The sequence below is a fragment of the Rhinoderma darwinii genome, chromosome 5 (genome assembly GCF_050947455.1).
Source record: "Rhinoderma darwinii isolate aRhiDar2 chromosome 5, aRhiDar2.hap1, whole genome shotgun sequence".
NCBI classification, from domain to species: Eukaryota; Metazoa; Chordata; class Amphibia; order Anura; family Rhinodermatidae; genus Rhinoderma; species Rhinoderma darwinii.
In genome coordinates this window covers 30,753,016-30,825,104 of record NC_134691.1, presented here as the reverse complement: position 1 = coordinate 30,825,104, position 72,089 = coordinate 30,753,016, and the positions used below count along the sequence as shown (strand labels likewise).

At 44.4% G+C, this 72,089-nt stretch overlaps 2 protein-coding genes across 2 annotated transcripts in view; one reads left to right on the top strand and one right to left on the bottom strand.

The window, feature by feature from the left end:
• The window catches only part of EIF3H (eukaryotic translation initiation factor 3 subunit H), a 172,457-nt gene extending 150,945 nt beyond the window's left edge, over positions 1-21,512 (bottom strand). Inside the window, exon 1 of the mRNA XM_075827987.1 lies at positions 21,387-21,512. Coding sequence (XP_075684102.1) covers positions 21,387-21,467 — 81 coding nt within the window. The 5' untranslated portion in view covers positions 21,468-21,512. The remainder of the gene's footprint in view (positions 1-21,386) is intronic.
• A 9,748-nt stretch (positions 21,513-31,260) lies between these two features.
• UTP23 (UTP23 small subunit processome component) lies at positions 31,261-43,946 on the top strand. Its single transcript, XM_075825804.1, has 3 exons — positions 31,261-31,616; positions 35,711-35,885; positions 41,431-43,946. The coding sequence occupies exons 1-3, from the start codon at positions 31,429-31,431 to the stop codon at positions 41,791-41,793; spliced, it is 726 nt and encodes a 241-aa protein (XP_075681919.1). The 5' UTR covers positions 31,261-31,428; the 3' UTR covers positions 41,794-43,946.
• Positions 43,947-72,089: the final 28,143 nt, after the last annotated feature.

Genomic DNA, 72,089 nt, shown 5'->3' with positions numbered 1-72,089 from the left:
CTGGGAGGACGTTTCATCCCATGCAACCGCTGCAGCGCCATCTTAGGGGTCCGGACTATGTGCAGGAGGGGGTAAGTATGAACGTTTTGGTTTTCTTCCCCAGCAGAAATTCAGGCCAGAAGACCGCACCACAATGTGGGTTCCAGGTCGGATACGCTGCGTGATTTTTTCACAGCTTATCCGAACCATGGGAGCCCGACCTTACACAGACTTTTAGAAACGCATCTCGTTTTAACTATTGAGTAACAGCTGCGGTCCATTAGATTGCATGCAGCTCGATGTATCCCTGTGGACTGCAGCCGTAACTTGATAGTTAAAACCAGTAAGGACTTGTCCGGTCCACACAACAGAATTGCTGCAGAAAAACCGCACCAATTCCTGCGCTTTTTTTTGCGGCGTTTTTCACAATGCTGGGAGATGGTGACATCTCCTGAAAAACGAGCAATTCAGTCCACTTTGCGCAGCAGGAATTAACGTGTTAGGGTACGAAAAATACGCACCGCAAGTCAATTTGTCTGAATTTTTACGCAGCGTGTGGATGAGATTTTTTAAGTCTCATCCTCTATGCGGCTACTGTATTCTGCTGCGTAATTTCCATCCGCAATTAGATGGAAAATACACAGCAACTCCGTTACGTGCGCACAAGCCCTTACACTACACAAAGTTACGTGTAGCCCTGGCCTGAAAGTCTCTTAATAAAGTGGCCTACTCGCAACACAGATATTAGACTTTGCCAAAGGCATAGAAATAACAACGAGCAATAGACAACCGAAGTTTATGTATTAGGCCTCATGACCGCAGCCATGTGCACAGCCGTGATTTTCGGGTCGGACGGCCGCGGAGCGCCACCTGCGGGCCGTGTGCATTATTTGCCACGAGCCTGGACCGCAGAACACGGCTGTAATAAGACATGTCCGTTCTTTCTGCGGTCCAGGCTCCTGGGCCATGCACGGATTGTGGAAACCACGGTTGTGTGCATGGAAATGAATAGGGCCGCAATTCACCCGTGGATTTTCGGGGGAATTGCGGCCACAAAAGCACGTTCGTGTGCATGGGGCCTTAGACCATCTTTTAGTTGCTGCACTGTTTCAACGGAGCGCGTGCAAGGATAGGACATGTCCTATTTTCCGGCGTGTCACGCATCTCTCCATAGACACTAGTATATGGGGGATCCGTGACAACGCACCCCGCACGGGTGCACCTAGGACGTGAAAAACTGCAGTTTTTCACGTCCGAGGTTACCTACGCTCGGACACGCTGCGTGAAATCCACTGACAGTCTGAACGGCCCCATTCAGTAACGTGATTTCCACGCGCGTAGCACGGACGTATTAGACGTTCGTGTGAATAAGGCCTTATTAGGAGAATGTGTAGAGCCACAAAAAAAAAAAAAAAAAAAAAAGTGAGAATTCGTTTAACAAGAAAGTCCCTTCACATTCGGTGTATTCGTAGATCCAGAGCTGTGCCTCCATCCTTCTTCCCCATGAACTGTTTTGTGAAATTGACGTTTGCGCAGAGTTCACCCGAGGCCTTTGTAATCTGTCCCATCTTTTCAGAGTCACTTACATCAGTGCTGTGTGTGACAAACAGAGCAGTACAGCTATACCCCGCAGCACCACCGCGGCGGCTCTCGCTGCATACACCGGACTCAATCCTAATACTTGTGACTGTCACAGCAAATAACTCTTATGAATATGGCACAGGCAGAGAGACCGCAGCAAACAAGGAATTATTTAACTCGGCACAGGATAGGTCTCCAGCTGTGTAGGTCCATTACAAGCCGTGAACATGGGGATTTTAAGGTGCAAATGAAACTCTGGCAGAAGTGGCTAATGTGACTCGCAGAAAACCAAAGTGGGAAATTATCCTCCTGGGCTATATTTCTGAAATTTAACAGACAGACTAACACATTTAATATATATGCCTTGCTCCAAAAGAGAACATACAAGAGCAACGTAAAAAGTACATTCCCAAGTTTAGTTTATTATATTCTAATCCTCCACTTCAACCTGCTCTACAGCCGAAACCTCAGAGAGAAGCAATCTGCTGTTGGAAGAGAGATCTACTTCCCCAATCTGCTAAATCACCCATAAACTACCAACAGTACCCATGGATGTAGCCCAACCACCTATTATGTTTCACTCTATAAATACAGAAACAAATAGTCTAAGCCAATGTATTTCAACTCCAGTCCTCACGCACCCTTACAAAGTCATGATATTAAAATATCCCATATAGAGAGAACACCTGCAGCAAGTCCTGATGCACCGGCAGTTACATGGACTGAAATCCGGTCTTGGCTAGGGCATTTTCCGTGGTGCTTTAATAAATGTAAAAGCTTAAAGGGGTTGTTCAACCCAATTGTAAATTGGATGAGTTGATCGACACAGGTCAGGCTTCAGAAACCTCTGGCAATCAGCCAATATTGCTGGTGGTAGCCATACAACGAATGGCCCACCATGTAATATGTGGCCGGTCCCATGGCTTTTCTATTTACTACATAACAGCTTCCATCTAGCAGGGGACGTGAAAGATTCTGGCACAGGAGGCACTCCATAAACGGAAGGAGAATTAACAAGGGACATGACGTAAGACCCTCGTAGGAAATTCTAGAACCAAGAAGAAATGGTACATCGAAGCGTAATTACTGCTTGGCTTCAGCAGAGCGGATTTTACTAGAATTCAGTCAATAGGAAAGGTCAGAAGGAGGGAAACGGTAAAGTGCAAATCAAGACATTGTACACATCACCGCATGGACGACGTCAAGACCCTCTAATTCCCAACCACCCGACTGAAACATCATCTTACTCTCATTCTAGACCAAGGCCAAAAATCTGGAAAACTTTAGAGAAGACCATGACCAAGTTATTTTAAGTGTTTGATCGGGAGGGGTTTGCGCAGCTTGGTAGTAAGAACAACCCTCGAATTCATTACAAAACAATCCAAGTCGACTATTTCACGTCTTGAGAGTTTGTAACTTGTCAGCGTTTGTTGGGTAGAGGACGCTTCAACGTAGGACTATCAAAAATACTTATGATCGTTTTGTTTGACGCAGGAAACTTCAATACCACAGGCTTATACAGTGCCTTGCGAAAGTATTCACCCCCTCGGTGTTTTCCGGTTTTGTTGCATTACAACCTTAAGATCAAATGGAGATTTTGTGGGGTTTGTACCATTTGATTTACACAACAGGTCTCCTATTTTGAAGAAGCAACATTTTATTTTACTGTGACACAAACAATTAAGACAAAAACAGAAGTTGAATGTGCATAAATATTCACCCCGAGGCCCCAGAGTGTAATTCGCTCATAGTATAGTATATAAAGTAGAGGAGCACGTAGGGCCTGGCAATTACGACCTAATTCAAAATCACGATTAATTGAACATGTAACCTCGATAACGATTATTGAATGAATATTTAGGCCACTCCCTTTATTTGCATGCTACGACATTGAATATTTATCCCGAGTCTTCTGTATATAATATATTCCCTGACACATTATATTGCTCCCATGGTGATCACCACACAATATAACGCCCCCATAACTGCCCTTCACGCAATATAATGCCCCCCATAACTGTCCTCCCCATTGAATACTGCCCCCCATAGCTGCTTCAACATAGTAGAATGCCCCATAGCTGCCCCCCACGGTGTATAGTACCCCTACAGCTGCCCCCCACGGTGTATAGTACCCCTACAGCTGCCCCCCACGGTGTATAGTACCCCTACAGCTGCCCCCCACGGTGTATAGTACCCCTACAGCTGCCCCCCACGGTGTATAGTACCCCTACAGCGCCCCCCCACGGTGTATAGTACCCCTACAGCGCCCCCCCACGGTGTATAGTACCCCTACAGCAGCCCCCCACGGTGTATAGTACCCCTACAGCGGCCCCCCACGGTGTATAGTACCCCTATAGCTGCCCCCAATAGTGCCTTATAAAAATAATAATATACATACTCACCTAACACTGTTCCAATGATGAGTAGAGGAGACCCCCATGCTCCTCTGGTCTGTGCAGCACGGAGCAGACAGGCACGATGATGTCACTGCCTCACGTCTATTGATACATAGTAAATGGTAGAGCAGGGACCTAACGGTCCCCTGCTTTACCATTGGATTCAACTGTATCGGCATCCTGAAGATGGTGGAGAAAATTGATAAAACCAAAATTTGCAAGAGGACGTTAATTAATTGCGGTGAATTTAGATTAATTGCCCAGCCCTAGGAGCACGATCCATAAATGCGAAAAATAGGATGTCCTAATTTTTGCGTCTCATTTCTACGTCAGGACACACCCGTCGATTTACAGGAAGGTGTCCGTGGCGGAGAGATTTTATCCGCAATTACGGATTGGTAATTGCGGATAAAAACTACAGTCGTGTGCATGAGGCCTTGAAGTCAATACTTAGTAATTGCAGCAAAAAGGAAAAAACCACAGACGACAGCTTCTTAGGTCTGGATTATCTGAGCACATCTAGACACTGGGATTTCTGTCCATTCTTCTAGGCAGAACTGCTCAGATTCCTTCAAATTAGATGGTATAGAAAGTCTTCACGTCATGCCACCGATTCTTAATTGGATTGCGGTCTGGCCATTCCAAGACCTTTAAAGGTTTCCTCTTAAACCCCTCCAGTATAGATTTAGCAGTATGTTTAGGTTCATTGTGACAGAGGTTCACCTTCCAGCAGAACAGTCTCAAATCTATGGCAGACAAACAGCGTTTCCTCAAGGTTTGTCCAGTATAGGAGACTGTCACATGTTTTGCAAACTCAAAGGCCCTGTTTATTGGCGCGGATTTTGACACGGAAAACGCTTCAGGATCAGCGCAAAAAAAACCTTCCGACATCGCACCCCCATTGATTTCAATGGGAGGTAGAGGCTTTTTTTTTACTTGGGTGGCTTTTGGCCACTCACAGGGGGAAAAAAAGCGGCATTTCCTTTCTTGCCGCGGTTTCCCCCTTACCTCCCATTGAAATCAATGGGAGGCAGAAAAAATAGGCAGCACTCGTTTGAGCATTTTTTGCCCGCAGTCCTTCCATTAGCTACAATGGCCGCAGGCAGAAAACACTGTGGGGAAAAAAGCACAGGCAGTTCAAAATCGACCTCAAAATTCCTGAAGGAAAAAAAAAAAGTGTAAAACAGGGTCTAAATGTGTTTTTAGTTTTTTTTTCTGGCCAGATACTGCCATCTCCTCTGTGTAGCGTTTGGCTTATAGCGGTCCCATGGCCAGATACTGCCATCTCCTCTGTGTAGCGTTTGGCTTATAGCGGTCCCATGGCCAGATACTGCCATCTCCTCTGTGTAGTGTTTGGCTTATAGTGGTCCCATGGCCAGATACTGCCATCTCCTCTGTGTAGTGTTTGGCTTATAGCGGTCCCATGGCCAGATACTGCCATCTCCTCTGTGTAGTGTTTGGCTTATAGTGGTCCTATGGCCAGATACTGCCATCTCCTCTGTGGATCTTTAAAGCTCTTTCAGTATTAGGGCTTATTCACAAGAACGTAGAATCTGTCCATGTGAGACAGACTGATGTATTTCAACAGGGACGTTCACACGGCTGTTGCTTCAACGGATCGTGTGAAGGGTCAGTTGAAATATAGAACATGTCCTATTTACTTCCGTTTTCACGGATCCCCCCCCATAGGCTCGGCGGTTTCTGGCATTCTCAGACATTAAATTAAGCTGTTGGCGAATGCTCGATCATTGCTTCATTTCTGCAACCGGTGGGAGTCCCAGTGGTGGAGCACCCAGCAATCAAAAAATATGGGACCAGAAAAAACATTGCATCGGAGCATCATTGTCTTGAACGCACCTCGTTACTTTAAAGAGGCTCTGTCACCGCATTATAAGTGCCCTGTCTCCTACATAAGGAGATGGGCGCTGTAATGTAGGTGACAGTAATGCTTTTTATTTAGAAAAACAATCTATTTGAAACCACTTTGAGCGATTTTTAGCTTTATGCTAATGAGTTTCTTAATGCCCAAGTGGGCGTGTTTTACTTTAGACCAGGTGGGCGTTGTACAGGGGAGTGTATGACACTGACCAATCAGCGTCATACACTTCTCTCCATTCATTTACACTGCACTAGCGATATCGTTATATCGCTATCTGCAGTCACATACACACACTAACATTACTGCAGTGTCCCGATAATGAATATACATCCCTACCAGCCTGGACGTGATGTTTATTCAGAATCCTGACACTTCTGAATCTTTTCTGTGAGATTCCAGCAAGGAAAGCGTAATCCCGCGAGATTACGATGTAACCTGTCATTTCAAACGAGATTACGCTTGCCTTGCTGGAACCTCACAGAAAAGGTTCAGAAGTGTCAGGATTCTGATTAAACATCACGTCCAGGCTGGTAGTGATGTATATTCATTATCAGGACACTGCAGGGGGGTGGGGGGTGTGTGTGTGTGTGTGTGTGTGTGTGTGTGTGTGTGTGTGTGTGTGTGTGTGTGTGTGTGTGTGTGTGTGTGTGTGTGTCTCATGAAGAACCACCTGCTATGCACATTATGCCGACCCTATGTTATTCCTAGACACTGTTCGCTAAGTGCATACGGTGAAATATCTATAGGTACGAGGAGAAGAACTCAAGTCATCGCGGCTTAAGTGAACTCAAGAAACATTCTGACACCAGAAAGCTTTTTCCACTAATAAAAACTATCGGGTAGGACGTGCTTATAATGGTACAATTTTTTTATTCGGCAGGTACAAAATCCCCCGAGTAGGAGGTAGAGTCATTTTTATTACTGAAGGTGTTGGTTGAGCTATGACTTGCTCGCCCTCCTAGACAGGGTTTGGCTTTCAGCAAGTGTTCCTCTCCAGATATCGCTAGCTCGCCGGGGAAGCGTCCCATTTATCTGCCGGACACTTTGTCCTCGTCCTGCTCCCCAGAGTTGTCAGAGGATAAAAGACTCAATTCATTTTCACTTGCGGAGACAAGGCCCCTGTAACTGCCTCCCATCACTCAGACATTTTGGCAAGCCGGGGAGGGAGAATCTGTCTTGAACTTAAAAAGCCATGTTCTTCATCTTGCTAAGACAGTCTCCCATGTTCCCAAAGCAGTAAGTAACACCAAGAGATCAGAATCCCACTAAATCCATCAACCTATTTAGCAGGCAGGCATGCATAACCAGCCTGCAGGAGAACAAGAAGATACAGTATCTGTCTCATTACAGAGGCGCTTATTAATCGCCGGGCCTCACACAAAGACAATTATATATTCTGGCAATTCATTCTTCGGATACACTATGAGCATATTCTTCATGGTGAATCTGTATTGACAAGGTTACTGTGGGTTTAGTGGGGAGGAAAGGACAGGTCTGATTATCATACAGATCGCCGGACCGTTCCTGCCGCTCCAAGGTTAATAAAAATTCATTACTGCTCAACTTTCTGAAAATTGACAACAAACTTTGATCTTTCGAATATAATTTGGGGGAAAAGCCAAAATTAAGACCGTAGCCTGTATGTATAGAACAAATCTGATCAATACAATATGGTAATATTTTTAATAATACATTAATAGGCCTGGTACACAAAGGTCGGCTTTGCTGCTCCAACCAAATTGTATGGATTTTGGTGCGGATTCATGGCAGATAAAAAATAACAAATTTAGTAGGCAGTTTATAAATGGCTCCTGTGGGGTTGTTTCCGCAGTCCCTTTTTGGACTCCGTTCACCCGGCTCCAACATGTCATCATTGGAGGCCGGTAAACAGAGGCCAGCAGTGGACCAGGGAAGCGTCACCACGGGAGCCCAAGAGACTTGCTGATTTTGCTGTGCATCTGCAGATAAATCCGCAACACTAGGATTTGATTGCAGAATTTTAACTTCCCCACTGGAGTCAATGGGGACAATTCGCAACAAATCGGTGCTCATCCCCCAACGTTATTTGAAATGTTGGGGAAATCCGCACCACACATGTATATCTGCATGGAAAATGTTTGCAGCGTGGATGAAATTTGTTAAGATCTCAGTTACTTCTCTGCTACTCTAGTCCACTGGGAATTTTCCATCTGCTAATCCAGACGGAAAATCTGCCGCATTTCCATCCAGTGCGGACTTCGGGCCCTTTTACGCAGGCCAACGACTGGGCAAACAATTATTCATTTGAACGTTCTTCCTCGGTGTAAACAGGGCAATGATCAAACTGTGAACGATCAAAGTCTCACTCATCGGCTGATCTGCTCATTTATGCAGCAATATTATCGTTGGCTGCAGCAAATCTCCCTGTGCTGTCGACATGATTAAAGCGTATTGGGACGGACGATCGTATAAACGATCACTCATCCCTATACATTACTGATCATCGCTCCTTCAACAAGCTGTCTTGTTGATTGGCGCGCCTTTTTACAGCCCATGTAGTAGGACCTTTAGCCTACATCGCTAGGGTTATGGGCTAAGTTAAAGGGAATGTGTTGCCAGCAAAACATGTTTTGTTTTTTTTAGTTAAACAATTAGTGTGTAGGTGATTAAAGGAACAGTGTCATCACAATTTTTTTTTAATATGTTAACGATGTTAGTGCTTTATTAAAAATGTTTATATTTGTGTGTTTGTGTTTTACTTTTTCTTATTTTTACACTTTTTCTTCCCTATGGGGGCTGCCATTTTTTTTTCCATTTCTGTAGGTGTCGATTAACGACACATACAGACATGGAATACGGCAGCTACAGTCCCATAGGGACTGCGAACGGCTCCCGTCCCATCCACTTCAATGTACGCCGTCTGTGTGGGAACTGCGCATGCGCCGCTCCCACACAGTCCAATTTGAAATGCGCGCCGTCCGGCGCCATTTTCGTGTGGACCGGAAGTCGCGCCCGGACAGTAAGATTACTACTTCCGGTCGCGGCTTCCGGACTTGTGCACTTGGACCAGCGGCAGCAGACGGAGCGGACGGGCCGGAGGGAGCCGCGGCGGCAGGAGCAGGTAAGAGATTTATATGTATGTTCGTGTACGTTTACTACTGTATGTAAACCTACTACACTGTGTGTTAGCTCAAAAAATGGCGATACACAGTGTAGGAGGTTAGACCGTTCAAACCCCTCGTTTATCCCGGCACTAGCCAGGATAAAGGAGGGGGGGATGCTGAGAGCTCACTAGAGCGAGGGCTTTTTACCCAATTTTGCAGCATAAAGCAATGTGGTTGCTTTACCACATGCAATGCTGCAATTTTGGGAATAGCTCCATCTAGTGACCAGCAATGGGAAATATTATAAATTAGAATTAATTTATATTTCCTGACTCGTGAAAAAAAAAAAAAAAATTTGAACAATGTTTAATCACCTACACACTAAATGTTAAATTAAAAAAAAAAAAAAACATGTTTCTCTGGCAACACATTGCCTTTAAACATTGTTCTAATTTTTTTAATTTTTTTTTCACGAGTCAGGAAATATTATAAATTGGATTCAATTTATAATATTTCCCAGCACTGGTCACTAGATGGAGCCATTCCCAAAATTGCAGCATTGCATGTGGTAAAACAACCACATTGCTTTATGCTGCAAAATTGGGTAAAAATCCCTAGCTCTAGTGAGCTCTCAGAATCCCCCCCTCCTTTATCCTGGCTAGTGCCGGGAGAAACGAGGGGATTGAACGGTCTAACCTCCTACACTGTGTGTCGCCATTTTTTGAGCTAACACACAGTGTAGTAGGTTTACATACAGTAGTAAACACACACTGAACACAAACATACATAGAAATCCCTTACCTGCTCCAGTCGCCGCCGCTCCCTCCGGTCCATTTGCTCCGTCTGCTGCCGCTGCTCCATGTGAACAAGTCCGGAAGCCGCGACCGGAAATAGTAATCTTACTGTCCGGCCGCGACTTCCGGTCCACAGGAAAATGGCGCCGGACGGCGCGCATTTCAAATTAGACTGTGTGGGAGCGGCGCATGCGCCATTCCCACACACACGGCGTACACCATAGTGGATATAACGGGCCTCGTTCGCATTCACTATGGGACTGGAGCTGCCGTATTCCATGTCTGTATGTGCCGTTAATCGACACATACAGAAATGGGAAAAAAAAATGGCAGCCCCCATAGGGAAGAAAAAGTGTAAAAATAAAAAAAGTCACACACAAACACACAAATTAATCCAAACGTTTTTAATAAACCACTAACATCTTTAACATATTAAAAAAAAAAAATTGGTGACACTGTTCGTTTAAAGGGAACCTGTCACCTGCATTTCACCTATTAAACCAGCAATCCCTGGTGGTAGTGGGTGAAAAATCATTTCTATATAACTTATAATTGTCTTCTTAGTCGGCTCTGTAGCTTTAGTATTCAGCTTTTTTGTGTTCCCACACCGTATGCTAATGAGCATAAAAGAGTCAAATCTTCGTTTGAAAAGTGTCATATCTTCATTCCGCAAGTCTTTCCGGGTTCACCCCGCCTCCTTACTTTTGATTGACCGCTCCTCGCCTTCCCCCAGCACACAAAATCCCGCGCTTGTGCATTGATGTCCTCTCCTGGTGTGTGCGTACAAAGGGACGCCGGATTATTACGATAAAAAGCGTCAAATGTTTGCAGACCGTTATTTACAGTCGGAGGAGGGGTTTAGGAGAGGGGATAACGCCAATGAACTTTTCATAGCAGCGGCCAGTGAGGGATAAGTAAGTTCAATAGGTGAAATGCTGGTGACAGGTTCCCTTTAAGCTACGCCCGTGTCTCCAATGAGAGGCATAAGCAGCCAAAAACCTTCTCAGGCGAATGCTTCTGCCCCTTTGATGTAACAATCAGCACGGGTATAGGGACCCAAACCCAAATCGATGTAAACACATCAAAAGTTCTTTGAAGGGATTGTGGCTTTAAAAAGGCATGGTCTGGTTTAGCCAACACATATCCAAATGACCCATTGCATCCATATGCCATAATATAGGGAAAAGCAGTTACAATCCCTTTAAACGGGCTCTCTGATTAGGGAACCATGTTTTGTATATATTGTATCACAATTACTACCTATGGACTCCCCCAAAGGCTCTGTAGAGATGATGAACTTGTTCATGTGCCCCCCCCCCCTACCTAGTTTGTTTTCATCCTGAAGTTGCATGATTTCTTGGGCAGTCTTCTCTTGCTACCTGTTGCCTGAGTTAGGGTATGTAAATGCCCCGAAAAACAGCTAGAAATATGGGGACTGAACGCCTCCAAACATCTGCCCATTAATTTCAATGGAAAAAATGGCATTCCGGTCCCACAGGGCGTGTTTTTACGAAGCATTTTTGTAGAAAAAAAAAATTGCGCGTAAAAAAGGAGTGCATGTCACTTTGAGCCGTTTTTGGTTGTCTCAATAGAAAGACAGCTCCAAAAACGGACGTAAAAAAATACACATCAAAAAACGCTTGATGCTTACAAAAAGACGGCTGAAAATCAGAGGCCGTTTTCCGTTTTAAACAGCTCCGTATTTTACAGCCATTTTTTATTTTGCGTGTGAACATAGCCTTAGAGGGGTCTAAAAACTTCCTGTACAGCATGATGGGCCAGGCTCATGTATAGCAGATAGTACTTCCTGTGACCCATTTCTGTTCATATAGGCTCCTTGCACTCAAATGGTGGTCACCCAGCGAAAAAAGAAAGACGTTGCCAAGGCAACATGAAGTGATACATTCTGTACAGTATATAGACTGGGCTGCAAGAAGAAAAAAAACAAATATTTTGCAAAAAAATTCATACTAACTAAACTATGTGAACCCTGTACCCATTTAAAGGAGTATTCCCATTAATAGGATATGGCATAAATAACGCCGATTCCTGCAGTGTCCCAACACCCCCTTTTCAATAAAGTGTAATGCAATCTGAATTGAACATTTGCACCTTATGCCCACTGGATCAGTGACCGCACTCGATTTTCAGAAAAGTATCTGTGCTAAAGCCCGAAATTCAGAAAGAAAACTGGGACTGGCATGACTGCATCCTCCATAAAAGTTCTCATATAACAATAAAGTGTCAATATAAAAACCATCACACACGAAGTGCTCCAGGTTTTATGACACAATAAAAAGGTAAGCTAATATTTAGTGCTGGCGAAGGGTTATTGCCAAAGAGAGTGCGGCCATCCACGGGAAACACGATGGAGAGATTTCCCGGAGACCAGTATGTGAATGTTAAGCACCGCGCAGTGTGGGGAGCGGAGGGAAGGAGACGCGGCGAGACCGTTACCGGCTGTAAGCAGAGAGATGCTTTGTGATTATACAGATTCCTAAATAAAGAATAAACTGCTGACCGCAGCCAAAGAAAAGCAATAAAGTGCCAGGTTACCGCCATCTGTGATGCCCTCTAAACAGCAATAATGCAGGTACCCACCCGATAGGTGACAAGGTCACCGCTGCCTTCCTGTAAAGCCCTTAATCAACACTGCTCCGTACGTTTATGACTAATATATAATCATCGGGCAGGAGCCACCGGTCTGCTCTCATCACAGACTTATATTTCTACCTATATACTCAGTCTTATTGAGGGGGAAGGGAAAAGGTCTCCTAGCCAGAGGTATTCTTTAGGCTGGTACTTAACATTGCAAAAACGCTGCAAAATTTACGCAACGGAATCCTGTGCGAAAATTCCACAACATTTGCACAAATGTCATTGCACGCGCTGCAGAAAAAAATATGCAGCGAAAACGTTAATAAATTGACCTGCGGTGCAGATTTTAAATTCGCAGCGTGTCCATTTATGCTGTAGATTCGTTGCTCTGCTGATGCGGTTTTCCTCCATTGAATTCAACAGGGATGTAAAACCGAAACAAAATAGCAAGTCATGTGACGGAAACGCTGAATTCCTCTGCAAAAATGCAAATGAGAAAAAAAAAAAAACAACACTTATTCCCGGCTGCATTCATCTGTTCTCATCTAGGGCGGCCTCCTGGGATGACGTTTCAGCCAATCACAGGCTGCAGTGGTCACATGGGCTGCAGTCATCCCAGGAGGCCGGACTGCACCGAAAATAGAGGGATACATCGCCATGACAACAGCCGAGGGTAAGTATAGACTTATGTTTTTCCCAAGAACTGATTTCCGTCCATATAGACTTTGCTCCGGTCATACACCGCAGCTTCCCTCCCGCTTACATAGCCTATATAATTGACGTCAAAATGGCCTGAAGGCCACTAAAGCGGGTGGAGATTTGACACCATGGACAGCGGCTCAGTAATTAGCAAAGCCGGCAAGTTTAAAATAAATGAATACTCTCTAAACCTGGAAAACCCCTGTAAACTGATCCTGACATCATAAGATACTCATAGTAACTTCACGTGCACACGGTGAAAAAGCATTTGAGCCCAGTGGTCGCAACATGTCACTATTCACATCTTTGTCATAGCCTCCGTCAAACAATCTGTTAGGGTATGTGCACACAACCTCTTTTCAGACGTAATGGAGGCGTTTTACGCCTTGAATTACGCCTGAAAAGACGGCTCCAATACCTTGGCAAACATCTGCCCGTTGCTTGCAATGGGTCTTACGATGTTCTGTGCAGACGAGCAGTCGTTTTGCGCGTCGCTGTCAAAATACGGCGTGTAAAATGGCGGCTCGTCAAAAGAAGTGCAGGACACTTCTTCTGACATTTTTGGAGCCGTTTTCTCACAGACTATTGAAAACAGCTCCAAAAACGGCCGTAAAAAACGCAGCGAAAAACATGAGTTGCTCAAAAAGCATCTGAAAATCAGGAGCTGTTTTCCCTTGAAAACAGCTCCGTATTTTCAGACGTTTTTTTGTTAAGCGTGTGAACATACCCTTATATTTGACAGAGGGGGAAAAAAAAAAAGAAAAGTGCAGCATTATTTTTCCCGTCACCTCGCCGTTACCTCACAGTCCTCTGTGAATCCAGACAAAAACCTGTCTCACGTGATGTCATACACACGACCTATGACATATTCAGATAAGTTGTCGATTATACCGCTACAGAATAGGAGGAGAATCACCAAGAAGGGCAGGGAAAACCGATAACGGGCCACAGTGCTAAAGCAGCATTGCTGCCCCTTCATGCTAAAGATCGATGGGGGTCCCCGCAGTCAGACCCCCATCAATCACAGTGATGGCAATCCTAGCGATTTGCAATGACCAAGACCCCATGGACACAACCGTAAAAAAACCAGAAAAAACATAATTGTGGGCCGCAATACGGACCCGTCTGGTTCTATTAGCAGCGGACACCTTTCCGTATTGCTATAGCACGTAGAACCGTGCCGGGAGATATGGAGCATGTCCTACTTTTCGTTTTTTGCAGGCCGTGCTCCCATACTTTGTATGGGAGCACTGCACGAAAACGCGGCCCGCGGGTATCGGCCGTGACCGCAATTGCGGGCCACGTGCATGAGGCCTTAGAGTAATAGGATTGAGACTATGTTCACACGTTCATTATTTGCCTATGGTGAAATAATGACATGTATTTTACAAAGAATCTGCAGCAGAAATCGGAGGCTGACACTTGGATTTCTGCCGTGGACGTGCCAGCGGTGCCACACATGTATTATGGTAATTTAATCTAGCTAATCCGCAGATTCTCCATGCAGAATCCGCTGAATTAACGGGGATATCAATTTTTTCCACAACAATTTAATAGGAGTATAAAAGACAACAATCAGTTGCATGGGATGTGGAATAGGAGCAGATTTGATGGATTTAGGCACAGAATCCACACCTAAATCCTCATCAAATCCTGAACATGTGAACTCTGCCTTACCCCCTAAACAGCAGCTAGTACAGCCTGAATGTACTGAGCAGTCCCCCTATTCTCCCCAAATTACAGGACAAATCCCGGGATACAGGCAGTTAATGATCCTAGACACGTCCTGCTGTTAAGAACTGTAAACTATTGTGATGTTTAAGCAATAATTATGTTATTTAAATGCAACGTTTAAGATAATTTTTCTTCACATATTGGCTTACCCCTCATTTAGGCTAGATTCACACAAGTGTATGAAACCTCGGACGTGAAAAACTACAGTTTCTTCACGTCAGAGGTGCATTCATTATCACGCATCCCCCATAGACTAGAGATGCCCTATTGTTGAACGGACCCTTCACACGGTCCGTTGAAACAACGGCCACGTGAATCGACCCATTGAAATACATAGGTGCGTGTGACGCCCGTTATTTTAAAAGCTGTCACACGACCATAATCAACGTTTGTGTGAAGGCCTTAAAGAGGCTCTGTCACCACATTAGAAGTGCCCTGTCTCCTATATAAGGAGATCGGCGCTGTAATGTAGGTGACAGTAATGCTTTTTATTTAAAAAAAACGATCTTTTTTCACAAAGTTAGGAGCGATTTTGGTTTATGCTAATGAGCTTTCTTAATGCCCAAGTGGGCGTATTTTTACTTTCGACCAAGTGGGCGTTGTACAGAGGAGTGCATGACGCTGACCAATCAGCATCATGCACTCCTCTCCATTCATTTACACTGCACTAGCGATATAGTTATATCACTATGTGCAGCCTCATACACAAGCCCTAATATTACTACAGTGTCCTGATAATGAATACACATGAAATCCAGCCTGGACGTCATGTGTACTCACAATCCTGACACTTCTGACTCTTTTCTGTGAGATTCCAGCAACAGATACGAAATCTCGCGAGATCTCGGAGCTAAACGAGATTTTGTTTCACTTGCCGGAATCTCACAGAAAAGAGTCAGAAGTGTCAGGATTCTGAGTACACATGACGTCCAGGCTGGATTTCATGTGTATTCATTATCAGGACACTAGTAATGTTAGGGCTTGTGTATGAGGCTGCACATAGTGATATATCTATATCGCTAGTGCAGTGTAAATGAATGGAGAGGAGTGCATGATGCTGATTGGTCAGCGTCATGCACTCCTCTGTACAACGCCCACTTGGTCGAAAGTAAAAATACGCCCACTTGGTCGAAAGTAAAAGTACGCCCACTTGGGCATTAAGAAATCTCATTAGCATAAACCAAAATCGCTCCTAACGTTGTGAAAAAAGATCGTTTTTTAAATAAGAAGCATTACTGTCACCTACATTACAGCGCCCATCTCCTTATATAGGAGACAGGGCACTTATAATGTGGTGACAGAGCCTCTTTAATTACATTTTTGTGCCTCCTTGCACCATACGTGTTTGACTGCCCGGGGGGTAGAGCAGCCCCACCTACTCTTTAGGCTTCGTTCACATCTGCGCTAGGGCTCTGCTCCAACGTTTCATCGGAACGGAGCCCTGACAGACACAAACGGAAACCATAGGTTTCTGTTTCCATCACCATTGATTTCAATGGTGAAGGAGCCGATGCAAATGGTTTTCCGTCGTTTTGACTGAATCAATACCCTAGTCGTTTGTCTCTGTCAGGGATCCGTTCCAACAGTAAGCTCCGACGGAACGGAGCCCTAGCGCAGATGAGAAAGAAGCCGAAGAAAAACATGGTTTTTTTTTCCCAGCACCACACCTGTCCATGGATTGTGTCTGGTATTGCAGCTCAGCTCAATTGAAGTGAAAAGGGATGAGCTGCAATACCACACACAACCTGTGAACAGGAGTGGCGCTATTTTTGGAAGAAAGTAGCCATGTTTTCCTAATTCTGAGCAAACCCCTTAAAGGGAACCTGTCACCAGCATTTCACCTATTAAACCAGAAATACCAGGTGGTAGTGGGTGAAAAATCATTTCTATATAACCTATAATCGTCTTCTTAGTCGGCTCTGTAGCTTTAGTACTCAGATTTTTAGTGTTCCCGCACCGTATGCTAATGAGCATAAAAGAGTCAGATCTTCATTCCTCAATCCTTTCTGGGTTTTCCTCGCCTCCTTACTTTTGAATGACCGCTCCTCGCCTTCCCCCAGCACACAAAATCCCGCACTTGGGCATTGATGTCCTCTCCTGGTGTGTGCGCACAAAGGGACACCGGATTATTACGATAAAAGGCGCAAAATGTTTGCAGACCGTTATTTACAGTCGGAGGAGTTTAGGAGAGGGGATAACGCCAATGAACTTTTGACAGCAGCGGCCAGTGAGGGATAAGTAAAGTTCAATAGGTGAAATTCTGGTGAGCGGTTCCCTTTAAAGCGACTGTCACCACATTATAAGTGCCGTATCTCCTACATAATGTGATCGGCGCTGTAATGTAGGTAACAGCAGTGCTTTTTATTTAGAAAAACTATCTATTTTCACCACGTTATTAGCAATTTTAGATTTATGCTAATTACTTTCTTAAAGAGGCTCTGTCACCACATTATAAGTGCCGTATCTCCTACATAATGTGATCGGCGCTGTAATGTAGGTAACAGCAGTGCTTTTTATTTAGAAAAACGATCTATTTTCACCACGTTATTAGCAATTTTAGATTTATGCTAATTACTTTCTTAAAGAGGCTCTGTCACCAGATTTTGCAGCCCCTATCTGCTATTGCAGCAGATAGGCGCTGCAATGTAGATTACAGTAACGTTTTTATTTTTAAAAAACGAGCATTTTTGGCCAAGTTATGACCATTTTCGTATTTATGCAAATGAGGCTTGCAAAAGTACAACTGGGCGTGTTGAAAAGTAAAAGTACAACTGGGCGTGTATTATGTGCGTACATCGGGGCGTGTTTACTACTATTACTAGCTGGGCGTTGTGTATAGAAGTATCATCCACTTCTCTTCACAACGCCCAGCTTCTGAGTGCAGCACTGTGACGTCACTCACAGGTCCTGCATCGTGTCGGCACCAGAGGCTACAGCTGATTCTGCAGCAGCATCGGCGTTTGCAGGTAAGTCGATGTAGCTACTTACCTGCAAACGCTGATGCTGCTGCAGAATCATCTGTAGCCTCTGGTGCCGACACAATGCAGGACCTGTGAGTGACGTCACAGTGCTGCACTGCCAGAAGCTGGGCGTTGTGAAGAGAAGTGGTTGACACTTCTATACACAACGCCCAGCTAGTAATAGTAGTAAACACGCCCCGATGTACGCACATAATACACGCCCACTTGTACTTTTACTTTTCAACACGCCCAGTTGTACTTTTGCAAGCCTCATTTGCATAAATACGAAAATGGTCATAACTTGGCCAAAAATGCTCGTTTTTAAAAAATAAAAACGTTACTGTAATCTACATTGCAGCGCCGATCTGCTGCAATAGCAGATAGGGGTTGCAAAATCTGGTGACAGAGCCTCTTTAATGCCCAACTGGGCGTGTTTTTACTTTAGACCAAGTGGGCGTTGTGGAGAGAAGTGTATGACGCTGACCAATCAGTGACCAATAATCGTCATGCACTTCTCTCCATTCAGTGCATAGGAATCCTGCTAGATCCTTATGTGTTGTCTTATACTGACACATTAACAATACTGAAGTGTTTAGCCAGTGAATAGACATTCCACGGGATGTCTATTCACAATCCCGACACTTCTGTAACGTTTCTGTGGTACTTATTACGCTTGCTCTGCTGTCTCGCTGTAACCTGTCATTTACAGCGAGATCTCGCGAGATTACACTTGCTCTGCTATAAGTCCCACACAAACGTTACAGAAGTGTCGGGATTGTGACTAGACATCCCGTCCTGTCTGGAAGGAATGTCTATTCACTGGCTAAACACTTCAGTAACATTAATGTGCGAGTATGTGACAGCACATAGCAAACAACGCAGTGTTACTACGCGCTGAGGAAATGAATGGAGAGAAGTGTATGAAGCTGATTGGTCAGCGTCATACACTTCTCTCCACAACGCCCACTTGGTCAATAGTAAAACACGTCCAGTTGGGCATTAAGTAATTAGCATAAAGCTAAAATTGGTAATAACGTGGTAAAAATAGATCGTTTTTCTAAATAAAAAGCATTACTGTCACCTACATTATAGCGCCGATCACATCATGTACAACATAGGCCACTTATAATGTGGTGACAGAGCCTCTTTAAGATGAACGCATGCACTAACAGTACGTAAAGCAGATAGGTAAAGCAAGAACAATGAAGAAGAATAGCGTTAAAGAGACTGTCACCACATTATAAGTGGCCTTTCTTGTACATGATGTGATCGCCGCTGTAATGTAGATAACAGTGTTTTTTATTTAGAAAAATTATAATTTTTGAGCAAGTTATGACCTATTTGAGATTTATGCTAATGAGTCTCTTAATGCCCAACTGGGCGTGTTTTTACTTTTGACCAAGTGGGCGTTGTAAAGAGAAGTGTATGACGCTGACCAATCAGTGACCAATCAGCCTCATACACTTCTCCCCATTCATTTACACTGCAGATAGAGATCTTATTACATCACTATGTGCAGCCACATATACACACATTAACGTTACTGAAGTGTCTTGGAAGTTAAGAGACATCAGTTCCAGCCAGGACGGGATGTCTATTCACAATCCCGACACTTCGCTAACGTTTGTGTGGGACTTACAGCACAGCAAGCGTGATCTCGCTGTAAATGACAGCTTACAGCGTGATCTCGCGAGATTACGCTTGCTGTGCTGTAACTCCCACACAAACGTTAGCGAAGTGTCAGGATTCTGAATAGACATCAGGTTCTGGCTGGAGGTGATGCCTATGCAGTGTCAGGACACTGGAGTAACCTTAATGTGTGTGTATGTGGCTGCACATAGTGATCTAGCAAGATGACTATGTGCAGAGTAAATTAATGGGGAGAAGTGTATGACGCTGATTGGTCACTGATTGGTCAGCGTCATACACTCCTCTGTACAACGCCCACTTGGTCAAAAGTAAAAACACGCCCAGTTGTCCATTAAGAAACTCATTAGCATAAATCTAATATAGGTCATAACTTGGTGAAAATAGATAGTTTTTCTAAACAAAAAACACTGCTGTCATCTACATTACAGCGCCGATCACATCATGTATAATATAAGCCACTTATGTGGTGACAGAGCCTCTTTAATTAGTCATGTGTAACATGACACTGTCCATTGTGGGTGGAGTTATCCGCTAACACGTCCTGCTGCATGACGGCCTTTTTAGACGCCTCCAAAAGTCAGTCAGTATTTCACATAGGGGGAGCTGGACCAGTAACTATTACATACAAATATTAGGCAAGTGACATTTTTGGGGTTCAACTGATGAGCAATAGGTAAAGGACGCAGTAACGAGCTGCGCTGCAATACCAGACCGGTACAAGAGTGGCGCCATTTCTGGAAAAAATGCAAACCCTTTATTCTAATCCTGGAAGCCCCAGCAATCCACTAATTTGTGGGAAAACCTGACAGCAAATGTTCAATTCCTCTACAGCGCCACCACAGGGGGGAAAAAGCATTACACAGTGCTCATTCATATCAAATGGGCTGTGTATGTAATGCACACACAGGTCAGTCCTCCAGAGAGAGACCCTCTTTGTAGCTGCCCTCTACTCCTTAAAGGGACTGTCACCAGTTTATCAATTCCCTGATGCTAGAACTAGTGTGATTTGTTTTAAAACAACGTTTATTATTTGCAAAGTTATAAAAGTTTTTCTAAATATGCTAATGTGGCTCTAATAGCCAAATAGGAGGCAACGCTTTCTTTTCCCTCTGGTGGTGTCATGTTTTCTGTATGACGCTTTAACAGCACTGCAGCTCGGCCGCTATTCCGTGACCGGAGCCAACTGCTGCCAGCTGACCGGTGTGGGATCTGGGCGTAGGACCCCCCACAATCATAAGTTTATATGGACCCCTTTATTGGATTTCTCAAATAGAGCCCCCTCCATTTACTCACTAAGACAGTATCTGAATTTAGTTTTTATAATTTAGATAACTTTGTTAATATAATTCTGATACGTAGATCTTTTCTTCCCCTAAGAATCAGACGGTATCAGCAGCAGCCTGCGTACTCTGAACGGAGCCGATAGAGAAACTTTTGAAGACTATGGACAAACGTTACAGGACCCCTCTGGTTATTCCACTCTGAGAATAAGAAACATCCAATAGTCCAGAATTTCTGATAATCCAACACCTTGGCGGTGATGGGAGGTACAAGGAGAAATGTTCTCCACCCTTACAGGGGTTTATACGCATTTCAGTGGCTTTGATCATCCAGAATCTCTCAATCTCTCATAATCCGGCACCGCTCAAATCACTTTTATGAAATTAGAGGAATTTTCCTACACAACGATGATAAATACACAATTATAGGTTTACGCACGGTCTTCACCCAATCCTCTAGCAAAACAATTCCCACCGATCAGCACAACGGGCAGAGGATGCAAAACAGGCAGAGATGAGGCGGCTATGGCTGTGAAACTACAACTCCCAGCATTGCCTAACAACCGCATAACATCAGAACGTTCTGGGAGTTGTAGTTCAACAAGCTGCAGATCACTGTTATAATCTGCGTTTCCCCTCCACTCGTGAAACTACAAATGCCAGCAGCGCACTTTGCGGCATGAGCAGTATATCAGTCGCTGCATGTCCTATATATCCACAGACACCCCCATAGCGCAGGCGCAGTGCACTCACCAGTCCGTCTATCTGTACTTGTTTCACCGGGATCTCCACAGCGGCGGGGGCCGCGGTACCGGGTTCTCTGCGAGTTGCCATGTTCTCAGCTGCCGGAGAGAAAGAGAGAGGGAGCACGCACGACGGAAACAGGAAATGGTCGCACTGGTGACGTCATTCGCTACGACGGCAGGACGTGCGGCCGCCATCTTAGTTATGGGCACGTCCAGGTTTTAGCTGGGTAAAAAAAAAACTGCGAGTGACATTACTCATAAGATGCAATGAGCCAGAGTATACCAAGAGTGTGCGTTTGGCATGGGTTTGGCCGATATGCCTCGGTTTCCTTTTGATCACGATGTATTGTAAAGCAACTAGTCAACCCCATCCTGCGTAGAAAAAATGGCTGTGCTGGATAGGCCATTCATCTCTGATCAGTGGGGCGCCGATCCGCTGCGTGGGCGCTCGTACGAGTGCTGCTTGCCCTTCATTCCAAACCGCTCATACTGTGAATCGCCGACATACTTGTAGCGCTGCTTCACAGTATTGCAGCCTTCTCCCATTCAAGTGAATATACTGTAAGGCTGTGTTCACACGGTAAACAAAATACGGAGCTGTTTTCAAGAAAAAACAGCCTCTGATTTTCAGCAGTTTTTTAAGCGATAATCGTTTTTTGCTGCCGTTTTTGGAACTGTTTTTCTATTGAACCAATGATAAACGGTTCAAGAAGTGACAACTTCTTTTTACGGGGAGTTTTTTTACGTGCCGTTTTTTTCAAACGGCCACGTAAAAAAGAAATGCCCCATCTGAACAAAATGCAGTTTAGCTCATTGAAATCAATGGGCAGATGTTTGGAGTCGTTCAGCTTCCGTATTTTCAGACATTTTTCTGGGGTTTACGGCCCAAAAAATGGCTGAAAATAAGCTGTGTGAACATACCCTAATACTGTGAACCGCCGCTACAAGTGTGTCGGTGATTCACAGTACGAGAAGTGACAGTAATGAAAGGGAAGCAGCGCTCGTATGAGCGCCGCGGCCCCTTTAAAACAGCTGATTGGCGGGCGTGTCGGGAGTTGGACCCCAGAAGATCAGATATTGATGGCCTATCCGGAAGATAGGCCTTCAATGTCTTATTACTAGAAACCCCCTTTAACCCCTTCCCGACATGCGCTGTATATATACGAGGCTGTTGGGAAGGGGATCCCACAAATTGCAGTATAGTTATGGCGCGGTAATAGTGCAGACTCCCTATATTACATATTATTATATTACAGCTGACACCCTGCTGTAATGGCCAGGACCGGAGCTGGTCTCCGATCCGACCAATTAACCCCTCAGATGCTGCGCTCAATAGCCAATGGTTGGTACGGCAATCGGAGGCCTAACAATGGCCTCCGTGTCTGCCTTGCACGGAAGCCTGTGAGGACCTTCCTCCGGCGGGTCCTAATAGGCTTGCTGTTAGTGTATGACTGACAGCTCTAACTCCCATAGAACTGAATACTAGTTACGGAAATAGCTGCCATTCACTACTATGGGAGTCACGGAAACAGCGTAGCTCAGCGAGTTACGCTGTTTCTGTAACTCATCCATGTATTGTAATGTATTGTACCCTAGATGAACTAATAAAATGTGTCAAAAAAAAAAGTTAGAGTGTAAAAATTTTAAAATGTAAAGAAAAAACTTTTCCCTTTTTTTCCCAAGCACAGTGTAAAAATAAAAAAATTGGTATCGCTGCGTCCGTAAAAGTCCGAAACTATTACAATATGGCATTATTTGACTCACACAGTGAACAGCGTAAAAAAATAAATAAATGTAAAACCCCAGAATCGTTGTCTTTTGGTCACCATAGCGCTTAAAGAATGAAATAAAAAGTGATAAAAAAAATTGTATGTACCAAAAAATGGAGCTAATAAAAACTACAGCTCGTCCCGCAAAAAATAACCCTCACACCGCTGAAATGATGAAAAAATCTGTTATGGCTCTCAGAATGTGGTGAAACCGAACAAATAATTTTTTTAACCAATAGTTTTTTCTTTGTAAAAGAAGCAAAATATGACATTTTTTCCTATTTTCTGTTGTCTAAAACCTGTGTGCGTCTTATAGTCCGAAAAATACGGTAAATGTTTCTGCCAATGGATTATTTCTTATAAAAATGAATACATCCCGAACACAACAAAACAGAATAAATCTAAAACCTGCGGCAAATGTAACCCATCCTGATAAAATATATCACGGCTACCATTGTAAAGCGTGGAAACGTCTTGTTCTCCGTGAGAGATATAGCGCTATAGATTATAGTGTTCCATATAATACCTGTGGGATTTACAAGAAATGAAATGACAGCAGATATACTGCCACCATGTCCATAAGCTTCAGGCCTCGCATGGATTTAGATAGATATGTGCAGTAGGGATCAGTGTGATCCATAAAGCTTATGTCTTGCATTAACCATATGCTATTAACCCATTCACTACCGAGCCCAGTCCCATTACAAGGCGGCGTATTGATCCGGCCTGTCAATTATAGGGTCAGGCTACATTTCCCCTGAATGGACTATTTTAGTAGCACATGTATCTGTGTATGAGCCAGCAGCAGTCATTAGCATTATTACTTGTGTGCACATTAAAGTAATCCTGAAAATAATCTTTACAGCCCTCAATACTCTTTCTCCTTAATATTGACAGCGCAGCGCCGTGCCAGGTTCCATATTTTATTATTTGAAGCTAGACAAATTATATTTCTCGCTGCGCCAGCTCGACTGTATAACCAATCCATAATGATAAACTACACAGCACCATACCAATCATAGCTACAAAGAGACAGACTCCCAGAATGTCATGGCCCATTGACACCCAGGAAAATAAATTACATTCTCCTCTCCCGGTCTCTAATGCAAAATAGACACAGCCACCCTTCTATTTTCCAGCTTCCTCCACTCTCACTTGCCTTCTGTGAAATGTATAGGACTCACATAGAGGGTTTATGTATCTACTCACAGTATGTATGTATATATATATATATATATATATATATATATATATATATATATATATATATATATATATATATATATAATACAAACACATATAACTAGACAACGATAGCTGCGGGTACATTTAATACTACTGAAATATAGCCTGGTTATACTCAACGTGTTTCTAGAATAGACTACTTTTCATTTCCCTTTCAATAGTTTGAAAACTACTTGAATGAATAGATAGATATATAGACAGACAGATACATAGATATGAGATAGACAGATATGAGGACTCCTGTCTTGGGAATCCCGCTGACATCACTGTCCATATATGGACAGTGACGTCAGTGGCTCCTGAAGGAGCAGCATCATTGGCAAGGGATTCCGCTCCTAGAGGGAGTATCTGACGTCAATGTCTATATATGGATAGTGTGATCTGTGACGTCAGAGGCTCCTCCAGGAGTGGATTGCCTGGGCCAGAGCGCTTCCGACACTCTGTCCAGGGATTCCGCTATTAGAGGGAGCCGCTGATATCCCTGTCCATATATGGACAGTAACGTCAGGGGCTCCTCCTGGAGCGAAATTCCTGGCCAGAGCGTTGACTCTCCATACAACTCAATGGGCATTAGGGAAACAGCCGAGTGACAACTCTCCCATAGAAAAATCTTCTCTATACAAACTCCCCCTCACCGCAGTCATGCTGGTGAGGATGAACGAGGGACTAGGGACCTCCGTACTTGTGAATGGTGGGGGCCCCAGCGATCTAACTTTTATTACCTATCCTGTGAATAGGTGATAAATGTTTGTTGTGGGAAAATCCCTTTAATATTAAATTTTGTTTTATGAGTTGCGACGAATATGTAATAAAAGGGAACATGCGGTAGGGCAGAAATACTTTATAACACTATCTCTTACACAGTGGAGTCACATTATTATGACCACCAGCTAATGTCCAGAGTAACCGCCGTGTGCAGCTCGGACAGCAGCTAGACGGGGTGGGAGTGACTCAATAAGGTGCTGCTAGGTTGTCCCCGGTATCTGGCGGCGTGCTGACTGCATAGCATCCCATATTTTCTGGAGGGTGCGTGGGGGAGTATCCATAGAGCCAACAAGACGATGGAGGTGGTCCCACAGATGCGCAATTGGGTTCTCAAGTGTGGCGAATTAGGGGGCCAGGGAACTACTTGGAAGTCTTGGTCGTACTCTTCTAACCACTGTCAGACATGTCGCATTGTCTTGCTGGAAGAGTCCATCTGCCCCAGGGAAGACACAGAGCATGTATGGGTGGACGTGATCGGCAACGATGGATTCATACCCAAATCGGTTCAGAGCCTTCCACATGGATGAGTGGCCCAGAGAATGCCATGAAAAAATTCCCCAGACGCTGCCGCCACCAGCATGTGTTCTTCCAGCAATGGTTGCAGGGTGTTTGTTCTCTGATGTTTCTCGCCTGACACACCAACGTCCATCAGTTCGATGAAGCAGAAAACGTGACCCATCGGAGAAGGCAACCCTTTGTCAATCATCGGTGGTCTAATTCCAATACTGCCGTGCAAATTTAAGCCTTTTTTTCCGATGCACCTTTGTTACATAGGAGCAGTGACCATCCGTCTGCTTCGGAGCCCCATACGCAGTAGGGTTCGCTGAACTGTTGTTTTAGACACACGTCTGGTAAGCCCCTGGTGGATTTTCACGGTAAGTTGCTCCACTGTAACGTATCGCTCGGCCCCTGCGCACCTTCGTAGCCGATGTTCACCTCTGAAATTAATGGCACGTGGTGCGCGGCAGTTTCTACATTGGTTATTCCCAATGGCGTCATTTGTCCACTCACGATACACTTTCTCCACAGCAGCACGCGAATAGTTCACAAACTTAGCTGTTTGAGAAATGCTGGCAACAACGAGTGATATGTGTTCAGACAGCCTATCCACGCCTTATATACCCACCAAGGCAGCCCAACACACATCACTTCCTTCATGGGCTACGCGCTGCCAACATCGAAAGTAGGAGGTGGTCATAATAGTGTGCCTCGAATGTGTGTATTACAATGTGTCACATGGTATTGGTCAGTATTCTGTATGTACAGTTCATGTAACATCACTAATTACTAACATCTCAATATAATTTGATCTAAATCTCAGATCCTCTAAACTCAGAAGGTGGTGGAAAAGGACACATTGTAAGGCCTCATTTACACGAGCGTATTATACGCGCGTGCGACGCGCGTGCTTTTCACGCGTGCCGTACGCACCTATAATAGTCTATGGGGCTGTTTAGACGATGCGTGAATTTTGCGCAGTGCGCGTGCGTTGCGTAAAACTCACGACATGTTCTAAAATCGTGCGTTTTTCGCGCATCACGCACCCATTGAAGTCAATGGGTGCGTGAAAACCACGCATGCCGCACGGAAGCACTTCCGTGCGAACTGCGTGATTCGCGCAAGAGCTGTCAAACTCCTGAATGTAAACAGAAAAGCACCACGTGCTTTTCTGTTTACAAACATCCAAACGGAGTGTCAAATTCGAGATGAGCGCACCGAACTTCACCGGGTTCGGCAAAACTCGTTTTGACCGAAACCGGTAAAAAATGTTCGGGTACGCGACGTCAGGAGACAGTCTCTGTCCACGGTGCTGAAAGCGTTAAACTGGTTCAGCACCATGGACAGTGACTTCCGCTCCGAAAATCCATGAACCTGTAAAAAAAAAAAGACGTTCTGACTTACCGATAACTCCGGTCCGACCTCCCGGGATGACAGTTAAGTCCAAGTGACAGCTGCAGCCAATCACAGGCCAAGCACAGGCTGCAGCCAATCACAGGCCAAGCACAGGCTGCAGCCAATCACAGGCTGCAGCGGTCTCATGGACTGCGGCGTCATCCTGGGAGGTGGGGCCGGATGACGAGAGAGGGACGCGTCACCAAGGCAACGGCCGGGAGACCGGACTGGAGGAAGCAGGCAGTTCATGGTAAGTTTGAACATCTTTTTTTATTCACAGGTTGGTGTATATTGTGATCGGCATTCACTGTCGAGGGTGCTGAAAGAGTTACTGCCGATCAGTTAGCTCTTTCAGCACCTTGGACAGTGACGGGCGTCGACTAGCCTCATCTCTATGATGGCGGCTGCGCGAAAATCACGCAGCCGCGCATCATACACGGATGACACACGGAGCTGCCAAGTGCCTTTTGCGCGCGCAAAACGCAGCGTTTTTTGCGCGCGCAAAACGCACACGCTCGTGTAAATGAGGCCTAACAAAGGAACATTATTTGGTATAAATGGGTTTACCAGACATATCCCTATATAAACAGCAGCAGCAATTATATACACAGCAGTATACAACATCAGTTACAGATATTACTGGCGGAGGGAACCCTCTATTTCTTGTAATAAGCTATCGCAGTATCTGTAAAGTCACGGACAGGTCAAGCCGATTGACCTATTTTGCTGTTATACAGAAATATTGAGCAATGATTATTTCTACAACATGCAAGCTCTGCTGCAATAACACGACAGCCATTACCGGGAATACTGCTGGATATTGACTTGTTAGAGCCGTTTCCTCAGGCTGAAGCTATTAGAGATCTACAACGTGAGCCATCAAAGCTAGAAAATTATAATGCAATGGTCTGCAACTCGTACCTATATATCTAATGACAACTCCCAGCATGACTAGGATACGACATACTGAGAATTGTAGTTTTAGAGCCACATGTTGCAAGCTACTACGCATGGTTTTTTTTGGTACCTGTTACCCCCGCTCCCAACTAGAGATGGGAAAGTGCAGGAATTAAAGTGGTATTGCAAACCTAAACATTTATGGCATATCGACGGGATATTTCATAAATGTCTGACAGATGCGGGACCCCACACCGATGTTCAAAACTGATGTTTCCATAACTCCCATTGAGCAGAATGTAGAAAACCCTGCTAATGCGTGGCCACCTGTGAATTCATTCTACGCCTGGATGTAAGGGGCACCTCACCAATCAGGGAGGGAGGCGAGTGACCCCCATTCTGGAGAAAGGAGTGGGTCCCATACCTGGGACCCACATCTATCAGACATTTATGACATATGCCATGGATATACCATTTAGGCTGGGTTCACACGACCTATGTTCAGACGTAAACGAGGCGTATTATGCCTCGTTTTACGTCTGAAAATAGGGCTACAATACGTCGGCAAACATCTGCCCATTCATTTGAATGGGTTTGCCGACGTTCTGTGCAGACGACCTGTTATTTACGCGTCATCGTTTGACAGCTGTCAAACGACGACGCATAAAAATACAGCCTCGTCAAAAGAAGTGCAGAACACTTATATACATTATGTGCCTGTCACTTCTTGGGACATAATTGGAGCCATTTTTCATTGAATCCAATGAAGAACAGCTCCAAATTACGTCCGTAATGGACGCCTCGCAAAATGCGAGTACGAGCAATTACGTCTGAAATTCAGAAGCTGTTTTCTCCTGAAAACAGCTCCGTAATTTCAGCCGTAATTGACGTTATCGTGTGCACATACCCTAAGGGTATGTTTACGCGGCAGTTTCCGTAACGGCTGAAATTACGAGGCTGTTTTCAGGAGAAAACAGCTCCGTAATTTCAGCCGTCATGGCATGTTGAGGCGCTTTTCGCTGCGTCAATTACGGACGTAAATGGAGCTGTTTTTCCATGGAGTCAATGGAAAACGGCTCCATTGACGTCTGAAGAAGTGACAGGCACTTCTTTGACGCGGGCGTCTACTACACGCCGTCTTGTGACAGCGACGTGTAAATTTACGCCTGGTGGGAACAGACCAACGTAAAACCCATTGCTTTCAATGGGCAGATGTTTGCCGACGCTATCGAGCTGCATTTTCGGACGTAAATCGAGGCGTAAAACGCCCGAATTACGTCCGTAAATAAGCCGTGTGAACATACCCTAAGTGTGCCGCATGAGGAAAAGTTCTCACCTCACATTATGGACGGGGCGCACTCCTAAACACATAACCCAATTTGAAATTGGTAAATTGAATAGCGAGCATCTTCCTCCTGACATTGATCAATACAGAACAGTAATGTGTGGCGTATGAGATGTGGAAAACGTGTCTAATTTTGACCCCACTGTATCTGTATGTCGTATCTTTAACACTAGCTATAATGCATATATAATAGTCATCCATAGTGCCAGTCATAGTGCATAAATAATAGTGCGATAGTTGCCATAATCAAATATTCCAAACATCTTGATTTATTCAGTATTGAGTATGAGCGCCACACACAGAAATACGCGCACTTACACGCCTTGGCAGCTATCAATGAGGTTATTACTGGTTGTCTGAGGAATGTTATTCCACGCTGAATTCTCTTGGGCACGCAAATCATCAAGAATGGCTGCTGGCAGCTTCCTTTACAATGCCGACCAATGTGACGTCCCAGATGTGAGACAAGTCCGGAGAGGCTGTAGGCCATGGTACCACGTTTCGGCCACGCAGACTGCTCACAGTAGCACGAGTAACATGCGGCCTTGGGGTGTCCTATTGAAAAACGGCTTCTGGGACACTTTGGAGAAATTGCCGTACCACTGTTTCCACGACCAAATCAATGTAACGCCGAGCTGTTAGTGTACCTGGAAAGAAGACTAGATGGGTCCGGCTACCGTACAGTATGCCACCGCACACCATAATCCCGGGAGTAGGACCCGTGTGACGTTCCCTTGTGAAGGCCTCTTCATGGCGCTGCCAACGTGGACTCCAGACCCAACTCCGGCTATCATTGCATCCGAGACAAAAGCGGGACTCATTGCTGAAGAGGACAGACCTCCATTCCAGCCTCCATTGCTGCCTTGCTGTGCACCACGACAGCCTCTGAGAGCGGTGACGTGCGGTCAATGAACAGTGCTGACATCTCGGCCTAGGCGCATAGCGACCTGCCGGAGTGATAAACCAACGTCGATCAGTTCAAGGATTTAAACGTTTATTTTTTGGGATTCCCTTTTGAGAGATTTTTCACGTTTTTATAGTTAAATATAGGGTTGAAGCGGTTTTCCCATGAAGGAAATTTATGATATATCCACAGGTTATGTCATAAATGTCACATAGATGAGGGTCTCACCTCTGGGACCCCCACCTATCTCTAGAACGGGCCCCCGTAAACCCCGTTCTTGCTTTTTGTACTCGCGCTGCCTTCCAGATTACATGGTCGGGAGTTACGGAAACAGCGTAGCTCAGCGAGTTACCCCTGACCATGTAATCAGGAAGTGTCCGGGAGGCAGCGCGAGTACAAAAAGCTAGAACAGGGTTTAGGGGGCCCCGTTCTACAGATAGGTGCCGGTCCCAGAGGTGAGAGCCGCATCTATCTGACATTTATGACTGTGGATATATCAGAAATGTCCTTCATGGGAAAACCCCTTTAATTATTCGATTGTAACACATATTTTAGGTTACGACCTTCTTTCCACTGAATATATATAACGCTGCAACACTTAAACATACGGTCCGACGATTATTTGTTAGCATGAAGGAGTGTGACCAGTCAAGATGGTCGATTTTGACGTTTTTTTTCCACTGTTGGACAATAACGGGTCACGTCTCTTCATGAAAACAATAATAAAACCGTTGGTCTGCAGTGCAGGATCTTTTCAGATCGTCCTCGTCGCTTATGACGCAATCACGTCAATCTGACGTTCTTATAGTTTGTAGACGGTTGTGAATGTAGTCGCACGTCTTTTCTAACAGCAATTTTCTCAGTTTTATACAGAATTGTCTGCACTATATTCAGTGAATTTGCATGGCCAGCCTAGAACTACTACGCTCGTGCCAGAACTGCTGAGCCTTGTAGTTCCGCACAAACTAGAGGGACACGTTTCGTTTTATTATCAGCAGTGCAGGTCACGTGACTGTCATGGCCGCTCTGTTCCTCGCTTACCTACGTAACGTTCGTTGAACGCTCACGTACTTGGTCACATGACCAGTCAGGTCCCGCCCTCAGCGGGGCGTGTGTTGTAGAAGCGTGATCGTGATGTACTTCCGGGACACAGCACGCACGTGTTGATAGCGCAGCTTCTCGGGTGTGCGTGACGTCACGGTACGGAGATAGGTGACCCGATTCGCCCGCTATGAAGATCAAAAGGCAAAAACATGCGAAGAAGAACCTGAACTTCTACAAGCACAACTTCCGCTTTCGGGAGCCCTATCAAGTGCTGCTGGACGGGACCTTCTGCCAGTCCGCTCTGAAGAACCAAATCCAGATCAAGGAGCAGCTGCCCAAATACCTGATGGGGGAAGTGCAGCTCTGCACTACCCAGTAAGTGCCAACATAGCGCAATGTAGCAGTGGGCATGCATCTCTGTGACTTGGTGTGCGTCACTTGGGCGTGTGGTAATTGGCATGCAGACCTGTGGTTAGAGGGCGTGTGTCCCTGTGGTACTCTGTGGCAGCGGGCGTGTGTCTCTGGTGCTCTCTGTGGCAGCGGGCGTTTGTCTCTGTGGCAGCGGGCGTGTGTCTCTGTGGTGCTCTCTGGCAGCGGCCGTGTGTCTCTGTGGCGCTCTCTGGCAGCGGGTGTTTGTCTCTGTGGCAGCGGGTGTTTGTCTCTGTGGCAGCGGCCGTGTGTCTCTGTGGCAGCGGCCGTGTGTCTCTGTGGCAGCGGCCGTGTGTCTCTGTGGCAGCGGCCGTGGTGCTCTGTGGCAGCGGCCGTGGTGCTCTGTGGCAGCGGCCGTGGTGCTCTGTGGCAGCGGCCGTGGTGCTCTGTGGCAGCGGCCGTGGTGCTCTGTGGCAGCGGCCGTGGTGCTCTGTGGCAGCAGGCGTGTGTCTCTGGTTCTGTGTGGCTCTGTGGCCGTGTGTCTGGTGCTCTGTGGCCCTGTGTGTCTCTGTGGTGCTCTGTGGCCGTGTGTCTCTGTGGCCGTGTGTCTCTGTCTCTGTGGTGCTCTGTGACGTTGTAATGTTGATATATTTAGGGTATGTTCACACGACCTCTTTTCAGACGCAATGGAGGCGTTTTACGCCTCAAATTACGCCTGAAAAACGCCCCTAATACGCCTGCAAACATCTGCCCATTACTTTCAATGGGAATTCTGATATTCTGTTCCAACGAGCCTTTATTTTACGCTTCGCTGTCAAAAAAAACGTAGCGTAAAAAGAAGTAGCATGTCACTTCTTGAGGTGTTTTTTGGAGCGGATTTTCCATTGAACACTATGAAAAACGCCTCAAAAAACCTCTGAAAAGAAGCTCCAAATTTCATTCTCGGCTTCAAAAACGCCTCAAAATCAGAGGCTGTTTTCTCTGAAATCAGCTCCGTATTTTTCAGACGTTTTTTGTTAAGCGTGTGAACATACCCTTACTTTTTTAGAGTGTAAGCTCCTTTGCTATTTCCTGGTTCATGTAATGTGACTTTCTATGATCCAGTGTTGTATGATCTGACAATATTCTTATCCCATGTGATCACGAGACATCTAACGCTGTCAGTCACTGTGTGGCCACGTCCTTAGACTTCATCCTTTACCACTCCTGAATCGGGGTGTGATGCCTGTCCGAGCCGCCAGCTGCTGCACCCACCACCATGTGTCTGATGTCAGGAGATAGGCGCAGTGTGAACGTTCCCTACTTCCTATCCTGTAATTACACATGTGCTCGTACACTACAGAGCGTCTCTGGTGTCAGATACAGGAGGTTTCCTTCTTCCTCTGCTGCCTCTAGTCCCATGTTAAAGATTTAATAATCTGGAAGGAAACCTGAAATCTCTTATTTCCCTCTCTCTGGGAAGTCTCAGGTGAGGTTTGCAGTAATGTAGGGATCTGCTTGGCCCATCTTTCCCTATACAGGGCGGGAGAACTTGAGATGTAGGAATAAACATTGTTCTGTGTTGAGTATGAAGTGGTCTGAGGGGCGGTGCATGGCACAAGGAATTTTTGTCATGCTCCGCCCCCTCAGATCCTGCACTAGCTATAACCGTTTTTCTCGTAGGGTTAGTTTTAAAGGGGTTTTCCATGATATAATATTTACGGCCCATCCTTAGAATAGACCAACGTGAGATTTGTGGGGTCTGGGCTGTTGTGGTCCCTCTGATTAGCAGGACACCCTTCCCTGTAGTATCGGCTCACTCTTGTCTTTGTGGCAGCACTAGACATTTACTTGAATGGGACTGAGCTGCAGTACCAGACCCAACCACAAGGACATTAGTGTTAAAGAGGCTCTGTCACCAGATTTTGCAATCCCTATCTGCTATTGCAGCAGATCGGCGCTGCAATGTAGATTACAGTAACGTTTTTATTTTTAAAAAACGAGCATTTTTGGCCAAGTTATGACCATTTTTGTATTTATGCAAATGAGGCTTGCAAAAGTACAAGTGGGCGTGATTAAAGTAAAAGTCCAACTGGGCGTGTATTATGTGCGTACATCGGGGCGTTTTTACTTCTTTTACTAGCTGGGCGTTCTGACGAGAAGTATCATCCACTTCTCTTCACAACGCCCAGCTTCTAGCAGTGCAGACACAGCCGTGTTCTCGAGAGATCACGCTGTGACGTCACTCACTTCCTGCCCCAGGTCCTGCATCGTGTCGGCCACATCGGCACCAGAGGCTACAGTTGATTCCTCAGCAGCATCGGCGTTTGCAGGTAAGTCGATGTAGCTACTTACCTGCAAACGCTGATGCTGCTGCAGAATCAACTGTAGCCTCTGGTGCCGATGTGGCCGACACGATGCAGGACCTGGGGCAGGAAGTGAGTGACGTCACAGCGTGATCTCTCGAGAACACGCTGTGTGTCTGCACTGCCAGAAGCTGGACGTTCTGAGGAGAAGTGGATGATACTTCTCGTCAGAACGCCCAGCTAGTAAAAGTAGTAAACACGCCCAGTTGTAACACACACAATACATGCCCAGTTGGACTTTTACTGTAAACACGCCCACTTGGACTTTTGCAAGCCTCATTTGCATAAATACAAAAATGGTCATAACTTGGCCAAAAATGCTCGTTTTTTAAAAATAAAAACATTACTGTAATCAACATCTTTAAAGAGGCTCTGTCACCAGATTTTGCAACCCCTATCTCCTATTGCAGCAGATCGGCGCTGCAATGTAGATAAGAGTAACGTTTTTTGTTTTTTTTTTAAACGAGCATTTTTGGCCAAGTTATGACCATTTTTATATTTATGCAAATGAGGCTTTCTAAAGTCCAACTGTGCGTGTTTAAAGTAAAAGTCCAACTGGGCGTGTATTATGTGCGTACATCGGGGCGTTTTTACTTGTTTTACTAGCTGGGCGTTCTGACGAGAAGTGTATGATGCTGACGATTATTAGGCTTTTCAGTATATAGAGCATGTTTACCTTTCCAACCACACAGACTACCGACCGTTTATTTGTAGTCTTTAACTATGGCGACACATAGGTTTGCATAGGAGCCATTTACACAAAACGGACGGCGATTATATTCCCAAAGATGACATTTTTTTTTTTTAAGTCTTAGACGCATTGGAGCAGTCCAAAAAATTGGTTGTTAAAGTTAAACCCCTTATCCCGTTTGCACAAGTTCTTTAGGAGTAATAGTACGTATGCCCAGTGGATGGCGCAAGAGCTGGAGTAATGTACAGCCGACATCCCGAAACAACAGCCAGGATCGGAGATAACTCCGATCCTGGTTGTTTAACACCTTAGATGCCGCCACATTCAATGATCAGAGCATCTAAGTGGCTACAATCCCTCCCTCAAAAAACCCCAAAATGAATAAAAAATAAATTAAAAAAAAGCCCACATACAGTTGCATTGACGGAGTAGCATTTGAGTAGGGATAAGTCACTATATGTTCACACTTTTGACATGTTTCCATGTTACATTGTTGGAAATTGGACTTTTAAATAGCGTATTCACATTATGCTTCTAAGGGGTTGTCTCGTGAAGATTATTACATTACTTATTTTGTGCTTTGATTTACAGCCTGTATTGTATTCCAGAGCTGCATTCACAATTCTGCTAGTTGTTACTGGAAACAGTCTACAAACCTATTGTTGGAAACGCCCCTAACTGTTAAATTACCATAATGCTGGGGGACAGTTATTTTATTTTTTTCCTGTATCATACAGTTCCTGGTGTAACGACCTACATGTCTTAGAATGCAAATCATCAGAGCAAGCTCTGCAGACATTGATAAAGCAGGGAGTGCTAGGAGATTTCAGCTCTGAAGCCTGCAGAATAGTGAGTGCAGCTCTGGAGTATAATACAGGCTGTAACTCCTGATCAGTACGGGATAAGTAATGCATTTGTCATACATAAACTGGAATATATTGATCTTCTGCATTTATTTCCTCGGAGGGTAAAGTGACCCGGCACGTCCTGTATGTACTTCTAATGATGTACGTTTATTATATGACCTGCACCTGATAAGATTATGCTTTGTTTATTTTTCCTAGCTGTGTTATTAAGGAGCTGGAGTCCTTGGGGAAGGAACTATATGGAGCTAAATTAATCGCCCAAAGATTTCAAGCGCGGAGCTGCGCTCATTTCCAGAGTCCGGTCAGTGGCTCGGCGTGCCTGTTATCCATGGTTGCAGACGACAACTCTCACCATTATTTCATCGCCACCCAGGTATCTGTGAGAAAACAATTTATTGCTAGGGCGGCTCGGCTGCCTGGTGACGTGATTTGAATTCCGTTTCTATGGAGAAATGGGAGACATGTTGTAGAACGGGCTGGAGTGTTTGGTGAATGTTCTAATATAATGGTCTGCGGGGGTTGGGAGACTTCTAAATCTTGAAAACAGAAATAAATACAAAATGTATAGATTTCTATTCGTTTTATCTGTTTCTGGGAAAGCTGTGTGTTCATCAGAATGGCACCCAGCTTTCCTAAACTTCTGAACGACAAATCTACAGCAATTTGGCAACAGAGAATGTATAATTGGTCATTTAATTTAGGAAAACTGGGAAACCTCTCATTGGAAAGCTGTAATGGTGGATATATTGGTTGTCACAATACAGTCTGCATTTCTGATAGGTGGGGGTCCCAACTTTGGGCACCCCCCCCCACCTTTTAGAAGAACTAGTATTCCCGGACTGTACTTATGACCTATTCTAGCACTACCGATTTATTTTGCCTTAACTTATCTCTAAACCTGACATGTAACGTTTACTTCACATCTGAGTTTCGGTTTTACGTAGTTCTTCTCCGTCATGGGAGCAGAACAAAGAGAAACCGGAGCCGCCAAATTCATCGAATGATGGAAAACAGCGGCGCCCGAGGGAACCCATTGACTTTAACGGGTGCGATTGGGTTTCCGCCATGGTGTCTGTCGTTTGGCTAGACAAAATAACGCAGCCAAGAAAGATTGCGTCTGGGGCTCCATTGGAGCCTAAGACGGGCACAGAGCAGATGCAAGTTGGCATAACAATTCAGAGTCTATGGGAAGCTGGTGTAAGTTCCCTACGGACACTGTGTAATGGCTGTGATTGGTTGGTCATCCATTAGTAGTAGATTAACGTAACTCAGAATAGAATATGGTAAGACCTTCCACAAGACGACCGCTCCAGGACTGATCCTTCTCCGCTCCACAGCCGGACACTGCACCTTCTTCATCCACATTATTTGGCGGGTTCACATGTCAATTCGGCGCTTTGTTGTTGGCTGATTTACACGCGCTGAATTTACTAGATTATGATAATCTCTCTAAGCGATTTGACGTTCCTCACAAATGGATTACTAATTATATAACGACCAAGAAGATTGGACTCTTTTACTAAGTGTTCTTGGCTCGTAGCAGCAAGTCGTCTTAAAGGATACCTCTGTCTAGTAATATATTTATCAGGTTCTGACATAATGGGGCTCATCCACAACACGGCACATGTGGTCCAGCAGGAGACCACGCCATCTGACCCGGAGGGTATGTTCACACGGCTTATTTTCGGGTCGAAAAATCGGAAGCTGAACGCCTCCAAACGTCTGCCCATTGATTTCAATGGGAAAAACGGTGTTCTGTTCCGACTGGGTTTTTTTTATTTTTTTTACGTGGCTGTTTTTGGAGCTGTTTTCATGGACTATATAAAAACAGGTCCAAAAAAATTAACGCAAAAAAAACGCACCGAAAAACGCTAGTTAAAGAGGCTCTGTCACCACATTATAAGTGCCCTGTCTCCTATATAAGGAGATGGGCGCTGTAATGTAGGTGACCGTAATGCTTTTTATTTAATAAAACAATCTTTTTTCACAACGTTAGGAGCGATTTTACTTTATGCTAATGAGCTTTCTTAATGCCCAAGTGGGCGTACTTTTACTTTCGACCAAGTGGGCGTTGTACATGACGCATGAGTGCATGACGCTGACCAATCGGCATCATGCACTCCTCTCCATTCATTTACACTGCACTAGCGATATAGATATATCACTATGTGCAGCCTCGTACACAAACCCTAACATTACTACAGTGTCCTGATAATGAATACACATGAAATCCAGCCTGGACGTCATGTGTACTCAGAATCCTGACACTTCTGAATCTTTTCTGTGAGATTCCAGCAACGGATACGAAATCTCGCGAGATCTCGGAGCTAAACGAGATTTGGTGTCACTTGCCGGAATCTCAGAGAAAAGAGTCAGAAGTGTCAGGATTGTGAGTACACATGACGTCCAGGCTGGATTTCATGTGTATTCATTATCAGGACACTGTAGTAATGTTAGGGCTTGTGTATGAGGCTGCACATAGTGATATAACTATATCGCTAGTGCAGTGTAAATGAATGGAGAGGAGTGCATGATGCCGATTGGTCAGCGTCATGCACTCCTCTGTACAACGCCCACTTGGTCGAAAGCAAAAGTACGCCCACTTGGGCATTAAGAAAGCTCATTAGCATAAACTTAAATCGCTTCTAACTTTGTGAAAAAAGATCGTTTTTTTTAAATAGCATTACTGTCACCTACATTACAGCGCCGATCTCCTTATGTAGGAGACAGGGCACTTCTAATGTGGTGACAGAGTCTCTTTAATTAAAAAAAAAAAAAAGTCTGAAAATCAGGAGCTGTTTTCGGGTGAAAACCGCTCAGTTTTTTGCTAAGCGTGTGAACATACCCTGACCGCGGACAAGATCACTTGATCCTCGGATTCGTTCCTTCTTTAGGGGTTGTTGCACAAATCAAACTATTCTTCTTCAGTGGTGAAATAACCTGTGGGGGTTGGGATAACAGTGGACTTTATATCATACAAGTGGACTACCCCGGGCCTGTATCACAGAATGAAGGGGTTGCAATGCCAACTGGATCACACATCAGTGGCCTAGCCTAAGAATAGGCCAACAATAAATATTGATGGTCTTTGATGGGTATTCCCATCGGCACTAGGATACGCCATTACTTTTGTGATTGTTGAGAGTTCGACTGAGAATGAAGGGGCCGCAACGCTTCTTTATTCTTCTATAATTATATTATGCTGGAAAATCTCTGTGCCATTAATATGGACGGCTTCATACCAGCTGAGGTCCAAAGACAGGAACATGCCCATACACCACTATTGTAGTAGTTTACTATTTATTGTGTATTTGTTCTTGCGATTGAGTGTTATGTGATGACTATACTGCATTTAATCTCCTGTGTAATGCTCGAATACTGATTCTGCAGGGCACGGCGTAGCCACGTAATCTCCACGTTGTATCGCGCTTTCCATATATTTTATCTTTGGAGAATTCATTAAGCTACCCACAGGATTAGGAAAGCCCAGAGCAGCGCTGCTGATATTCTTCATGATGATTTGTTTTAAGGAAATTCTCTTTAAACGAAGACCTTGCTTTGTTCTCTTTTTGTCAGAAGCCGATCCTTGTAGAGATGTCGGACAGTAGCAATGTAGGTTCGGCATTCAGGATTCGGCACAAAGCTGGGTGACGAAAAAGCAAAATCTACATAATGCACTGTTTCAAGTCCTCACTGTTTTCAAGATCTATTTGCTGTCAGTGAATTGAAATTCTTGTTTACATCCACACAGTCTGAGATCTCGTACTTTCTGAGGGCTTATCTACAATTGTATTCAGTACGATCATCATTTGTGCTGCTGATGTATCTAGCTCAAATCGAAGTGGTCTACACTGCATACAATTGTAACAAACGCTCAGCTATTAGAAGTACAGTAGAACACTTTTACCAGTTTTTATCCTTTTAGACGTAATCAAAAATAGTCCCGTTCACTGACCGCAAACAGATCTTTAAAGTGGTGAGGAATTGGGACGCAGAATACTAGAAAGTTGCTGAACGTTTTATTAGACCATGATTAATTGTTGTGTCCCACAGAGGTTGTCATCCAGATTTGCAAAGAATCCAGAATGGCAAATCTGCCTCACGATTCTGAAAACCCATGTTAACAACCTCTGGGGGGGTTAGGCCTGGTTCACATTGTGTTATTTTCCTTTCGTTGGAGGTGGTGACGTATCCCGCTATATTAGGCATATAGTAAGATACGTCTCCCGTTCTCCCCGGGCAGAGTGCTACTTAAAACGCTGTTCCTGGGAAAGCCTCTGACATCACTGTTCATATGCTGTCAGGGGCTTTCAACTGCAGGGGCCCCGGTGACAGCATCGCAAGTTCTCTGGCCTGGGACTACTGGTTTAGGAAAGCCCTGGATGTCACTGTCCATATATGGTCAGTGATGTTCGGAACTTTGAGATGCTGAGATCCGCTCCTGGATAACCCACGGTGTCACTGTCCATGTACACTGGAGGGGCTCCTCCAGTCCGAGTAACCAGCCAGAGTGCTTCCGATGCTCTGGGTGGTGACTCCGTAGTTAAAATTCCCGACCGCATTGTCCATATATGGACAGTGACGTCAGGGGCTATCCCAGGGCCAGATTCCCATGGCAGAGCGCTACCTGAAGTTCTTCTTGGTGACTCCGACCCTGGGGAAGCTCCCCGAGATATACGTTTAACGTATACCTGATGGATGCCGTACAGTGGCATCCCTTAGACCCTGTTCACAGTTTTGTTTTTATGCGGAAACCACGTCGGAAGACGCGCCGAAAATGCCTCCCATTGATTTTAATGGGAGGCTGAGGCGTTTTTTTCTTGCGAGTGGATAAACAGTGTCGCGGGAAAAAGAAGCGACATGCCCAATCTTCGGGCGTTTACGGCTCTCCTGCCATTGCCATCAATGGGAGGCAGAGAAAACGTTTTTGCCCGCGACGCTCAATGCCTGCCGGCAAAAAACGCAGCAAACGGCGTGCAGGCAGATCAGAATCTGCCTCAAAATTCCAGATGGAATTTTTAGGCCGAATTTTCCTGCCTGCAAAAAACTCTGTGAACAGGGCCTTAGACTCCCCTTCTGAAAAAAGTATATCGCATGGTATACACTTTTTGCGGGATACCTCTGGATAGAATAACGTAGTCTACTAGATTATTCCATCCTGTAAAAAAAAAAGTATACCAACCTGACTAAGACTAAAAGGACAATCTTTTGGCCTTCATCGGGCTAATGGAGCATTATGGGCATGTTTAGCCTGTACGTCAGGACATATATGCTGAACATAGGGCGAAAAGTCATGTAAATAAGAAAAAGCTAAAAAATGAACCATAAAGAGATATTCTGGTTTCAGCAAATACATTTTATTTTGCTTGCAGTCATTCAATATGGGTTTGTTCACATCAGCGTCAGGGTTCCATCAGACCTTTCCGTCAGGGGAACCCATAAATGGAAACCTTAGTTTCCGTTGCAAATGGTTTCCGTTTGTCTCGGTTCCGTAAGGTTTTGTTTTGTTTTTTTTTTGTTGTTTTTTGCGGAATCAATAGCATAGCTGACTACACTATTGATTCCACCAAAAAAACAACTTACAAAACGGAAACCATTTGCAACGGCAGCATTACCATTGAAATCCAGGATAATGCAAACGGAAAGCTATGGGTTCCCCCTGACGGAAAGGTCTGACAGAACCCTGACGCAGATGTGAACAGGACCTTTATTGCTGAATCCCAAAGGGTATATTTGGTCAAGTGATGGGCGCACAGGTTCACCGCTTTTTACAGGATTATAAGGGCACAATTATTAGAATATTAAATGTGCGTCTTGGGGGTCTGCCTTTTACTGACCATTTCTGAATTTTTGTATTTTTTTTAAATATATTTTTTGGTTTCTACTTTGTGTAACATCTATTGAATTTTGTTTCCCAGGACCAAGAACTTGCAAATAAAGTGAAAAAAAGAGCAGGAGTCCCCCTGATGTTCATCATTCAGAACACAATTGTTCTGGACAAGCCGTCCCCTAAGTCTGTGGCCCACGTCCAGGCTCTGCAGGCCAATCAGCTGCTTCCCGAGCATCAGAAACACAACATTGAGCATTTGAAAGATGAGCAGGGGGTCTCGCAGGTCACAGAGCGCGGGGGGAGAAAAAGGAAACGCGTTGGGGGTCCTAACCCTTTAAGCTGCATGAAGAAAAAGCAGAAAAACGAACCAAAACCCACAACACCAGCTCCCGAGCGAAAGAAAAAAAAGAGGAAAAGAAAGAATAAGCCCTCTGTAAATCCCACTGCATAACTGCGGAGACCCCTACTCAACAACTGCAGATTTTATATTTTTTTTTATCACCGTGCTGAAGGGGTTGCATAACATTAGAAACACTTGGCTGCTTTCTTCTAGACACAGCGCCACTCTTTTCTAGTGGCTATGTGTGGTATTGCAGCTCTGCCTTATTCAAGTGAGTGGGGCTGAGCTGCAAAACCAGACACAGCCCATGGATAATAGTGGTGTGGTTTCTGAAAACAAGCAGCTGTGTTTTTCTAATCTCATATAGCCCCTTTAATTTTGTTAACTTTTAAAGGGGTATTTCCAGATTTGTCTATTTTATCACCTTTCCACAGGGTGGGTGATAATTGTCTGATTGCGTGGACCCCCACCGATGACTAGAAGGGGTTCATGAGCTCCTTGTACCTCCTTGACCACGATGAGGACGTTGATTGGAGGATTGGTCGAGCGTGTGCGCTGCCGCTTCATAAGTCTATGGGAATGATGGAAACATCCGAGTACAGTAAGCTCTGCTGTTTCCATCAGCCCTGTAGACATTGAATGCAGCAGCTGGTGCATGCTCAAGCATCGCTCCATTCCAGCTCCTCCTCACTGCAGGGGTGCAGTGTGCAGGAACAGGGGGTTCAGGACCCTGGTTCTTGTAATCTGTGGGAGGTGCCCTCAGCAGTTAGACAATTTATAACCTATCCTGGGGAGAACGGTCGATTCTGAGACACCTTTTTAAGAATTTGTATTTATTTCGGCAAGCAATGGCCTTGTTCACACTAGCCTTTAAATAAGGTACACATATTTTTGCACATTAGGATTATGTTACTGGTGCATTTTCCCATAATCTAGGTCAGTGGTCTCCAACCTGTGGCTCTCCAGTTGTTGAGAAAGTTCGATTCCAGCTGTCCGAGCAGGTTGGGAGTTGTAGTTTTACAACAGATGGATGGCCACAGGTTGGAGACTACTGGCCTAAGCAAACGGCTTGGACCCTAGGGTGCTCTCTCAGTACGCTGGCACTTTGTAACAAACTATCAGGACAGGAGAGAGACTTGCTATCGATATATTTAGCTCACACAGGATGGTCCAGACTGGATATAACAATCTCGCTGTGAGCAGTTTCTCAGCCACTGTATGCGAACAAGAATATTTAGATTTACGGACGGCAAAAAGAACTTGACAGCAGTGAGGGATTAAAAAACAAAATCTGGGAAAGTTGCAGAACTTTGGGTTATGCAATAGCAGACTGGATGAATAGTGCAGTGACGGCTGCTAGGGTGAACGAAGCCTAATGTGTTCTACCTGAGCAATAATCGTGTGTTTACCAATAAAATAAGATGGCTGTTTTCTGGTGCCCTGTCGCTCATGCTCGTTCTCTTTTGACTGCAGCAAGAATGTTATTAGGCCTCATACACACGACAGTAAGGCCGGATTCACACAAGCCTGTTCAGTCCGTGATATACGGTCTGTATGTCGGCTGCATTTCCCGGGCTCTTAGCATCATAGTTATTTTATGACGCTGGGTGTCGCTGTGGGTCAACTGTCCCGTACTGTAATCATGTTTTCAGTACAGGACAGTAGTTCCACGGAGAGGCAGGGACTCCTAGCATCGTACATAACTATGATGCTAGGAGCCCGGCTCCCTGCACTGTGTTCGTTCTGGGAAATGCAGACATACGGACCGTATATCACGGACCGAATGCGCTCGTGTGTGGGGACTCCTAATAGTTTTTACTGTCCCTGGATACGTTGGCTACGGATACACGTCCATAGTCGTCCGCAATTGCGTAAGCCCCCATAGATTTCTTAGAGTCCGTGACTCAATTGCGGACAAGAATAGGACAGCTTCTATATTTTGCGTATTCTTTCTATGGCCCGGTACACATATCCGAAAAGGTGTCTGTGGCCAATTGAAATGAATGGGTCCTGCATTTTCATCTGTAATTATGAATGCCGTAATTAGGGATGAAAATTATGGTTGTGTGCATGGGGCCTTAGTTCAATGATCATCAAAAAGAGGAGGGTGGAGAGTCAGAATCGGATCGGGGTCATTTGAGGTGCAGTGTGAAGATAAGCTGGCTTTTTTCTCTTCTAGAAACTGCCACTCTTGCCCATAGTCTTTGTTGTTATTGCAGATGATCCTTATTTATGTTAAAGGCTAATAAAATTTGATGTCTTTTTGTTTGTTTTTTCCCTGGAGTGTATGTATTTTGGAATACTATTTTTATAATATACTGTAATTCTAAATTTTACTCACTTTTATCGCTGCAGCTACTAAATATCTTCTGTACATAGAAGCTGCAGAACGCCGCGGTCAGCTGAATCTTGTCAGTGAGCTGGTCTGACTGCTTGATTGACAGCAGTTGCTGTGTGCCTCTGACACCATCACTTAAAACCGTTTCGATCAGTATGTGGCTGGGTTCCCACATAGCAGATTTGCTGCAGCTTTTGCATGTGGGTTTTTTTTACGTCAAAACCAGTAACAGAACCTTAACAAAAGGAAATCTATAAAGAAAGGCTGTATAGGTCTGCTCTCCTGCGTCCAATTCTGGTTTTGGCTTACAAAATGATGTCAAAATCTGCACTTTGGGCACCTAGCCTTTGATAAGGTGTCAGAGGCACACAGGAGCCACAGTCAGACCAGCTCAGTACCGGATTCGTCTGCCAGCGGTGTGCTTCAGCGTCTATGTACAGAGGATACACAGAAGCTGCAGTGCTAAAATGTAAAACCATATTACATAAATTTAATTTAACCAAAAAAAAAAAAGGGCATCAAAAGTTTTCTTAGCATTTATTAAGGCTGAGCTGCAACACCGGACACAGCCCATTGGCAAGAATGGCACTGTTTCTGGGGTAGTAAAAAGATGCCTTGTTTTCTGATGTCAGGTAATCTAATTCTGCTATGGAACTACAGATCTTATTAGTCTCGGAGATGGTGTCTGCCCAGAAGGACTTTCATCATTCTTCAGGGCTTCTAGCAGAAGTGCCTCTTTTTTATATGACTGTGTGCACACCATGCTGCAACCCATTAGTTAGAATTCAATTCATGGGTCCATTAGCGGTTCTGCTGCATGGGTGGACAGGTGAATGCACAGTGTTCTTGTGGAGCCACGACGGATCCTATTGAGTAAAACTGGCTGCACATACAATCGCTATCGGCCGAAAGCTCTTTTGGCTGACCGCTTTTTCACCCGACTCTACTCAGCCAAGTGTATTTCAATATGGAAAGGAGAATAATCTGCTGCCCAACCCTTCTGGATCAGGCGTATTAAAATCTAGTGTGCCCGATCCTTGTTTTCCCTGACGTCTATAGTTGGGGGTTGCTCAGGAGGCCTCCTATTCACATTACATCGTCGAGGGATCCTTAAGAGTATGTTCACATGGGCTATTTTCCGGTGTTTTTTGGGCCGTAAACGTCTCGAAAAACGGAAGCAGAACACCTACAAACATCTGCCCATTGATTTCAATGGGAAATACGGCGTTCTCTTTTCCGACGGGGCGTTCTTTTCTGCCTCATTTTCAAATAACGGCGCGTAAAAAGAAGTGCATGTCACTTCTTGAGCTGTTTTTGGAGCCGGTTTTCATTGATTCAATACAGAAATGGCCATAAAAAAACGCTAGTTGCTTAAAGTGTAGCTAAATGTTTGATAAACTTCTGACGTGTCATATTGACATGTCAGAAGTTTGGATTGGTGGGGGTCCGAGCACTGAGACCCCCACCAATCGCTAGAACGAACTAGCTGAAGCGCTCGTGTGAGGGCTCAGCCTCTTCGTGTCTGTTCGACTTTCCGGAAATAAATATATTGGAGTACGGACTCAATAGAAAGTCTATGAGCCTGTACGCCGATACATCGGCTTTCCGGAAAAAGCCGAACAGACATGAAGCGGCTGAGCGCATCTTCGTTCTAGGGATTGGCGGGGGTCTCAGTGCTCGGACCCCCACCAATCCAAACTTCTGACGTGTCACTATGACATGTCAGAAGTTTGACAAAGGTTTAGCTACACTTTAAAAAACGTCTGAAAATTAGGAGCTGGTTTCCCTTGAATACGGCTCTGTATTTTCAGATGTTTTTGTTAAAGTGTGAACATACCCTTGATCAGCGGGCTTGGCCAATTTTTATTTCATTTGTATTGCCAGCCTTATAATGGGGTCTGTCGGGCATCTGCCGGTTACTCTGTTCTTGTGTAAACCCTAAACCACCGAATGAAAGACAAATGTGAACAGAGCTTAAGATTAGAGAAAAAAAAAAACTAATTACAAAAGGATTTTTTCTTTATTTTTTATTTAACTGTTTTGCCCTATGATGAAGATGTAACAATTTTCAAAATTTGAATTTTTAAATTGTTTGGAGCCTGTGTTGCAGATCCCGTCAGATTCTACTAGAAGATCAAAGCTGCATGCAGCTTTATTTTTTCCTGTAAAAACAACGGGCACCACGGTGGAACCAGATGCACCCCCAAGTCAGTGGGGTCTGTCGTATGCCAGTGGCTTCAATCATACTACGAATATTATACATGGAAACCAGGGTGCAGATGTGAACAGAGCCTAACACTGGGTAGATGCCCCTTGGTGGACACGCATGTAGTGTCGCTCAGTCACACAGCACGGATCCTCTTGTACCCGGGCACAGGGATTCTTGCTACTGTGCATGCTTAGAAAATGTTATGTTGACCGCACTAACATGAAAAAAATAAATATTATATATATATAAAATTTAATTAGCATCTGACTTTATGAGAAGTGGATCTGTGTCATCTGAACACCTTTAATGGGAAACCTAAGAAAGTTCAGTTTTTTATACTTCGAAAACTTGGCACTGAACTTTGGAAACACAAATTTTGCTGTAGGTTGGTGAAAACGTGATATGTAGAGGTAACAATACGATGAACCGAACCTTGAAAACTACTTTCTACTTCCAGATTAATGTCACAGTACAGCGGTTCAAGGACCTGCAATAAGTCTGGATGTCGGCGCCATCAGCTGTGAAATAAAGTTTGCTTGTGGTGACCAAACGAAAAAGTACAATGATTAAATGAGGATGATAAATGCTATAAATCTAGAAACAGTGTAATTATTATCTATCAGGGTAGTTTACAGTCTGGCCAAAAATTGCATTGTACAGATGGAGTATTATTAACAAATATGTGCAATATGGAATATCAGTAAGGTGTATAGTTCTGGGTTTCTTTTTGAGGGGGCAACCCAGAATTAGAAAAACATGGCTGCTGTCTTTCAAAAACTGTGACACTTGTTTGTGTCTGGTATTGCAGCTCAGCTCGGTTGAAGTGAATGAGGTTGAGCTGTAATTCCACATATAACCTGTGGACAGGTGTGGCACTGTTTTTGAAAGAAAGCAGCCATTTTTTTTCTAAACCTGGACAACCCCTTTAACTTATTTCAAAAGCATAGGCTTAAATAAAATGTCCCATTTCCAAACCTCTGTACCCTATGGGTACTATCACATTCCAGTCTTTAAATTACATTTTGGCACATAGCGAATCTCATGTCCGTTAAACCACAAGAGCATTTGTGAGGTCAGGTATAGATTTGTGTGATAGGACCTGGTCTACCATCAGAATTTATTCATCCTGAAAATGTTCCAGGGGGTTGAGGTCAGGGATCTGTAAGGGCTATTCATTTTCTTTCAAATCAAACTTGCCAGCTATTTTTTTTTTTTATTTGGGTCTCCTGAAATTAGACCTTCCCTGGTCCGTTGCAACAAAGTTGGAAGCATACCATTTTCTAAAATGACATAGAACATATATTATTTTACTTTAATTGATGATCCTAAATTATGAAAACAGCCCCGGATCATTATACCCCCTCCACCAAACTACAATCGGCACTACACGTTTGGACGTGAAGTGTTTACCTGCCCAAGACTAGACTCGTCCATCACACTATCCAATGTCGCGGCTATAGGGTATGTGGGCCCACTGGGCCGCTCTAACGCAGCAGATCAAACAAAATATCATTGACAGTGATTAGGGAGAAAGTACCTGGGTTGCTGGCTTGTGCCGGATAATCAGAAGAAGGCTGGCGCCGGACTATCGGAACTTGTCTCGGATACTCGACTTGAACGCAGAAGTCGTCTCGGACAATGGACTTGAACACAGAAGTCGTCTCAGACTGTGGGAGGACGCGGGCCAGGATCCAGAGGCTTGAGGTCGCGGCTGCTGGTAGGTGGGATATGCCAGCGGTCCGCAATCGCAGGCATAACATCCAATGATAAAGCCAGAGATTGTCTCTACTTTTTCAAAATGGTCCAATATGGGGAACTCTACATGACTCCAGCCACCATTGCACATGATGATCTCAGGCTTGTATGTGGTCCAGCCATGGAAACCCATTTATTAAGTTTCTGATGACCCCTTCTGCTGATATTGCTTCCAAGTGTAGTTTGGAGCTTGATAGTGAGCGTTGCAGTTGAGGACTGACTATTTGTTATCCATTTCAGCACTTGACTGGCCTGTTTTCACATAATTACGTTAAGTATCACATCTTTTTACAATTACGACCGAACCCCTGAAGGTCTACAATGAAAGGGTATTTCAATTATAGAATCAGGATGTATAAACATTGGTTTCTTACTGTACTTATTAATTTATCCTTGTCATCTGATCGGTAGAAAAAATAAATATACATAAGGGGTGGAGTCTGAAACATTTGCCACAGTGGGAAAATGAGTTTCAGGCCAGATTCAGACGAACGTGTGCGTTTTGCGCGCGCAAAAGGCACTTGACAGCTCCGTGTGCCCTGTTCATATGGTTGCGCGGCTGCGAGGCTTTTCGCGCAGCCGCCATCAATATGACACTCCGTTTGGATGTTTGTAAACAGAAAAGCACGTGGTGCTTTTCTGTTTACATTCATTCTTTTACTGCTGTTGCACGAATAACGCTTGTCCCACAGAAGAGCTTCCGTGGGGCATGCGTGATTGACCGATTGACTTCAATGGGTGCGTGATGCGCAAAAAATGCAGAAATAGAGAACAAGTTGCGAGTTTTACGCAGCGGACTAATGCTGCGCAAAACTCACGGACAGTCTGCACTGCCCCATAGACTTGCATGGGTCCGTGCGACCCACGTGAAAACCATGCGGGCTGCACGGACGCAAATCACGTTCGTGTGAATCCCCCCTCATGGAGATAACAGCCATGGGTTGCTGCAATGTAGGAACCAAACTGTAACACTGAATATTGGGATGGAAATACGGAAGATATAGAGTAATAAAAAATTTTTTTCATTTTGATTGGTGCTTTCCTTTAATTACGCACATAATAAGCACCATTCCCCCATAAATACATGGCTGCTTTCTTCCAGGAAGAGCGCCTCACCTGTCCTAGGGTTGAGTCTGGCATTGCAGCTCAGCTCCAGTGAAGTGAATGGGGTTTTGCGGCAATATTAGACAGCCTGTAAAAGCAGCCATGTTTTTCTAATCCTGTAAAACCCCTTTAGGCCCTGTTCACACGTCAGGTTGTCCGGGGCCACATTAAAAAAAAACCCTCAAAACACTTCAAAAGGTTCCCTCATTGTAAGACCTTATTTCCAATAAGAACACTTTTTAGGGTTACTTACCAAATCTCGATATATCGTCACACACTGTTTTTAACTAACGCTTCTGAGGAAGGACTACAAGTCCCATCATCCACTTTTCTCCTTGCAAATGATTCCCCGTCCACCCTTTGCCTTAGTAACTCCAGTAAGACAATGGAGCAGTCACAGCCCCTGACCCTTTTGATCATGTGCTTGATGACGCGCGTCATCAAGAGGAATCTAGAGCACTGCCGGCAACACGTGACCGGGTTTTGGATCGGCGTAGGTAGGGGACATATTTCCAGATAATACGAAGAATGATCACCATTTTTATGACACCAGGATACTCCTTTAAACCCTTAGGGTATGTTCACACGGCAGCGTCCGTAACGGCTGAAATTACGGGGATGTTTTCAGGAGAAAACAGCACCGTAATTTCAGCCGTAATGGCATGTTGAGGCGCTGTTTGCTGCGTCCATTACGGACGTAAATGGAGCTATTTTTCCATGGAGTCAATGGAAAACGGCTCCATTTACGTCTGAAGAATTGACAGGCACTTCTTTGACGCGGGCGTCTTTTTTACGCCCCGCCTTTTGATAGCGGGGCATAAAAACAATGACCGTGTGCACAGAACATCGTAAGACCCATTCAAATGAATGGGCAGATGTTTGCCAACGCTATCGAGGTGCATTTTCGGACGTAAATCGAGGCGTAAAACGCCCGAATTACATCCGTAAATAAGCCGTATGAACATACCCTTATGATATCCATTTTTAGCTTTCTGGGCCATATTTTTTTGTTCTCCCCACATTCTTAAAGCCAAAACTTTTTGTTTATCATTTTTAATGTGTTAATATCTCTATATTCCAATACATTATGGTCTGTACACAGGCACAGGGGATCTGAACTACCCCCAGAGTAGTCTCCCTTGGCAAGTGCCGACTCTAACAGTCATAGTACAGAATCAGCAGACAGAATGTGATGTCAGGTATAGCATAGATCAGGGCAGGTGGCAGACGTGCACTCAAGGTTGGTAGAGCCAAGGGACAGAGGTTCATCACGGGTAACGAGCAACTGGTCAGGACAGACGGCAGAGGTTTGTTACTGGTAACTAGCAATAGGTCAGGCGGCTGGCAAGGATAGTCAAAGGTACAAGCAGGGTCAAAACACAGAAAATTCAACAAATGATAAGTGAGATGGAAGCCTGGACTTTTATCTTCCATTTTATATTATTCTCGATGTCTTAATAACTATTGATTGACTTATGTAACACTGTGAGCTTTATTCCTCTTTTGAGATGTCTCACCGCAAGCTAAAAGATATTTCCTCTTTCTTAGACAGATTATGAATCTGCTCACGTAGCTAAAAAAAATATGGTGATTACAATTAAAACCAAACATGTGATATAACGTGATATAATGTATACGTGTTCTTTTCTGATGACTCCAGGTCAAAATCCCTTGTGATTTAGAGAAGGAGGAGACATGGTCAATATTGATTGGATAGACTGAAGGCCATGGCCCCTCTTATGTGATTGGAGGGGGAGACATGGCCAACACCCCTTTTAATGATATATAATCTATGTATTGTTTGCTAATAAACTAGAGAATCTGATTGCACTTACAATATGTGTTAAGTGTGTAGTTTCTCTCCGATGCATCGTCAAGCTCTCCCACATATTTGAAACCAGATAAGAGACTACGAGGTCCAGTTGATGACCTGCCTAAATTGATGACCCTTAACAATAAGGCAGGGAAATCCTAGTTAGCTGGGAGAAACCTAATTTCTCAAGCAGTGGCGGACAGGCGGAGGTCCCTAATATACCCAGGAAATCTGGGTGGAAATTTTCTGCGCACTGGTACTTTAAGGGAGGAATGGTCAGCACGCGCACTCTAGGAAGTGCCCTGGATGCAGGAGGAGAGCGGCGGTGGCGGAGGCTGTGACCAGATCAAAGAGGGGGAGGGATGCGGTGCTGGCCAGGAACCAGTGGATGCTGTGAAAGAGTGGGTATATGGCAGGATCAGGGAGTGGTGGCCATTACAAAAGGGGTCATCACAGACATCTGCTTTCAGAACGCGGCCCCTGGGGTGATCAGCTGATAGTCAAAGGTACAAGCAGGGTCAAAACACAGAAAATTCAACAAATGATAAGTGAGATGGAAGCCTGGACTTTTATCTTCCATTTTATATTATTCTCGATGTCTTAATAACTATTGATTGACTTATGTAACACTGTGAGCTTTATTCCTCTTTTGAGATGTCTCACCGCAAGCTAAAAGATATTTCCTCTTTCTTAGACAGACTATGAATCTGCTCACGTAGCTAAAAAATATGGTGATTACAATTAAAACCAAACATGTGATATAACGTGATATAATGTATACGTGTTCTTTTCTGATGACTCCAGGTCAAAATCCCTTGTGATTTAGAGAAGGAGGAGACATGGTCAATATTGATTGGATAGACTGAAGGCCATGGCCCCTCTTATGTGATTAGAGGGGGAGACATGGCCAACACCCCTTTTAATGATATATAATCTATGTATTGTTTGCTAATAAACTAGAGAATCTGATTGCACTTACAATATGTGTAATTATAATTTTTACGTTCGTGTGCATGAGGCCTTACCCAGTGTTGTCAATTATGACTGAGAAACAAGATGGGGTTAATTACTATTAATGTGAGGAATATTCAAATTTCATCACACCTCGAGCCTTATATCAGAAAATGGAAGAACTTATTTTTTTTTTATTACTGTTGGCAAAGTATCGTTTTGTCATCGAAAATTGCAATACTACACAAAGTATCGGTATCAGCTGATCACCCCAGGTCCCGCTGCCGGCAAATAGCAAATTTTACCAGGGAAAGCCGCAGCCAGTCAGGCATATCACCTGCTGCAGGAGAAATTTAGTATTTCAGAGGAATACAAGGATGGCTCGAGTCCATCAGAATGGGAGCTTCTCGTTTAGTGCATCTCTTTATTCTGGTTCGTAGAGTGTCCAGCGGTCACTTGCCATACATGTTAGCATCACTGCTGAGGCCAGGAATTGGCCGCTAAGATCACATGGACATACGGCACGTCATCACTCCAAGAAAATAAACGAAGACGGGCACAGACTACCGGAGCATCAAGGGATTTAACAAGTGACTATGGTTTTTATTTTATAACATTTCTTGTAGGGATGCACGATGCATTGAAACTTCAATACTCTTTCAATACCGTGCACCCTCAAATGGTTCGATACCGTTATTCCATGTATTTCGATACTAAACTGTGCGACCGCACAGCTCAGTATTGTAACACATGAATGTATGAGAGCGGGGTTGCGGCTGTGTAATACAGGTGTGATACAGTCATTGCCCCGCTCCTGAGTCCTGACAGGTGCGCGTGGTCAGCATGATGTGATGCAACCAGCGCTACACTAATGAGCGACGCCACTGACGGCAGAACATGGCAGGCACACTACAAAACACCCCTATGTTCTGTCTTCAGTGCCGCTCATTAGTAAAGCGCCGGCCACATCACCTCATGCTGACCGCGTGCACACTTGTTGTCAGTAGCGGGACAATGACTATTACACAGCCCCGCTGCAACGGCGGAGATGAGAGAAAACTCTCATCACCGCCGCTATTCCCTTGAACACTGCGATTAAAGCTGACCGCCACCGCAGCATTCAAGGGGTAAATGAGAACAGGGGATGCCCCTTGGATCGCTTCACAGGGAATCCCTGTGACGCTTCCCTGTGATGTGATTGAGGAACATACCATATATGGGCAGACAGCCCAGGGCCCATTGAAGGACCCCAGGGCTGTCTTACCATATTTACTGTTGTTAGGGCATACTTAGGTATATCCTAACAACTGCCTGTGTACTATCCGTATATAGATATATGCCAGTACATTAAAGATTAAAAATAAAAAAGTAAAAACATAAAGTTATGTTAAATTAAAAAAAATACACATACACATTTTTTACAATAAACATTAAAACAAGTCTCAATACATAAAATATACACATATTCGGTATTGACGCGGCCGTAATAACCTGCACAACAATTTTTTTGCGTCATTTATGATGTGTACGCTGTAACAAAAATAAAATAAAAAATGCTTTCTTTCACTTGTTATTGTGAGGCACGAGGTGTGATCAATTTAACCTCCATGTGCCTCACATTAATAGTAATTAACCCCATCATGTACCTTACAGATAGGCCTCATGCACACGAACATATTTTTTTCCTCCCATAAATACTGGCGTAAATACGGGTCCTTTGTCACACATATTCCACCCATATTTACGGACCCGTTTTCTCTGCACTAATCAGCAGCCCCTTCTCTCTATCAGTGCTGGAAAGAGAGAAGGGGCAGCCCTTTCGGGCAGAGTTTCCGCAGCGATTGAAAGTAAAAGAAGTTCATACTTACCCCGGCCGTTGTCTTGGTGACGCGTCCCTCTTTTGACATCCAGTCCGACCTCCCTGGATGACGCGGCATTCCATGTGACCGCTGCAGCCAGTGATTGGCCTGTGATTGGCTGCAGCAGTCACTTGTGATGAAACGTCAACCCGGGAGGCCGGACTGGAGGAAGAAGCAGGTAAGTTAACTTTAAATACTATTAACTCCAGTGGTAGTCACTGTCCCGGGTGCTGAAAGAGTTACTGCCGATCAGTTAACTCTTTCAGCACCCTGGACAGTGACTATTTACTGACGTCACCTAGCAACGCTCCCGTAATTACGGGTGCACACACGTAGCCACCCGTAATTACGGGAGCCCCATAGACTTCTATGGGCCTGCCCGTGCCATTATTACGGCCTGAAATAGGACATGTTCCATATTTTTCAACGGCACGGGCACTTTTCCGTAAGCATACGGGGAGGTACCCGTGGCCAATAGAAGTCTATGGGCCCGTAATTACGGCTTGTAATTATGGGCGTTTTTACGTTCGTGTGCATGAGGCCTTACCCAGTGTTGTCAATTATGACTGAGAAACAAGATGGGGTTAATTACTATTAATGTGAGGAATATTCAAATTTCATCACACCTCGAGCCTTATATCAGAAAATGGAAGAACTTATTTTTTTTTTTATTGCTGTTGGCAAAGTATCGTTTTGTCATCGAAAATTGCAATACTACACAAAGTATCGGTATCGAAGTCCAAATTCTGGTATCGTGACATCCCTAATTTCTTGTAGCCTCTTTAATTTCTCAAACTCTCAGTAAAGCCTTGAATCGACTGCCCTCCAATACCTTTATTCTGCGTTATCAGCAGTTTCTTGCTCATCTTCTCTGGATAAAGCACAGACCTGTACATTGCAGAGACACAATGCGTTATCATCATCTCCATCACTATGACTTACAGGCTGTATAAATCATACTTCCATTTCTTTAAACCCATTAACAGAATGAAACGGATAAAATGCAATGAATGGGATTCGTGTACTGGAAACATGGAGGGGGAGAAGTCAGCGGCGGCAGCCTGGTAGGTGTTACTGGGTGACATATTTCAAGCAGGTCCTGAGTTGCTTGTAATAGATTTACTGCCATTGGCAATGTTCATTGCGTTTACTGGACTGATCAATCCTGTACACGGTGACAGTCCTTTTAATACCATGTGCTCTATTAATACACTGCGGTCATGGCTGTGCACTTGGAAGGTCCTTGCAATATATTGCATTGCTGCTTTGTTTTTTTTACTAGTGTGAAAGGGGTTAAAAAGAACAAGATTTTTTTCCTGGTCTTGCTTGTCAGAGCTGTCTCCTTCTTGTGCACTTGTTTAATGCTCTCTGTGCTCCGCTGCATCCTGGAGAGAGCCGCCAGCCAGTTACAAGTATACATCTTCTGCACCGGCTCAATGTTAAATAAGAGATACTATTATTTGTAGACAGTATAATATAGTGCGGGCCGATCTCTGGGGTAATTTACACAGTGTTCCCCACATTGACTCAAGCTAATTGAGTTATAATTCTCGCCGTTAGCAGATAGAAATCCCACCATGTATTTATCTACTAGTCATAGCCCAATGCAAACTGCATATATTGTGGGTAAATGTCCTTTCTGTCCGTTTGTCTTCCTGCAGGGATAGTTGTAAATCACGACTTCTTATTAGCCCGTTGCTTTGTTCTAAAAAAAAATGGTAGACACCACTTATCGTTCATTCAGAGGTGGCCACTTATTCTGAACTTGTGTTCTCACAGTTTCTTGGTTAGTTTAGTGTATACAGTCAGGCAGGGCCGGCCTTAGGATAGATGGCGCCCTGTGCGACATTATCTTTTGGCGCCCCACCCCATTATAAAAAAAATGCCCCATAAAAAAAGTATAATGCCCCCCCCAGTATAATGCCCTATATAGTGCACCACACAGTATAATGCCCCTTTAGTAACCCCCATACAGTATAATAATAATATTTAATAATATAATATAACCCCTTCAAGAACACAGTACTTTGTCCTCTAATTGTGCCCACATAGTATTATGCCCCCTAAATGCCACACAAATTTTATTGCCCCCTGTAGTATCCCTACACAGTATAATGTCCGCTTAGTGGCCCCCACACAGTATAATGCCCCCCTCCACTGGCTGTCACACACAGTCCCCCCCTTCTAGTTAGTGCCCCACTGTAGATTGTGCCATACAGCCTCCCTGTAGACAGTGCCATACACCCACCCAACTCTACTTGTGGATCGTGCCGTACAGCCCCCCACCTCCCCCTTGTAGACAGTGCCTTACAGCTCCCCACCTCCCCCTTGTAGATAGTGCCCCCAAACAAAAAAATGTACTCACCTAGGCCCCGTTCCCACGACGAACTGAGCTGCTACACGACGGGATCCTTGCGTTGGCCGGGGTGATCCTGTAGCCTAGTACAGAGTTTCCCAACCTTTTTGGACTCAAGGCAGCACTGGAAAAATAAAATTTCCTCAGGGCACCCCTACCAAAAATTGTTTCGAGAAAGACAGAAAACTGATAAAAACAATCACTACACTCGTAAGGTATGTTCACACACGTTTTTTTGTAAGGCAAAAAAGATCTGCCTCAAAATTCCTTCAGGAAGGAACAGCATTGTTTGACCTGGGTTTTTTTTTGTGCATTTTTAAGCCGTTGAAGCTAATGCAAAAGACGCAGGGAAAAAAGCACCAAACGAGCGCCGCAGGTATTTTCTGCCTCCTATTAATTTCAATCGGAGCTCAGAGGGGAAAACCACTTGAAGAACATCAGCCTCCCACTCACAGTAAAATGACCATCAGCCTCCATTCACAGTAAAATGACCATCAGCCCACACTCACAGTAAAATGACCATCAGCCCCCCACTCACAGTAAAATGACCATCAGCCCTCACTCACAGTAAAATGACCATCAGCCCCCAACTCACAGTAAAATGACCATCAGCCCCATACTCACAGTAAAATGACCATCAGCCCCCATTCACAGTATAATGACAATCAGCCCCCCACTCACAGTAAAATGACCATCAGCCCTCCACTCACAGTAAAATGACCATCAGCCCCCACTCACAGCAAAATGACCATCAGCCCCCACTCACAATAAAATGATCATCAGCCCCCCACTCACAGTAAAATGACCATCAGCCCCCCACTCACGCGTAGTGCCACACAGCCCCCTTGTAGGTAGTGCCACACAGCCCCCTTGTAGGTAGTGCCACACAGCCGCCTGTAGATAGTGCCACACGGCCCCGTTGTAGGTAGTGCCACACAGCCCCCTGTAGGTAGTGCAACACAGCCCCTTGTAGGTAGTGCCACACAGCCCCTTGTAGGTTGTGCCACACAGCCAACTGTAGGTAGTGCAACACAGCCCCCTTGTAGGTAGTGCCACACAGCCACTTGTAGGTAGTGCCACACAGCCCCCTGTAGTTAGTGCCACACAGCCCCCTTGTAGGTAGTACCACACAACACTCTGTAGGTAGTGCCATTCCACACAGCCCCCTTGTAGGTAGTGCCACGCAGCCCCCTGGTGGGTAGTGCCACACAGTCCCCTTGTAGGTAGTGCCACATAGCCCCCTTGTACATAGCACCTCCCCATTCCTGAAAATAGCGCCACTGTAGCTCCCTGAAGGAGCGGTATCCCCCTGTGGCCGGGGATTCCACTCCTGGAGCGCTCTGATTGATGTCCCTGTCCATATATGGACAGTGACATCAGGGGCAACTCCTGAAGCGGAATCCCCGTCCACAGCGTTGCTGACGCTGTGACCGGGGATTCCACTCCAGGAGAAGCCCCTGTCGTCTGTGTCCATTTATCGTCACTTCAGATGGTCGGGTACTGGATTGTGCCCGGCTCTTCCTGTCACCCCTGATGCCGTTGGGTATTGGGATAATAATGGGGGGTTAGTGTTAGCCTCTTCACTGGCTAACACTAAGCCCCGTCTTAGTAATGGACGCTGTCTATCAGACAGCCGTCATTACTAAGGCAGTAGTAATGAAGTAAAAAAAAAATACCAACACTTTATTTTATTGAAATAAAACCCCCCACACAATCCTCGTTAACTATTTTATTGAAAATAAAAACACTGTCAACGAAGTAGTCCTTGAATCCGATGTAGTCCAACGACCGAACCTGTAAAAAACACAAAAAAAACAACATTAGTAACACTAATAACTAAAAAAGCAAAACCATTATTATACTTACCTTCCTGGGTCTGTGAAAATAAACTAAGAAGTGATAGCTCTAAGCTGTCATTGGTTAGTTTACATCACATGGTCCCAGGTTACCTCAGTTCATTGGCCTACTTTTAAAAGTAAGACAATGTACTGATGTAACCGGCGGGGCGTAATTTGTTCTAGTCGGGAAGGGGGGCGGCAGCAGGAGTGTTAAAAAAACTGACCTGATCAATAATAGGGGAAGTGAGCCCCAGTGTTCATGTGGGGGGCAGGGAAGGGAATGTTTATCAGGTAACACTGAGCACTTATTTTAGGGTCAGTTCACACGTAGCGTAAACACTGCGGATTTTCTGCAACGGATTTCATTGCGAAAAATCCGCAGCATAATACAGTAGCAGTAGAGTGGATGACATTTGAACAAATCTCATCCACACGCTGCGTAAATAACCCAACAAAAAAAACATTCATAAATTGCAGGTTTTTTTTTCATTTGCAGCCTGTCAATTTATGCTGCAGGATCGCTGGATTTCTGTTGCAGGTTTTCCCCATTGAATTCATTGGGGAGGTAAAATCCTAGGGCAGCACCAACTCCAAAATGGCCCTGTATACAGTATATTCAGTGTATATTAGTGCATTGCATCTGTATGATTTAGTGAACCACCATGGCACAGGGAGTTACTTATCATTGCCACTTATCACAAGAAGTTCTTGATACCGGGTTTACTTATTAATGTGGCACTATGCAATGGCTCACAGCATTAGCAGGGCACACAGCCTGCCACCCAAACACTGCACCATGTATTTGTACAGGGGTCGAAGCTCTCTTTTTCTTATATGTAACTCTGAAACTCCATTTTCATCATAATGTTAAATGATAAAATTGTATCTGCCACTAGGGGGAGCTTATTGCATACAGATTTATATAAATAGCATTTTTTCTTTCACCCGCCCCCTGTTTGCACATGTAATGTAGTCACGTGTATTGACTTACCCGGTGCAGTATTTTACAGGCCGCCACTCCGATTTGGGCTGCTGTGGGATCACATAATCTGTACTCTGACAAACCAATTCCTACAGCATCTACTGTAGAAACCGGAGGTCAGTCTCCCAATGCAAGTCTATCAGACTCCCATCGAGGATCTCATAGACTTACATTGAGAGCCTGACTTCCGGTTCCTACAGCAGACGCTATAAGACTTTGGATTGCCGGAGTACAGACCACCCGACCTCCACGGCGGCCTGGAGCGCCTCCCTCTCCTTATGATATACAGTACCAGGTAAGTCAATGCACATGTCTACATTACACTACCTTACATTTGCAAATGGGGGGAGGACTTGGAGTGCTTGTTTAAGTTCAGGGAGCTGTATAAATCAATCTGTATGCAGTAAGCTCCCTCTAGTGGCAGCCGCAGGCAGCCAGAAATTAATAATTAAATTTAATCTCTCTTTCTCTCTCTCTTTCTCACTTCTCTCTGTTTCATTTTTTATTTTTTGCTGGTTGGAAGTGTTTTTGTAAATGCTGCACAAGTTCCATAAAGCCCAATTAAATGAAACAGAATATGGTCTGAAATACTCTAAAATGAAAAATAAAGCAACTTGGGTTAGCAAGAAGTAGGGGACTTATGGAAGGAAGTATGACCGCAGGATCAGACTACACAGGAGTTGTTTGTGGTCTGTTACCATGGAGACAGATCTGCATAGTAGCTTTAGATACAAAGCTGTAGGAATTTTTTAATGAAGACTATTTGCAAAGTTGCCTAATTTTTCATTTCAGATACATTGGAGTAATTACAAAAAATGGTAAATGGCAGATGAATCTACCATGTCTCAATAATGAATTGTAAACGTGACGCTAGTGTGAATAGAATAGAATCGTAATGTATTTTAAGATATGAAAATCCCAGACAAAACTGCAATTGTGCATAAAACAAACATATCTTACATACAATTACATATACCTATCTAACCCCTAACAGATGTACGTCATAGCCGGGTAGATGAAGTATAGAGCGGGCTCACGGGTTCAGCCCACTTCATACAATGCTGGTGTCCACTGTATGTAACAGCTGACAATTCACTGTAATGAGAGGATCGCGCTCGAGCGCAGTCACGCTTGTTTAACCCCTTAGATGCTGCAGTCAACAGCAACTGTGGCATCTAAAGCGTTAGAAAGAGGGGTATGACCTTCTCTTGACAGCCCAGGCCCCCCCTGCGATCGTGGGGTACCGATGGTTGGCATGGCAGCCAGGTGGCCCCCAGGTATGCCTTCTTTGTACTCCGGCAGGGCTTAATACTGCAACACAATACTGCATTGTATACTGCAATACATTAGTACTGCAGTACATCGTGCAAGCGAGCGCTGGTACAAGTAAAAAAAAAAAGTTAAATAAAGTAAGACTCAGTTAAAGAGAGTTTTGTTTTTTTTCTACAAAAAAAATATTAAAAGTAAAAAAAAAAACACTTTTCCCAGTATCCCCCTAAAGCATTGTTAGAAAAAAAAAAGTAATAAACATAATTGGTATCGCCGCTTCTGTAAAAGTCTGAACTATTACAATATAATATTATTTAACACACACACAGTAAACGCCTCAAAGAAATAAAAAATGAGAGTCGCTGTTTTTTGGTCACCTCATCCCCACAAAAAAATGGAATAAAAAGTGATCAAAAACTTGCATGTACCAAAACTACAGCTTGTCCCGCAAAAAATCACGGTGTGCGCCGTAAAAACAAAGTGCAAAAAACAATGGAGGAATCACCCGTTTCACCCCACAACATTTTTTTTCCCGTTTCCTAGAACATTATATGGTCCAATAAATGGTGCCATGGAAGACTACAATTCGTCCCGCAAAAATCAATCCCTCATAAAGTTATGACTTTTCGAAGATGGGGAGAAAAAAATGAAAATAGTTTTTTCTTTGCAAATGTAGTAAAATATATAAAAAATATATAAATTTTGTATCACCGTAATCATATTGAGACGCAGACTAAAGTTAAGTTGTTGTTTTTACCGCACGGTGAATGTCGTAAAAACAAAACCCAAAAAACAATGGAGGAACTTATTTTTTCCCCAATTCCACCCCACAAATAATTTTTTTTCCGGTTCCGAGTACATTATATGGTACTTTGAATGGTGCCAATAGAAACTACAGCTCCTCCCGGAAAAAATAAGCCCTTATACCACTCTATTGACGGAAACATAAAAACGTTATGGCTCTTGGAAGGCAGGGTGTGAAAAACTAAAACGTAAAAACGAAAAATGGCTGGGTTGTTAAGGGGTTAAAGCCATCTACTGTCCCTGCTGTGACGGCTCCTGCGGTAGACTATTCCATAGATTCACAGTTCTCACAGTAAAGAAGACTTGTCGCCTCTGCAGGTTGAACCTTTTTTTTTTCTCCAGACGGAAGTGCCCCCTTGTCCTTTGAGGGGGTTTTACATGGAAGGGGATTTCACCATATTTTTTGTATGTGCCATTAATATATTTATATAAATTAATCATGTCCCCCCTTAGTCGTCCCTTTTCATGGCTAAATAGGTTTAGTTCTTTTAATCTTTCCTCATAACTTAGATTCTCCATGCCCCTTACTAGCTTCGTTGCTCTTCTTTGTATTTTTTCCAACTCCAGGGCATCCTTTCTATGAACTGGAGCCCAGAACTGAACTGCATATTCTAGATAAGGCCTCACTAATGCTTTGTAAAGTGGTAATATTACATCCCTGTCCCGTGAGTCCATGCCTCTTTTAATACACAACACTATCTTGCTGGCCTTTGAAGCAGCTGATTGACATTGCATGCTGTTATTTAGTTTATGATCTACAAGTACACCCAGATCCTTCTCAACAAGTGACTCCCTCAGTGTAGCTCCCCCTAGGACATATGATGCATGAAGGTTGTTGGTACCCAGATTCATAACGTTTTACATTTATCTACATTAAACCTCATTTGCCAAGAGGATGCCCAAACACACAGTGTGTCCAAATCAGCTTGTAATTTATGAACATCTTCCATAGACTGAACTATATTACATAGCTTGGTGTCATCTGCAAAAATACAGAAATAGTGCTATTAATCCCATCCTCTATATCAATAATAAATACGTTAAATAATAGTGGCCCCAGCACGGAACCCTGGGGCCACCACTTATAACCGTGGACCATTCAGAGTAGGAATCATTGACCACAACTCTCTGGATACGGTCCTTGAGCCAATTCTCAATCCAATTACAAACTATACTTTCTAAACCTATAGTCCTTAATTTACCCATTAGACGTCTATGAGGGACAGTGTTTGCAAAGTCCAAAAACACTATATCCACAGCGGTCCCTCTGTCTAGGCTTCTACTCGCCTCTTCATAAAAACAAATCAGGTTGGTCTGACAACTTCTGTCCTTAGTAAAACCGTGCTGGCTGTCACTTATAATACTATTTATTGTCACATAATCCTGTATATAGTCCCTCAATAGCCCCTCAAACATTTTCCCCACGACGGATGTTAAGCTTACTGGTCTATAATTACCCGGGGAAGACCTAGAGCCCTTTTTGAAAATAGGCACCACATTTGCCCTGCGCCAGTCCCTTGGCACTATACCAGTCACTAGAGAATTTCTCAATATTATGAAGAGGGGGACAGAAATAACTGAACTAAGTTCTTTAAGAACTCTTGGATGTAACCCATCTGGTCCCAGGGCCTTGTTCCGATTTATTTTATTAAACTTAGCTTGCACCATTTCTACATTCATCCAATTCAGTATATCAACTGATATAGTAACAGCACTGGCAGCGGCTACATCACCTGCTGTTTCGTCTGTTATATATACAGAGCTAAAGAACCCATTTAGTAACTCTGCCTTCTCTTGATCCCCTGTGACCAACTCCCCATTACCACTATTTAGGGTCCTACATTTTCAGACCTTTTTTGAATTTATACACTTGAAGAATTTTTGGGGATTTGTTTTGCTATGTTTATCCAACTGACTTTTATTTTGTATTTTTGCTGATTTTTTTTACCTTTTTACAGATTTTATTAAGCTCTTTATAATTTACAATGGCTACAGCTGTACCCTCAGATTTATGTTTTTCAAATGTTCTTTTTTTGTCATATATTGCCCTATAGAAGGTGTAAGCCATGTGAAATATAATTTTCGACATTTATACTTGTTACTTATAGGAATACATTTTGCCAGTGCCGCACCTGCTATGAGGCCAGGTGTGCCTCAGGCGGCACCACCTACCCAAACTTGGGGGGCGGCATTTTCAGCCCGGGACGGACTGGACCGGGGGGAGGGGCCATGCAGACGCACATAGCAGACGTGTCGAACGTCTGAAACACTCCTCCTCCTCTCTGACGCTGTACACAGCACATGCAGCCAGAGAGGAGCAAGTCTGCAGGAGGAGCGGTCGAGCGACGAGAAGCACGAGGTAAGTTCCTGCCTTGCTGGGACCGGGACCGGGACCGTGACGTGAGTATACTGCAAGGGGGGGGGGGTCTGGGCATTTTTCTGACAGCAAAGGGCTCTATGAGGCTGGAATAATCCACCCCATAGAGCCCTCACATCACTATAATGGATTAGTGTGGGTGGGGGAGGGTCTGAGCGTCTGACTTACTGCAGAGAGCTCTATAGGGGGGGATTCTGCCCCCCCCCTTTAGAGCAGTCAGTCAGATGCTCAGACCCCCCTAACCTTTCAGTATAGTAACTAGTCAGGGCTCTATGGTGGGGGGATAATTCCCCCTTATAGAGCCCTCTGCTGTCAGTAAAACGCTCAGACCCCCCCCCCCTTGCAGTATGTATACTCCTGCCAGGGCCAGGAAGCTGAGCGCAGTATAAGGGCTTTGTAGATTTTCTGTGCTTAATTAGCGTGGGAAAGCTACAAGCGGGGCTGTGACTGGTGAGTCTCACAGTCACTCCCAGTGCACACTGCATGCGGCAGCTGCGGCAGCCAGTCTGACTGTGAGTCTCTGACCAGTCACCACCCACACGCAGCAGACAGACAGGATAGACTGATAAACCCTGAACTACTACAGTTTCACAGGTATTGACTATTTTGGCTTCTATAGTGTAGTGGTTAGCTTGTCTGCCTTATGTATGGAAGGTTGCTGATTCAAATCCCAGCTGGGGTTTTTTTTATTTTTTTATATTAATATCTTACTAGTATTGGGCTTTGTTCACACTAGCATTAATATACGTTTACCTCTCTTCCGTCAGAGGAAGAGAGGATCGATATGTTAAACGGAAAGCAACGGCTCCAATAGAATTACCATTGCTTTCAATGGTAATTCTTTTGTATCAGTTGCTTTCCGTTTGTCTCCGTTCGCTAGGTTTCCATTCTTCTGAACGGAAATAAAAGTTCTGCAGACTGCACTTTTGTTTCCTTTAAAAAAAACGGAAACTTAGCGAACGGAGACAAACGGAAAGCAACTGATACAAAAGAATTACAATTGAAAGCAATGGTAATTCTAATGGAGCCGTTGCTTTCCGTTTAACGTATCGATCCTCTCTTCCTCTGACGGAAGAGAGGCAAACGTATATTAATGCTAGTGTGAAAGAAGCCTTAGGGCCTGTTCACATCAGCGTTGGCTTTCCGTTCTGGGGTTCCGTCGGTGGTAACCCCGCAATGGAAAGTCAAACTGAAACCACAGCTTCAATTTCCGTCACCATTAGCGCAGTCGACTGCGCTATTGATTCCGTCACAAAAACTGAAACTTGCCGGAATGGTGACGAACGGAAGCTGTGGTTTCAGTTTGACTTTTCGTTGCGGGGTTCACTAGACGGAAACTTCCCACGGAACCCCGGAACGGAAAGCCAACGCTGATGTGAACAGGCCCTAATCCTTCCCCATAAACCTACCCCCACTAATTAAAATAAATATATTATATAATGTATATAGTGCTGTATCCTGTATCCGTCAGGTCAGTGGGACTGACTTATTCAGTGTCAGCAAGTCCTGCAGGATCGAGCTGTTACCGATCACATCTAAGTTCATAACTTAGATGTGATCGGTAATGGGCGACCTAATGGATTCAGGTCTCAGCGCTATATACAGCTGCTCTTTATACAGGATACAAAGCAGCTGTATCTAAAAAAGTGCAAATCATTTTCAATAAAAAGTAATTAAAACTTGCACCAATCGCAGTAATAGATATCTTTATATATCATACTGACATGTCAGAAGTTTTCATCGGTGGGGGACTGAGCACTGAGACCCCCACCGATCGCTAAAACGAAGCAGCAGAAGTGCTCGGGTGAGAGCTGTGCCGCTTAATTTATGATCGACTTTCAGCCGAGTGAGCGGTGTACGGACTCCTAGACTTTCTATTGAGCCCGTACACTGCTCCAAGGAAAGCCAAACAGAATTAAAGCGGCACACCGCTCACCCGAGCACTTCTGCTGCTTCGTTTTAGCGACTAGTGGAGGGTCTCAGTGTTCGGACCCCACTGATCAAAACTTCTGACATGTCAAAAGTTTTTAAAAAAGTTGTTACACTTTAAAGAGAACCTTTCACCTGCCCACAGATTTGCATTTGAGTGCAGCATGTAATGGGGAGGGCTGCACAAACTCTGGGGCACTTTATATTTTTTTTCCTACCCTCTTTCCTTACTTAGATATCGGTGCTGTAATATTTGGCGCCCGATATTTAAATAACCCCATGAACTGCCAATGGGGCGGTAATTGGCAAGGGGACGTGTAACATCGCTGTGACACTGCCCAATCCACTACGGACAATGTCAACAGCATGAGCTGGAGAGAGGAGATCATGTGCGCACGCACGCTCTCACTCTTCAGCTCTCGGCAGGCAAGTACAAGACTGTGATCTCAGGTGAGAGATCAGTCTTGTCGTCCTCGTCTGCCGAGAGCTAAAGAGTGAGAGCGTGCGTGCGCGCACAGCTCCGATGCCATGGAACAGAAGAAGAATTATTCACTCTTCTTCTCCTCTTGTGTTCCTTAGTGGTGGCGGAGCTGCGCGCACGCGCGCTCTCCAGCTCTTGCTATAACGCTGACCGTAGCTGATTGGACAGTGTCACAGCGATATTGCACGCCCCCTTGCCAATTACCTCCTTATTGACAGTTCATGGGGTTATTTAAATATCGGGTGCCAAATATTACAGCACCGATATCTAAATAACGAAGGAGGCTAGGAAAAAAATGTAAAGTGCCCCAGAGTTTGTGCAACCCTCCCCATTACATGCTGCACTCAGCTGCACATGTATGGGGAGGTGAAAGGTTCTCTTTAAAAGAAAGGTGTTATAATTTTTTTATTTTATTTGATATGTTTTATTTTATGGGCCTAATTTTTCTAATTATTTTAATGTTTCCGAAGGTAGCTATTTATTCATACGTTTGTACGTCTGTGGGGGCAGCCAACTTTTTATTTATTTTTCATACTGCTAATTTTTGTTTTGTAGGTTCCGCTGGACCATTTGAACTACGTCGTAGATTCGTTGGACTACTTCGCTGATTTAAGCTTTATTTCTTTTTTTTTTATAAAATGGTTAAAGTGGATTGTGTGGAAGAGTTGTCATTTCAATAAAATAAATTTCTTTGTCTCTGTTTTTTAATACTTCATTACCGCCTTAGTAATGGCAGCTGTCTGATTGAGAGCGTCCATTACTAAGAAGGGGCTTAGTGTTAGCCAGTAATAAGGCTATCACTAACCTCTATTATTACCCCGGTACCCACCGCCACCAGGAGTACCGGGAAGAGCTGGGTACGATCCAGCACCCGACTGTCTGAAGAGAAGGGCGGGTACTGGGGTGGCCGCAGGCTGGTACTATCAGGCTTGGAATGGCCAAAAACCATGGCCCTTCCCACCCTGGTAATGCTAGGCTGCTGCTGCTTTATTGTATCTGGCTGGTTATGAAAAATGGAGGGGATCTCACGTAATTTTTTTTTCTATTATTTATTTTTTAAAAAGACGTGGGGTTCCCGCTATTTTTCACAACCAGCCAGATACAATAAAGCAGCTGCAGCCTAGCATCCCCAGGGTGGGAAGGGCAACGTTTTTTTATCCCTTCCCAGCCTGGTAAAACCAGCCTGTGGCGGCCCTGCTGACTTACCGTCTCTTCAGATGGTCGGGTACTGGATCGTACTCCCTTCGCGGCAGTGAGAACCGGTGAAATAATAGGGGTTAGTGATAGCCTTTTTACTGGCTAACACTAAGCCCCTTCTTAGTAATGGACGCTCTCAATCAGACAGCAGCCATTACTAAGGCCATAATAAAGTATTAAAAAAAACAGACATAAGAAAAACTTTTATTGAAATCTAAACTCCCCCATGCAACCCTCTTTCACCATTTTATTTTTTTTTAAAAAGTAGATCATCGGAGTAGTCCAGTGAATCTACGACGTAGTCCAAACGCTCCAGCGGAACCTACCAAAAAAAAGCAGTATAAAAATTTAAAAAACTTAAATTTGCCACAATAGTCACTCGATATAACTATACTGTAATCACTTATATGGTCTGCAGATATCTTGTGTATAACTGGCATCTACCTCTATAAGGTCACTATATGGTTGTAATATTGGTCTATATATAGTGTGATTTATTCACTAACAGTATGGTGGGTTTTTTCTGACACCATGTTGTAGTAATATGTGATCATGGTTTGGTAGTTTTATTCAGTAACAGTATGGGGGTATTATTCAGTAACAGTATGGGAGTATTATTCAGTAACAGTATGGGGGTATTATTCAGTAACAGTATAAATGTATTATTCAGTAACAGTATGGAGGTATTATTCAGTAACAGTATAAATGTATTATTCAGTAACAGTATGGGGGTATTATTCGGTAACTGTATGGGGGTATTATTCAGTAACAGTATGGAGGTATTATTCAGTAACCGTATGGAGGTATTATTCAGTAACAGTATGGAGGTATTATTAAGTAACTGTATGGGGGTATTATTCAGTAACAGTATGGGGGTATTATTCAGTAACAGTATGGGGGTATTATTCAGTAACAGTATGGGGGTATTATTCAGTAACAGTATGGGGGTATTATTCAGTAACAGTATGGGGGTATTATTCAGTAACAGTATGGGGGTATTATTCAGTAACAGTATGGGGGTATTATTCAGTAACAGTATGGGGGTATTATTCAGTAACAGTATGGGGGTATTATTCAGTAACAGTATGGAGGTATTATTCAGTAACAGTATGGGGGTATTATTCAGTAACAGTATGGGGTATTATTCAGTAACAGTATGGGGGTATTATTCAGTAACAGTATGGGGGTATTATTCAGTAACAGTATGGGGGTATTATTCAGTAACAGTATGGGGGTATTATTCAGTAACAGTATGGAGGTATTATTCAGTAACTGTATGGGGGCATTATTCAGTAACAATATGGGGGTATTATTCAGTAACAGTATGGGGGTATTATTCAGTAACAGTATGGGGGTATTATTCAGTAACAGTATGGGGGTATTATTCAGTAACAGTATGGGGGTATTATTCAGTAACAGTATGGGGGTATTATTCAGTAACAGTATGGAGGTATTATTCAGTAACTGTATGGGGGTATTATTCAGTAACAATATGGGGGTATTATTCAGTAACAGTATGGGGTATTATTCAGTAACAGTATGGGGGTATTATTCAGTAACAGTATGGGGGTATTATTCAGTAACAGTATGGAGGTATTATTCAGTAACTTTATGGAGGTATTATTCAGTAACAGTATGGAGGTATTATTCAGTAACAGTATGGAGGTATTATTCAGTAACAGTATGGAGGTATTATTCAGTAACAGTATGGGGGTATTATTCAGTAAGAGTATGGAGGTATTATTCAGTAGCAGTATGGGGGTATTATTCAGTAACCGTATGGGGGTATTATTCAGTAACAGTATGGGGGTATTATTCAGTAACAGTATAAATGTATTATTCAGTAACAGTATGGGGGTATTATTCAGTAAGAGTATGGAGGTATTATTCAGTAGCAGTATGGGGGTATTATTCAGTAACAGTATGGGGGTATTATTCAGTAACAGTATGGAGGTATTATTCAGTAACAGTATGGGGGTATTATTCACTAACAGTATGGGGTATTATTCAGTAACAGTATGGGGGTATTATTTGTAATTTTGGTCTTACAATCTATGTAAATTACTGTGGTGGGGGCTGTGGGGAAGTGTGAGTGCGGCAGCAGATGATCAGGCTAAGAGACCGTCTGCAGAGTGGCATGTGATGTACTTTGACATGTAGGTGATACTTACGTGTGGGATGTGGGCCCATAACTTGTGTACAGCCCAGGGCCTAAGATCATAATAATCCATCACTGGCATCAAGCCAGCACAGGCAGACCACAACAATACAGCAGGTAGAGCAAAGAAACCAGCCCAGGACGTGCCGCTTCAAAACAGCGCTAAGCGCGATCCGTCCTGTACTGGCCTGAATGTAATTGCAGAGAGTGACAGCACAAATGAGACTGGCTGCCGAGGAGAGATATGGGGCAGTGTAGGGCAGACTGTACTATTTGCACTGCACTGATTGGCAGTAAGAATAATCCTTTAAATATTTTCCATACTTCAAACAGCACTTTAAGGCTGTGTTCACACTGAGTTTTTTGCAGGAGGAAAATTCTGCCTCAAAATTCTGTTTGGGATTTTGAGGCAGATTTTGTCCTTCCTGCACGTCGTCTGCCGCGATTTTCACCGCGTTTTTAGCTCGCGGCCATTGAGTGCTACGGGCAAAATACTCAGCGAACTACCCTTTCTCTGCCTCCCATTGATGTCAATAGGAGGTCAGAGGCGTAAACGCGCGAAGATAGGGCATGTCCCTTCTTTCTCGGGAGGATTTTCGGCCGGTTTTTGACGAGTGTTGCGGAGCGGTTTCCGCGCCCAAAAACTCGTCAAAATACTCCGTGTAAACAGGGCCTAACAAATAAACATCAAATGTTTTCCTATTTAACAAATTTATATATTCCGTGTTTGTGTAAAGTTAGTAATGAGAAAACTCTGACAGATTTGGGGGGGGGGGGGCCTTTTTATAGTTCGCCTCAGGCGGCAGACGGGCTGGGTTCACCCCTGCATTTTGCACTATAATTACTCAAAGTACTGGTGCATTTATTTGCACCATTATTTGACATTAGTTGTTCCCAGTCTATGTCCCGAATTGCAGCCCTAATCCTGTGGATATTGGCCTTAAAATTAAGTACTTTTGCCCTCCCAGCCTGTGTTTGTTTTTGCAGTAAAGGTAAACTGCAACTACACAGTCGAGTCACATTATTATGACTGCTACATTCCATGTTGGCAGCGCGTAGCTCATGAAGGAAGTGATGTGTCGTGGGCTGGCTTGGTGGGTATATAAGGTGTGCGATAGGCTGTCTAAACACATATCACTCATTGTTGCCGTCGGTAAAAGGGGCGATTTATCAGAGTTGCAAAAAGGGATGATTATTGGCCTTTGGTGGCAGTATTTCTCAAACAGTGCAGTTTGTGAACTGTTTGCGTGCTGCTGTGGTGAAAGTGTATCGTGAGTGTATATATTGTCATGATCCGGGGTGTGGACCCACTGGGCCGTACCACGTAGCGGGATGGCAGCTGGCCAAACAGGTATGGTACAGAGTCTATAGTCCAGAAATGGAAGGCAAGGCTCGGCTGGGACCAGGCGGCAGGAAGACGTCAGGCGTGGAATAGCAGAACAGGCGTGGAATGTAGCACAACACGACAACAGCTCAGCACGGCAGTAGACCAGGATAGTACTGGATAGCACGGGATACAGGATACAGGTACGGGGAACACTGGGAACTGAAAGACACTTAGGAGACCATTTGCAAGACAACAACAATGCTCAGGTGAGGATCAGAATGGCGGTGCCCTTCTTATAGTCCATGTGAGTTAATGATGATGATTTTCATGTGCGCGCTGGCCCTTTAAGAGCAGGCATGAGCGCGCGCACATACCTGGAGACAGTCTCGATACCCGGAAGTGAGTGCCGGCGCCTCACAGGAGGACGACGCAGCACAGCATCAGGATGTCCATGGCCGCAGTCGTCGAGGGGTAAGTTAGAACGACGGACCGCGGCCATAGACGTTACATATATGGCACCATTGTGAATAATCAACATGGAACCTGCAGAGCAGCATGTGCTGTTGATGTAAGAGGTGAAAGTCGGCTACGAAGGTGCGCAAGGGCCGAATGATACGTTACAGTGGAGCAACTCACTGTGAAAATCAACCAGGGGTCTATCAGACATGTGTCTAAAACAACAGTTCAGCTAACCCTACTGCGTATGGGGCTTCCAAGCAGATGGATGGTCACTGCTTCTATTCTAACAAAGATGCATCAGAACAAAGGCTTCAACTTGCTCGGCAGTTTCGGAAATTGACCACCGATGATTGGTTATATTCTCCGATGAGTCATGTTTTCTGCTTCATCGAACGGAGGGACGTTGGCAGGTCAGGTGAGAAACATCAGAGAACAAACACCCGGCAACCATTGCTGGAAGAACACAAGCTGGTGACGGCAGCATTATAGTCTGGGGAATTTTTTCATGGCATTCTCTGGGCCACTCATCCATGTGGAAGGCACTCTGAACCGATTTGGGTATGAATCCATCATTGCAGATTACGTCCACCCATACATGCGGTTTATCTTCCCTGGGGCGGATGGAATCTTCCAGCAATACAATGCGACATGTCACATGGATAGAAATGTCTGACAGTGGTTGGAAGATCACGACTGTCACAAATTTGGCAGGAAGGACAGGATTCCGTTTAGCCAGCTTCTAGTAGCGCTTAAAATCACTGAGGCGCTAATACTAACAGATTAATCGGTTTTCACCAGGGACCACTGTAAGGCCGTTTGGACTTCGCTGCGGGGAATCTGCAGATCGTGTCCCAAGAATCGGCCTTGAACCGTGAAGGTGTTACCACGGATGCAGTACAGGATCAGGATATAGTAGCATGGTCCGGAATAGTCGAGGTAAGGGTCACAGGCACAGATGCAGAGGTCAGAGATATAATCAGAAGTCATTACACAAGGAGTCAGATAAGGTATGGTACAATGCTGGAGCTAGATATAAATAACCTGATACTCTGGCACCTGTTGGTGCTCAGAGAGAGGCTTATATTGGCTGTCCTATAGTTAGGTGTCAGGGGGAGTTTACCAGAATTGTAGGTAATGCCATGTACTAGCCACTAGAGGGAGTTCCAGATTGTATTTTTTCACTCCAGCCACTAGAGGGACA

Bases quoted from the DNA above. Each gene is read 5' to 3' on its own strand.
- UTP23 (XM_075825804.1), top strand. From the start codon at position 31,429: ATGAAGATCAAAAGGCAAAAACATGCGAAGAAGAACCTGAACTTCTAC. The intron at 31,617-35,710 runs GTAAGTGCCAAC...TATTTTTCCTAG, and splicing joins GTGCAGCTCTGCACTACCCA to CTGTGTTATTAAGGAGCTGG. The intron at 35,886-41,430 runs GTATCTGTGAGA...TTTGTTTCCCAG, and splicing joins ATTATTTCATCGCCACCCAG to GACCAAGAACTTGCAAATAA.